Here is a 69,168-nt window from a genome sequence, read left to right on the forward strand (position 1 = left end):
TTTTCTTTTACTTTTTAGCCCTAGTTCTGTGTTGTTCATGCAGCTCTGTGTTGGTCATACAATGTCATCATGTCCAAACTTTTTCCACCCACAAATTATACATGTTTATTTTCCCCTAAGTTTCTGTTTCATTTTTTTATAAGCTGTAATTTCATACTGAGGGTGGAAAAAGTTCTGACATTTATCTTGAGTTAATCTTTGCTCTTTACAAAATTAGCTGTATGCTGTGGATTAACTACTCCACTTAACACACCAGGCACAAATGTACCATAACTTATTTTACAGCATATAACCATACCACTCTATTGTCCAATTATCAACATTTATTGCATATCAAAAACACAAGCTGTCTCTACCAGTAAAATACTATTCACATATATCAGCCTGCAAAAATGCAATATTTGTAAAGTTTTTTCCTTCCTAAAATACAACACACCATTTTCAATCTTTAGGAAGAGCAGCATGTCATAAACAGGGCACTGACTTTAAAATAAAATAATAAAAAAAAAGCAACAGGAAAGCATCCAAAATAACACTGATGCACTAATACACACAGAAATATTACTGACCTGAAGGTGTGATTGCATTATTCAAAGGTTTTTAGTTCACAGCACAAGAATTAAAAGATGACAAAACTATACATTTCTACTAAACCATTCAAATCTAAAGAGGTTCTTATAAGCAACAATAAAGTGTATAAAGTCATATTAACTCAAACACTCAATAACTCAAATGATTTATCCATAATTAACACTCCAGTAATGAAGCCAAATAATCATTCTGGTCTCTTTATGCTAATCACAGCATCAGGATGGAGAAATAAAATGAGAGTAAAAAATTCCACCCCACCCTAAACTTGTACCTTTTCTTAACTGAGTGTAAAAGTTATACTCTTTGCAAAATGAATCAATAAATCAGTTCAGAAGATTTAACACAATTTATGGCAAACCACACATACATGTTCACCAGACGTGAGGAGCCAGTACAAATACATGATCAGAATGAATTTAGACAGTTCAGAGTTCAGTTTTCTCCTGATGAAGAGGAACACTCCTCTGTATCTCCTCGTCTGATGTATGCCCGTCCTCTTCCATTTTCTGCTTGTCATTGTGTTCATCACGCAGCTTACTTTTCTTTTTCTTTACCTTCTTCTCCTTGTTCTGGTTATGCTCACCACCTTTGGCCTTCTTTTTGCCTTTCTTTTTCTTTTTACCTTGTGCAATGGCTGCAGGGTCACCTTTCCTCCCAGCCCAGGATTCGTTTAGACATGCTGCATGTAAACGAAAAGAGTGGGATATGCATTTACATCCAGGATTAGCTGTTGCATCTTGTGGCATAAATGTGACATAACAGTAAGCAATTTTCATTTTAAGTGAATCAGACACACTGGCAAGTACAAACTAATATGAACATGTGAAATAAATAAATACAAGAAAATAAAAAAAGAGCTTTAGCAGTAACTTGCAAATGACTGGTAAAAAAAACATTGGGCCTCATTTACCAATATTTTAGTAACAGTGTGAGAATGTTTGAATAAGCCAAACTGAAATATAAATTTCCATCAGATTCACAGAAGATTCAGAAATGCTGATGGTTCAATGGAAATCACCCATAAATTTTCAGGCACATGCACAGTACAGCTGATTTGCACTTGGATAAACCCACACAGCTTACACAGCTGAAATAGACTTCCCCAGAGTAAAAGTTATTTTTGAATATGCCAATAAAAGAATATATCATTTAACACCATAACAGCATCTGAAATGCTAAAAACTGGAGCCAAATTGAAGATAAATTAGAGGTGAATTATATGAAAGGAAAAGAAAATGGTTTGACTTGAAAATGAAGGGGTGATGTATCTACTGTACTCATCACACAGAGAAATTGATATTTAATTTTTTATTTATTATTATTATTCTAAGCAAACCGTCTTGGTGTCTCTTGGTCAGAAATCTCCTGCATGCACCCCAATACCATATTAGAAAAGACACCACAATACTGTGCAAAATATAACACAACAAAAGTTTTAGGCAGTTGTGAAAAAAATTATGTAAAGTAGGAATGCTTTAAAAAGTAGAAGTGATAATTTATAGTTTATTTTTATCGATTACCAAAAGAAAAAGTAAATGAACAGAAGAGAAATCCAAATCAAATCAATATTTGGCGTGACCCTGCAAAACAGCATCAATTCTTCTAAGTGCACAGAGAACTTTGAAGGATCTCAGCAGGATATGAAGGATCCTGTCCAAATCTCCAACTCCATTTGCAGAAAGAACCTCCACCATGTTTCACTGTTACCTGCAGACACTCATTATTGGACCGCTCTCCAGCCCTTTGGCAAACAGACTGCCTCTTGCTACAGCCAAATATTTCAAATTTTGACTCATCAGTCCAGAGACCTGCTGCCATTTTCTGCCCCAGAGTTCCTATGTTTTTGTGCATAGTTGACTTGCTTAGCCTTGTTTCCATGTCAGAGGTCTGGCTTTTGAATTCTTCCACTTCTGGACAAACTTCTCCGTACAGTATGTGGGTGTATCTGGGTCCCACTGGTTTTCTCCAGTTCTTTGCTAATGGCACTGCTGGACATCTTCCAGCATCAAAGGAAAATAAGCATGATGTGTCTTTCATCTGCTGCATTAAGTTTCCTTGGCTGGCCACTGCGTCTGTTTTTTTGTGCTTCTCCAAAACAGCTTGAACAGCACATCTTGAAACCTCAAACCGTTGCTTTGAAATCTTTGCTGATGCAGTAGAACTACCTTGTGTCTTGTTTCTGTGCTCAGTCTTGCCCTGGTGTATGACTGGTGACATGAAACGGTCTTCCACAACCTCACCTTAGTAGCAGAGTTTGTTTGTTCCTCATCCAGGGTTAAGCTCCTACACAGCTGTTTCTGTTTCAGTTAATGACTGTGTTTCAACCTGCACATGCTTGGCAGAACTGGTTAATCATACACCTGACTCTGATCCTATAGAAATCCCTGATTTTGTGCAAGTGTAGGAATTGATGCTGGTTTGAAGCCAAAGGGTAGTAATAAGAAATATTAATTTTATTCAGATTTTTCTTCTGTTCACTCAATCTGTATTTCGTAAATTGATAAAAAAAAAAAAATAACAGCATTTCTTTCCACCTGCCTAAAACATCTGCACAGTACTGTATAGAAATTTGGGAAAATATATAAAAGAAAGGACTATCACTCAGCCTTCTTTTGTACAACAGCATTCTTAATTAAATCTAAGTTTTTTAGAATTAAATTAAGAATTAATTTAAGTTTTTTGTCTTAATTTATAGATTTATGTTGGTTTGCTGTTTTATTTTTTTTGCTTATTTCTTTAGTGCATACCTTTAATATGAAAGTTTCACAAAAGTTTCATTAAAGATTAATTTGTACGTGTAACTGAAATAGAAAAGGTATTTAAACTCCACAACATAATCCATATAAACAACACAAATCACAGTGCCCTCTAATATTACCACCTTTGGTAAATTAAACCAGCCTCTTCACAGTGTGTTGAGAAATAAAGACAGACACACACACTCTTCCAGGATGACTTTGTAAAACTCAACAACCTTTTCTATATTCCATGAACCTACCCACTGTGTTGAAAGTAATTTGTCCTACTGTATGAGTTGCCTCATATTTATACGCATGTTAAACAAATAGTCAGAGTGGAACAATTTCCTGTTCTTAGTCTCCAAAACTACAATCTGATGCAACAAGATGTTTGGAAGGATTTTAAGAAAAAAAAGTCTCTACTCTCATCCAAAAACAAACTCGACCATCTTCAGTTTGCTACCAGAGGTGAGTCTGGCCAACGCAGAGAGGTAGCCATGTGGAAAATTACCTCATGCCCACATTCAAATAAAGTGGTGCCTCTATTTTTGTTAGGATGCATGGTTTTATGGACTATATCAAATATCAACAAATGTTAAGATAACACCTGCCTGTCTCTGACAGAAAGATTAAAATGGACCATGGTTGGATCTCCCAGCCGGCCAAAGATCCAAAACATACATCAAAATCAACACAATCACAGTTCTCCCATGGCCATCTCAGACCACTGACTAGAAAAGCTGTGGGATGAACTGAAGAGTGCACCAGCAGGGACCTCAAAATTTAAAGGATCTGAAGAGATTCTATATGGAGGAATGGTCTCAGAGCCCTTGTTATGTATTCTCCAACCTCATCAGGCATTTATAAGATGATTCAGAGCTGTTATCTTGGCAAAAGGAGGTACCACAAAGTATTGGTTGACTAAAAGGGTGCCAATAAATTTTTCCACACATATATTTAAAAAGGTTTTGTTTTGGGGTTTTTTTTTAATAAAACTGTGTTGTGTTTGCAATTGTTTGATATCCGTGAGAGCAGAGAATTTAGGTCAAATTTACCAATAGTGCCCATTTTAGTAAAGGGAACTGTATGTGATCTAAAGTTTATATGAGTTACTTTTCTTATCTATAATTTGCTCACACTCAGGAGAATGAGTAGGCCAAATTTCCTTGTAAATGCTGAAAACATTTACATATAAATCCATTCATATCACTAAATGAATATATTTTGTTTGGAGACGCATATTGAAAATAATTATTTGTGCACTCTCTTAAGTACTAATAATGTTTTATTTTTAGGATTTCACACATTTCACATAATTTTTAATACTAAAGAGCTTTACTTACATGTGTCTTGTCCTTTCAGAACATGTTTCTTACACAGGTATGTCGTCAGGTCTTCCTCCTGGTTGCCTTTATACCAGTCTTCAATAATGTCTTCATACTGCTCAACCATCACATCACACTAAAGAAGGAAGAAAGCACAGTCTTACCAGCACTACATTGTTGTATAATCATATCACACACCTGCATGTGCACATATACTAGCAATACAAAATAGCAAATAGACTCCCCATCCACTTTATTAGGAACACTTTCCAACTACAAATTCATGCAGTTAAGCAACCAATCATGTGGCAGCAGCACAATGCAAAAATCATGTAATTACACCTAAAGACCTTCAGTTAATTTTCACATCAAAATGTAGAAATGTCCACAAAATTGTGTGAAAAGCAACAAACATTGAGTGAGAAAAAGTTCAAGGTGGAAACAACTGGTTGATAACAGAGTGGAATAACAGAGAGGAAAGTGGCCAGACTGGTTTAAGCTCATATAACACACATCACTCTTTATAACCATGGGGATAAGCATCTCAGCATGCACAAAACATCAAACCTTGAGGTGTAACAGCAGAAAACCACACTGAGCCTCACTCCTGTCAGCCCATGATAGCATCAGATGCCTTCTTTGAGAGTAGTGGAACCTGACTTCATCTATTGTTGTTTGTAGCCCATCCCCCTGAAGGTCTGATGTGTTGTTCTTTCTAAGATACGTTTCTTCTCACTGTGGCTGTTAAGAGCACTTATTTGAGTTATTTGAGTGCTTATATATTCTTCCTGTAGGCAGAAACCAGTCTGGTCATTCTCCACTCATCTCAATCAGCAGACCCTCTGCTCACAAGATGTTGCCATCCACTAAGCCATGGTTTAGGTCACTGTGATGACATTTTCCCCATTCTGATGTTTGATGTGTACATTGTTTTTTTGCATTGTGTTGCAGCCACATGATTGACAGATCAGATAACAATAGTTCCTAATAAAGTGGATGGAAAGTATACAGCATTAGTCATTTTTACATTTACTCATATATCTTTTGTTTCATGCATACCTGTTTCTTCAGGTCAGCTACTTCTGCACTTGTCTCATTCCATAGCTCATAGGGAATGTCCATAACAACCTTTACTCCTTTGTGGACAAGGTTATGCAAGGTGGAAAATGTCTCAGACATACCCTATACACGGGGAAGAGAAGGTGTCCTAAACGTCAAACTGTCTGTTATTCCATCCTACACAAACAAACCTGCTACACACACAGACATGCTATAGACATTTTATTATGTAAAATCGGCTATAAATCTTAAACAAAAAATAAAAAATAAAAAGTACAAACATCCATTTGTCACTTTGGAAAAATTGATTAGTTTAAAATTTATATTCTGAATTTAAATATTTCTGTAGAGCTGCTTTGTGATAATATTCATTGTTAAAAACAATATACAAATAAAATTCAATTGAACTGAATTTAACTGTACTTGGAAAATGAGGAGAGTTACTAATGTAAAGTGTATCTGCTGTTGGACATTTCTATTTTATCTGTTTTTTGAATTATTGTTGCTGTACGACACATATTTACTATATTTTTGATAGTATATATTTCAAATAAATATATAGTATCAAAAATATAGTAGATATATATGAACTATATAAAAACCATTGGAGATTCAAAGGTCTGCTCTCCAGTGAGTAAAGGAGTAAACTATAGGGATCCACACAGATGATACAGAGTAGTGCAGCAGTAGTAGTTAGTCTTCAAAACACAATATGTGAAAACTTCATTACTTATTATTAATCTATCTCCGAGAACAACAGCAGTGGAGAATGTATGATAAACTTCTGTTTACAGTTACATTTTTATGTTCATAAGAAGGTTATTTTATTTGGATCCTTGAATGTTCTGTAAAATTACTGCAGATTTTGTTTTCTAACTGCAATTTGACTGAATAACTGAATGTTTACTGTCAATCTCAGTTTAACTGTATTTGCACTGAGCTTTTGGAAATAGACATTGTCAAAAATCAGCTTTACAGAGATATACAAATTCAGGATATGTTTATTTTAAATTGATAAATTTATCCCTAATGAGAAAACCAGAGGCACAGCATCAAGGAAAAAACTCACAGATATGATAATAGGAAGAAATCCTGAGAGAAGCCAAACTCAAAAGGGAACCTACCCTCATCTGGGTGACACTGAATAGTGTGATTATAAATCATTTCCCTTATATAACTGTACACTATATGGTCAAAAAGTGGAATTCTAACCAGGACATTCATTTTAGTTCAAATCTATTCTGTTCATGAACATGAACATCAACTGTTCACTGATTTACACTTTTGTGCAATACAGTTGGTTGAATATTTACATTTACATTTCTGGCATTTGGCAGATGCCCTTATCCAGAGCGACCTACATTTTTAGCTCATTTTATACAACTGAGCAACTGAGGGTTAAGGACCTTGCTCAGGGGCCCAACAGTGGCAGCTTGGTGGACCTGGGATCCAAACTCACAACCTTCTGACCACTAAGCCACCACTTCCTCTATCTAGCTATTATAGATCAATATTAATAAATACAATATTAACTATTATTATATATTAAATAAACATATTAGTTTTATATAGTTTTGTAAAATTTCTTCTATTGTAGAGTATTTTGTATACACTGCATTGATCAACCAATGAAAAATAAAATAATTACAATACTAATTAAACTACAGACCAAATCATTGTTTATTTAAAACTACTGTAACTGTTATAAATCATAGATTTATGTAAAGTAGAATTATTAAGATAAATATTATTAGTATTATTGCATTAATATGAATTGTTAGTGTTTCTTACTGTGCTGACTGGGACAGTATTCTTATTATAAGACCCATACTGTGTAACCTTTTGTAATGAGTTTATTTTGCAATGGGTTTGTGTTGTTATTGTTGCACAGCATTTTGGACAAAGTTAATGGCGTTATACGTTTAGTTTATTTTTCTTAAAATATCCTCTAGCGCACAGAACTGTGTCAAAAAAACACCATAAAAGGTCTGATCAGCTAAATTGCTCGTTTCTTTAGAGATGTGACAGAAGGTGAATGTGATGCCCAGAAGTTTTGTGTCACTGACCTTTGCAAAGCGATTGCTGCCATCTCTCTCTTTGTGCAGGTTGTACTGCAGAATCCTTGAACACACACTTTCCATTACCTCTATGAACCGAATGTCACTGGAACACACAGACAGAGAGAGAGAGAGAGAGAGAGAGAGAGAGAGAGAGAGGGAGGGAGGGAGGGAGAGTCTCTCCACTGAGTGATAAGTCTTCACGGAGTATTATAAATATCATGAGTTAGTGTCAGTAAAGATCTGCTATGAAAACCATTATTCTTACGATTTGACATATTTGATGGGCGGAGCGCCTTTATCATCCAGGAAACGGTAGTTCGTCTCTATCACTTCTTTCGTTTTCCCCGTTTCTTCTAAAGCGGATTTCATCTCAATGCTCAAAAACTTACACACTGTAAAACAATTAACAATGACAATTAACAGTGTTATAAACTCACACAGCCATTTATAACCACTCCAGTCTTCAGTTATAAAGAGGAAGCACTGGACTGCTCTCACTTCTCATGTTGAACTGTTCAACTCTGAGTCTGCTCTCAGCAGGATAACCTTCTCAGGAATAAACTCAACAGCTGCAGGGAAAAACTAACACACTAATCACCATCTTCACACACTACACACCATCCTCACACACTAAACACCATCCTCACACACTAATCACCATCCTCACACACTAATCACCATCCTCACACACTAATCACCATCCTCACACACTAATCACCATCCTCACACACTAAACACCAGACTCACACACTACACACCATCCTCACACACTACACACCATCCTCAGTTAAACACCATCCTCACACACTACACACCATCCTCACACACTACACACCATCCTCAGTTAAACACCATCCTCACACACTAAACACCATCCTCACACACTAAACACCATCCTCACACACTACACACCATCCTCACACACTAATCACCATCCTCACACACTAATCACCATCCTCACACACTAAACACCATCCTCACACACTACACACCATCCTCACACACTACACACCATCCTCACACACTAATCACCATCCTCAGTTAAACACCATCCTCACACACTACACACCATCCTCACACACTACACACCATCCTCACACACTACACACCATCCTCACACACTACACACCATCCTCACACACTACACACCATCCTCACACACTACACACCATCCTCACACACTAATCACCATCCTCAGTTAAACACCATCCTCACACACTAAACACCATCCTCACACACTAATCACCATCCTCACACACTAATCACCATCCTCACACACTAATCACCATCCTCACACACTAAACACCAGACTCACACACTACACACCATCCTCACACACTAAACACCATCCTCACACACTAATCACCATCCTCACACACTAATCACCATCCTCACACACTAAACACCATCCTCACACACTAAACACCATCCTCACACACTACACACCATCCTCACACACTAATCACCATCCTCACACACTAATCACCATCCTCACACACTAATCACCATCCTCACACACTACACACCATCCTCACACACTAATCACCATCCTCAGTTAAACACCATCCTCACACACTAAACACCATCCTCACACACTAATCACCATCCTCAGTTAAACACCATCCTCACACACTACACACCATCCTCACACACTACACACCATCCTCACACACTACACACCATCCTCACACACTACACACCATCCTCACACACTAATCACCATCCTCAGTTAAACACCATCCTCACACACTAAACACCATCCTCACACACTAATCACCATCCTCACACACTAATCACCATCCTCAGTTAAACACCATCCTCACACACTACACACCATCCTCACACACTACACACCATCCTCACACACTACACACCATCCTCACACACTACACACCATCCTCACACACTAATCACCATCCTCAGTTAAACACCATCCTCACACACTAATCACCATCCTCACACACTAATCACCATCCTCACACACTAATCACCATCCTCACACACTAAACACCATCCTCACACACTAAACACCAGACTCACACACTAAACACCATCCTCACACACTAATCACCATCCTCACACACTACACACCATCCTCACACACTAATCACCATCCTCACACACTACACACCATCCTCACACACTACACACCATCCTCACACACTAATCACCATCCTCACACACTAAACACCATCCTCACACACTAATCACCATCCTCACACACTAATCACCATCCTCAGTTAAACACCATCCTCACACACTAATCACCATCCTCACACACTAATCACCATCCTCACACACTAAACACCATCCTCACACACTAAACACCAGACTCACACACTACACACCATCCTCACACACTAAACACCATCCTCAGTTAAACACCATCCTCACACACTAATCACCATCCTCACACACTAATCACCATCCTCACACACTACACACCATCCTCACACACTACACACCATCCTCACACACTAATCACCATCCTCACACACTACACACCATCCTCACACACTAATCACCATCCTCAGTTAAACACCATCCTCACACACTACACACCATCCTCACACACTAAACACCATCCTCACACACTACACACCATCCTCACACACTACACACCATCCTCACACACTAAACACCATCCTCACACACTACACACCATCCTTAGATACACACCATGATTGAATACCCCAGGGATCCTGATCTGTACAAACCTACCTTCACATTTATTCGGTAAATGCACCCAGTCATCGTCTTCACTTTTGCGAGCCGCATGTGAGCTTACAAAAACTAATGCTATAAAAATAAACACATTCATTTCAAACTCTGTGTTTATTTATTAATTTCAAACACAAATAGGATAAATAATATTGATCTAGCCTAACTAGCCCCTTATTTCTGCAGCACTGACTTCCGCAGTAGGCTTTTTCCCAAAACAGACCTGCTACACATCGGACCAATCACAGCAAGAGAAGTGGCAGAGCACAGCCAATAGCCAAAAGTGCTGTGAGCCGTGCAGCCCTGCCTTCTAACACAACCAATCTCGCGAGATTTTTCATAAAAACAGTAACTTTTAACTTTATATTTTTCCCCCTATGTTTCTATATTTCTTTAAAGCTGCTTTAAGACAACGTCCATTGTTAAAAGCGCCATGCAAATAAATTGAATAGAATTTATGTACATTTCTGATGTCATTTTATTTGTCACCATAGGAACGAATTAATTATATTTTAATTTTTCCTAAAAGACGGAAAGATGTGGCACAACACACAGTGCTCAGTGTAAATGAGTGCACCCCCTTTGAAAAGTAACATTTTAAACAATATCTCAATGAACACAAAAACAATCTCCAAAATGTTGACAAGACTAAGTTTAATAAAACATCTGTTTAACTTATAACATGAAAGTAAGGTTAATAATATAACTTAGATTACACATTTTTCAGTTTTATTCAAATTAGGGTGATGCAAAAATGAGTACACCCCACAACAAAAACTACTACATCTAGTACTTTGTATGGCCTCCATGATGTTTAATGACAGCACCAAGTCTTCTAGGCATAGAATGAACAAGTTGGTGACATTTTGCAACATAATGAACTCTTTTAGAGACTGGATGCTGGATGGAGAGTGATGCTCAACTTGTCTCTTCAGAATTCCCCATAGGTGTTCGATTGGGTTCACATCAGGAGACATACTTTCCAGTGAATCACTTTCACCCTGTTCTTCTTCAGAAATCCAACAGTGGCCTTAGATGTGCATTTAGGATCATTGTCATGTTGGAAAAGTGCACGACGACCAAGAGCATGGAGTGATAGCAGCATCTTCTCTTTCAGTATAGAGCAGTACATCTGTGAATTCATGAGGCCATCAATGAAATGCAGCTCCCCGACAACAGCAGCACTCATGCAGCCCCACTTAAGGACACTGCAACCACCATGTTTCACTGTAGGCACCATGCATGCAGGCTTTAGGAGAGGCTTCTTTCCTGGACAGCACCCATGCATGCCATTCCTCTGCAGTGTACGCAGTATTGTGTCACGGGAAACAGTCACCCCAGTTTGGCTTTCTACTTTCTGCAAGTGTCCGCTTCTTGAATTAACTTATGATTTGGCTTGCCCATTTGATTTTGTAACAGCAATAGCCTTTCTCTTGCTGTTGTACTGGACTTGAAATGAGCCACAATCTTGCGTGCCTTTTCTCAGATATCCTCAAGTCCTGATGTTTGTTCCATGGCCTTTTAGATTTAGTGCATGTGCTATGCAGTTTGTTTGGCGGAGCTGGCACATGCTATCATATTGGCAGCAGCATCAGTTACAAGGCATTGCACTTTGTTCTGGATGCCCCACTCCATCAAAGCTGTCTTCACTTCAGCTATTTCAGACCTTTTTCATTTATAAAATGACATGTCACTGCCAGATACGCATCCATATGGAAAGACATCCACATATCTGATGTGAAGCTTACAGCTTTAGCCTTTTTCACCTCTTCATTTGCCTTCTTTTTGGGCTTCTTGTATTTATCCTCAACCATTTTCTTTAACGACTGGTGGGAGGGAATAATGTAGGTTGGGTCTAAAATTCCAACAAACTCCCTAAATCCAACATCTTCAACAACTGTAAATGGCAGGTATCATGTTGACCATTCTGGTTCCTGCAATACAGTAAAGTATTTATAATATAAATGCAGTAATAAATAAAAGGCTTTAACACTGATGATGTGCTGTTATTATATGACAACTATTGAGAACAAATTAAGCACTCAACCTAAAGAAGAAGCCCACATGTATTACAATGAGTACATGTAATATTTCCATATAAATTCTGTAATATTTTAAATGTGTTTATAACACATTAAATATATACCCAAAGTACACATGTAAATACAGGGGTTGGACAATGAAACTGAAACGCCTGGTTTTAGACCACAATAATTCATTAGTATGGTGTAGGGCCTCCTTTTGCGGCCAATACAGCATCAATTCGTCTTGGGAATGACAGATACAAGTCCTGCACAGTGGCCAGAGGGATTTTGAGCCATTCTTCTTGCAGAATAGTGGCCAGGTCACTACGTGATGCTGGTGGAGGAAAACGTTTCCTGACTCGCTCCTCCAAAACACCCCAAAGTGGCTCAATAATATTTATATTTTGTATCATCCTGATACACGGCACCACCTTCAGGATACAATTTTTGAACCATTGGGTGCACATGGTCCTCCAGAATGGTTCAGTAGTCCTTGGCAGTGACGCGCCCATCTAGCACAAGTATTGGGCCTAGGGAATGCCATGATATTGCAGCCCAAACCATCACTGATCCACCCCCTGCTTCACTCTGGGCATGCAACAGTCTGGGTGGTACGCTTCTTTGGGGCTTCTCCACACCGTAACTCTCCCGGATGTGGGAAAGACAGTGAAGGTGGACTCATCAGAGAACAATACATGTTTCACATTGTCCACAGCCCAAGATTTTCGCTGCTGGCACCATTGAAACCGACGTTTGGCATTGGCACGAGTGACCAAAGGTTTGGCTATAGCAGCCCGGCCATGTACATTGACCCTGTGGAGTTCCCGACGGATAGTTTTGGTGGAAACAGGAGAGTTGAGGTGCACATTTAATTCTGCAGTGAATTGGGCAGCTGTGGTTTTATGTTTTTTGGATACAATCCGGGTTAGCACCCGGACATCCCTTTCAGACAGCTTCCTCTTGCGTCCACAGTTACTCCTGTTGGATGTGGTTCGTCCTTCTTGGTGGTATGCTACATTGCTTGAATGACATTGGTACATGGGTGGTACATTACCCTGGATACCGTGGCTCTTGATACATCACAAAGACTTGCTGTCTTAGTCACAGATGCGCCAGCGAGACGTGCACCAACAATTTGTCCTCTTTTGAACTCTGATATGTCACCCATAATGTTGTGTGCATCTTTATACAGGTTGAAAGAGGCTAGAATAATGGTATACTTTTGTTGGTTGCCAGCACATGTGGGGTAGCTGGTAATGAAGTTGCTGATAAACTAGCAAAAAAAAGCACTAGACAAGAGGGAGGTAGATGTTAAAGTGCCTATGGGGAAAAAGGAGGCAAAATCGATTTTGAAGAAAAAGTTAATGAATAAATGGCAAAATAGATGGGATAATAGCAGCACAGGGAGATGGTGTTATAATATTACGCAGACAGTAGGGAGGATAAATTGTCAAGGAAGAAATAGGAAAGAAGAGGTAAGACTGGGTCATACAGGGCTGAAATCAATACTGGCACTTATAGGTTTACATGAAAACGGGTTATGCGATGTCTGTGGTGTATCTGAAAATGTTCATCATGTATTTTTTAGATGTGGTAAATACAGCATATATCGTGATATATTATTTAGTCACCTTGGAGTGGAAAGAATGACAATTGAAGATATTCTAGGAAAATGTTTAAAGAATAGACAGGTATACAGAGCACTGATTAAATATACATTATATTGACAAAAGTATTCGCTCACCTGCCTTGACTCGCATATGAACTTAAGTGACATCCCATTCCTAATAGGAATAGGGTTCAATATGACGTCGGTCCACCCTTTGCAGCTATAACAGCTTCAACTCTTCTGGGAAGGCTGTCCACAAGGTTTAGGAGTGTGTTTATGGGAATTTTTGACCATTCTTCCAGAAGCGCATTTGTGAGGTCACACACTGATGTTGGACGAGAAGGCCTGGCTCTCAGTCTCCGCTCTAATTCATCCCAAAGGTGTTCTATCGGGTTGAGGTCAGGACTCTGTGCAGGCCAGTCAAGTTCATCCACACCAGACTCTGTCATCCATGTCTTTATGGACCTTGCTTTGTGCACTGGTGCACAGTCATGTTGGAAGAGGAAGGGGCCAGCTCCAAACTGTTCCCACAAAGTTGGGAGCATGGAATTGTCCAAAATGTCTCGGTATACTGAAGCATTCAGAGTTCCTTTCACTGGAACTAAGGGGTCAAGCCCAGCTCCTGAAAAACAACCCCACACCATAATCCCCCCTCCACCAAACTTTACACTTGGCACAATGCAGTCAGACAAGTACCGTTCTCCTGGCAACCGCCAAACCCAGACTCGTCCATCAGATTGCCAGATGGAGAAGCGCGATTCGTCACTCCAGAGAACGCATCTCCACTGCTCTAGAGTCCAGTGTCGGCGTGCTTTACACCACTGCATCCGACGCTTTGCATTGCACTTGGTGATGTATGGCTTGGATGCAGCTGCTCGGCCATGGAAACCCATCCCATGAAGCTCTCTGCGCACTGTTCTTGAGCTAATCTGAAGGCCACATGAAGTTTGGAGGTCTGTAGCGATTGACTCTGTAGAAAGTTGGCAACCTCTTCGCACTATGCGCCTCAGCATCCGCTGACCCCGCTCCGTCAATTTACGTGGCCTACCACTTCGTGGCTGAGTTGCTGTCGTTCCCAAACACTTCCACGTTCTTATAATACAGCTGACAGTTGACTGTGGAATATTTAGGAGCGAGGAAATTTCACGACTGGATTTGTTGCACAGGTGGCATCCTATCACAGTTCCACGCTGGAATTCACTGAGCTCCTGAGAGCGACCCATTCTTTCACAAATGTTTGTAAAAACAGTCTGCATGCCTAGGTGCTTGATTTTATACACCTGTGGCCATGGAAGTGATTGGAACACCTGATTCTGATTATTTGGATGGGTGAGAGAATACTTTTGGCAATATAGTGTATATATGACTCAGGTTTAGGATCTAGATTATAATACGTGTGGATGGGAGTATTCTACCCAATCTGGGGCATGAAGAGCTAAGTGTGAGTGTTCGAGGAGCTAAACACGCAGCGCTAGCATGAGCATGTGAACTGAGTGCACCATAGATTGGAAGGAATACAGAACATCCACCAAAATACCCGCTTCAAAAATTTCAGACTCATTATCCATGTAAACTTACTTCACATCCAGTACAGTAGGTGGCGATAATGATGCTAAGGAGTTATTCACCAATAAACAAGAAGAAGAAGGAGGAGGAAACGTTACATAACAGGAAGAAGCCGACTGGAGATGGATCTATATCGGTTCGATGGATGAAATTAAGCAAAATAGAAAATTAAATGCTGTAAAATACTTTATTTTAGCACGGGGTTAACATGGCGTTGTCTAGGATTTTGCTAGTGCTTTTTTTTTTACCAGCATTGAAGGTGGGAACTCTTTCTGAATTGGTTAACCGAATGATGATGTTGGGCTGCATTTTTTGCATATGCATCTTAATGAGTAGAAACTTAGATCTCATTGAACTGAACAACTTTCTCACTGCATGTCATTAATTCTAATCCACAGGAAGTGAGTTATTTTGATTTGTTTGCAAAACGCACCCAATGGAATTTGAAATACTCCTCCTAGGGAATTGATACAATCACCACCAAACCCAGGCTAATATGATCTCAAGACATTGATACAATCACCACCAAACCCAGGCTAATATGATCTCAAGACAAAATTAGTAAGGGATTTTTAAAAATCCAAACAGTTCAGCCATGAGGAGTTCTTATGTTCTTGTATCTTAACAGTGGAAAGTCCTAATGTTTCTACACTGCCTAGCTGTTTCTTTTGCAGATAAATTATTACATTTTAGTATAGTGCCAAAATTATGTGGACACCAGATAAACACATGTACACTCCCTGAACATTTTAATAACCATTAATAACTTTAATAACAACCCTTTAATAATTAATACTGGGTAGGGCCTCCCTATTTGCATCACATGCACCTTAATGCTGCGAATCTCCTGTTCTGCCACATCCCTCTGTGGATTCAGGTCTGGTGACTGGAAAGGACACTGAACTTCTTGTCATTGTGAGACCAGTTTGAGGTTTTTTGCTCAGGCAGATGGTCAACACGGACCAGTACTCAATAAAGCAGTCATTCAAGCAATGATTGATTGGCATTAACAGGCCTAGAAACTGTCTGACAAGAAAACATTCACCACAGCATTACACCATCTCCACCAGCATGGACTGTTGAAATAAATTCTGACCATACTGTATCTCCCTCCAAGCACATACAGACACAAGTGGTTTTCTTGCTACTGGTTTATACGAAGATGTTCCTAGAAATCCACCATGAAAACTGAACACATTGGTAACAAACACATTAACACACAGTAGGTGCGTTTACATGGACACTTTTTAATCAGATCGGACTGAATTCAATCAGATTGACGAATCCGATCGCAGCGTTTACATCAACGCAGTATAAAGTAATCAGATTGTTATGCGCGTTTACATGACACATGATTTGAATCGGATTAGATCGCGTTTACTAAGGGTCTTCCTCCAATTATCTCATCCATGATGCTAAAGAACGGGAAAGTCGGCGGCGATTCTCCACTTTTGTTGTTCTGTGAGTGTGCCTTGTAATAAGCAGCCTTAAGAGATTTCCATCTGTTATTTATTTGGTCAATTGTCCAGTTTACATCTGTTTCTTTCAGCTTTTCATAAACCTGTTTTAAAAGCTCGCTGTTGCGTGACTTGCGTCCGTCTAGTCTTGTAACTACATTTTCTTCTTTTAAAATATTAATTAACAATGTACTCTCACCCACAGACCAGTTTTGCTTAGCGCCCGCCATTTTACCTACGACAACATCCGTACGTCATACGTTATTCTTGCGTCATTGCACATGCACAGAACTTTCCAGGAACATATTCCATCTGATTAAGTGTTTACATGTCCTCTCGGACTAAAAATGGTTTAAACCACCCCTTACCATTCGATTGAAATTTTAATCGGATGTGGCAAATTCCATCTGATTGACGTGTTTACATGACACTTTTTTAATCTGATTGTGCTTCTAGTCCTGTTACCATCGGATTACAAGTGTCCATGTAAACACACCTAGTGATAGCATGAAATGGTTTTACACCCTTTAAGACATAGAATAACAATAAATACCTCATTGGCTGCATGCAATGAAGAAGGGAAATAGTCTTCTTTGTGATACTTTAAGTCCTTTCATGGCTAAAACAAACATTTAGCGGAGCATCCGTTCCATACTGCTCTGTTCTGTTATGTAAACGAGAGTATCGAGCACAACTTGGTTGATAGCAGTGCAGATTGAGGAAAGAAGAAGAAGAAAATATATATATATATATATATAAATATATATATATATAAATATATATATATATATATATATATATATATATATATATATATATATATTGTTACACAGGTGGCATCCTATCACAGTTCCACGCTGGAATTCACTGAGCTCCTGAGAGCGATCCATTCTTTCACAAATGTTTGTAAAAACAGTCTGCATGCCTAGGTTCTTGATTTTATACACCTGTGGCCATGGAAGTGTATATATATATATATATATATATATATATATATATATATATATATATATATATTACACACACACCCACTATATTGCCAAAAGTATTCGCTCACCCATCCAAATAATCAGAATCAGGTGTTCCAAATCACTTCCATGGCCACAGGTGTATAAAATCAAGCACCTAGGCATGCAGACTGTTTTTACAAACATTTGTGAAAGAATGGGTCGCTCTCAGGAGCTCAGTGAATTCCAGCGTGGAACTGTGATAGGATGCCACCTGTGCAACAAATCCAGTCGTGAAATTTCCTCGCTCCTAAATATTCCACAGTCAACTGTCAGCTGTATTATAAGAACGTGGAAGTGTTTGGGAACGACAGCAACTCAGCCATGAAGTGGTAGGCCACGTAAACTGACGGAGCGGGTCAGCGGATGCTGAGGCGCATAGTGCGAAGTCAATCACTACAGACCTCCAAACTTCATGTGGCCTTCAGATTAGCTCAAGAACAGTGCGCAGAGAGCTTCATGGAATGGGTTTACATCACCAAGTGCAATGCAAAGCGTCGGATGCAGTGGTGTAAAGCACGCCGCCACTGGACTCTAGAGCAGTGGAGACACGTTCTCTGGAGTGACGAATCGCGCTTCTCCATCTGGCAATCTGATGGACGAGTCTGGGTTTGGCGGTTGCCAGGAGAACGGTACTTGTCTGACTGCATTGTGCCAAGTGTAAAGTTTGGTGGAGGGGGGATTATGGTGTGGGGTTGTTTTTCAGGAGCTGGGCTTGGCCCCTTAGTTCCAGTGAAAGGAACTCTGAATGCTTCAGCATACCAAGACATTTTGGACAATTCCATGCTCCCAGCTTTGTGGGAACAGTTTGGAGCTGGCCCCTTCCTCTTCCAACATGACTGTGCACCAGTGCACAAAGCAAGGTCCATAAAGACATGGATGACAGAGTCTGGTGTGGATGAACTTCACTGGCCTGCACAGAGTCCTGACCTCAACCCGATAGAACACCTTTGGGATGAATTAGAGCGGAGACTGAGAGCCAGGCCTTCTCGTCCAACATCAGTGTGTGACCTCACGAATGCGCTTCTGGAAGAATGGTCAAAAATTCCCATAAACACACTCCTAAACCTTGTGGACAGCCTTCCCAGAAGAGTTGAAGCTGTTATAGCTGCAAAGGGTGGACCGACGTCATATTGAACCCTATGGATTAGGAATGGGATGTCACTTAAGTTCATATGCGAGTCAAGGCAGGTGAGCGAATACTTTTGGAAATATAGTGTATATATATATATATATATATATATATATATATATATATATATATATATATATATATATATATATATATATATATATATATATATATATATAATCCGATTTGTCAGTCCTGTGACATTCAGATATCTAAATATTTGAAAGTTTCTTCCTTCTAGTATTTCCTTAAGTGTATAGTTTTTAATGCCACAGTCTTTTAGTGATTGAAATAGCTTGGACCTTTCTATATTTGTTGCAGTGCATTCTAGTGCGATATTGTTTCAGGGTGCCCACATTTAATGCAATTTCCATTTTCGTGTTTCCCTTTTTTGTATAAATTTTGGTTTAGTAATGTATGGCTGATTCGTAATCTTGTCATAATCACATCCTTTTTCCTGCTTTTATTATGCTTCCTTTCCATCCCCACATTTCTTTGTATTACATATAGATATCTTCCTTTTGTTTCTGTGTCCCATATGTTCTGCCATCTCTTTTTCATCTCATATCCAATCAATCCTTTTATTCCTGCACCCTGATGTTAATATCTGGTTCCTTTAGTGCCTTTTTTGCAAAGTTATCTGCTTCCTCATTTCCCGATATTCCAACATGTGCTGGTACCCATACAAATCTGACCCTTATGCCTATGTTCTCCCTTTTATAATTTATTAACTCAGTTGTGCTAAAACTACTTCTTACTTTCTTAAGTGCTTTTTTCCTCATGGAGATTGCCTTGCTGCATTCCTCATTCCACCATGGAACCACTCGTTTCATATTGCCTGTTTTCTTTTTCTCGATTGCTACCTCTGCTGCTCTTCTTATTGCCTTGGAGACTTCTGTGTTAAACCCATCTACATCTTCTATTTCATTCGGCAACTTCTTCAGATAGGATTCACAGTTTTCCACATATTTGTCTCAGTTAGCCTTTTTAAAATTCCATCTTTCCATTTTTCCACCTCCTGTTTTTCAATATTTATCCTGATTTCACAGAGAATTGGGAAATGGTCACTTCCTATATTGTTCTGGGTTAGAACTGTCCAGTTACTATGTCTATGGCTGATAGCTTTCCACTACCTATATCTATTCTAGTTCCTGACCCATCGTTTAAACACACTAATCCTTTAATGTCTACTAATGCTTCCACCACCACCCCATTGTGATCTGCATTTTCACACCCCCACAGTGAACTATGAGAGTTAAAATCTCCGCACCATATTATCTTTTGTTTTCCTTCCCCACCAATCCTTTCTAAATTTCTTATGTTAAGCTTCCTACATGTTTTATATATGTTTATGATTTTTATACTTTCTGTTCCTTCCCATATTTCTACTGCTACTTCCTCTTCCTCTATTCCCCTCTCATTTCCACCTTGTCTGCCTCTATGAATTGCAATATATGCCTGAAGTGTGAAATTTAAGCATGGTTGAAGCCAGGATTCCTGAACACAGATTATATTTGGACATTTATCTTGATTTATGATGAAATTCTTAAATTCCTGCCCGTTTGCAATCAAACTTCTTGCATTCCATTGTAATATTGTCAGGGCCATTAATAGCCACAACAGGTCTGGGAGTTTCCTACTTGTGCCTTAAGTCTTTCATTTCATCTCCATACTGATTCCTTCTAATTTCACATACTTTTCTGCTGCTTTTACAATAATTTTAATTCTCTCAGTCCTGCTATCTGTTTGAGCTGAAAATTGACTACTTCTGCTATGAATGAAATTTTGTCCACCTCCTGTGGATTTGTCTCAGTTTCTTCCACACTATCTTCCCTACCTTTAGTTGCAGCTCTTTCCATTATCTTTGGCTCTCGTTTCTTTTTCAACTTTCTTCAGGGCCTCTGCATATAATCCTTCTCCTACTCTGACATTTTGTGCCTTCACCATTTTCTGTCTCTCCTGGCATCCTCTGTACCCTGCACTATGCTGTCCCCCACAATTACAAAATTTAGGACTTGTTTGCATTTACCATAATCATGTTACCCTCCATATCTTGCACATCTTTGCTTTCCTCTACAAACTGCCGCTACATGTCCATATCTTTGGCATTTATAACATCTTAACGGGGGAGGTACATATGGTCGGACCGCATACCTCATTTAGCCCAGGTTTATGCTTTACAGGCAATTTTTCCTCATCAAAAAGAACCATCACTGATAGGCTTTCCTTCCTTTCTTTAACTTTTACATAAAGCAGTCTTCTCACCTCCTTTACTACTGCTCCTGAGATTTTCTCTTTAATTCTTTCTGCTGACATATCAGTCAGAATTCCAGATATCACTCCTCTTACCCAGTTCTTCTTTTCTGGGATTGAACATGAAACTTTTTTCTCTAGTATCATCATTAGCCCAAGTGCCTTTTTTGCTGCCGGCTGTCCCATCCCGGATTCCCATCTCTGAGCGTTTTAGCACTGTGAATCTGTCCTATCTCGTCATTGATCGCTTTAGTTAACTTGAATGGATTTATTGCAGATATAGGCTCAGTCAAATTTTAGTTAAAGTTAAATTTTATCAATACCTTGTGTTCTTCCTTTCTTCTCCTAATTTGGTCTTTTCCTTTTTCACTGTCAGAATCTGATACCTGACCCCAGTTCTTCTTTTTTCCTGTTTTCAACTATATTCCACTCATTGCCAAAAATGTAAACCAAATATATAAACTGCATAAGCAGTATAAAGGCAGCAGTTACACCTACAATCAGTGTGCCTCATTTGAAATGGAAATTCATCAGACCAGGCTACGTTTTCTGGTCTTCAGCTGTCTAGTTTTGGTGAGCTTGTATCAACTGCAGCCTAAGCTTTCTGTTCTTGGCTGACAGAAGTGGAACCTTTCCTGTTCTTCTGCTGTTATAGCTGGTCAATGTGCTTTGTATTCTGAGATGCTTTTCTGCAGATCAGTAGTTACAGAGATATTCATACCAGCCTGTCTGCCAATAAGAGTCATGCCATGCTCAAAAGCACAGAGATCACACATTTTTTCTCCATTCTGATGGTTGATGTGAACGTTACTGGAGGCTACTGGCCTGCGCCTGTGTGATTGTATGTATTGCACTGCTGCCATTTGATTGGATAACTAAAAGTGCATGAATAAGTGAACAGTTGTATCGAATAAAGTGATTGGTGGGTGTATGTGAACTTGGTGGACATATGCTCCAAAAGCATGGGCATTAATATGAAGTTGCCCCACTTTTTGAATGACAGTCAGCCAATTCACACAGCAAAGACAACACTGGTATGGCTATGGTACAAGTTTCATGGACCGTGCAGTCATGGACATCCAGAAACTTGTACCATAGCCATACCAGCCAAAGCACAGACTAGAATCACATTACTCAAGATGTTGAAACAATATTACTCTGACACCTTTACTAAAACTCCTAGAAGAAAAGTAAACCTTACATGGTACAAAATCAGACTCTTCTTAACTAACCAGTAAGCATTCACTGGAATTCTGATTGGTTCACTGCACAGTAGAGGCGCACAATGCAGAGTAAGCTCTCTGGAGGAAAACAACAATATTCTCATGGTGTAAACATCATATTTCATATATTATTAAAATATTCTCTTTCTCTCCCCCCCTTTTTTTTTATACAGCCATAAGGGTCATTGGTCGGGATGTGACTGTGACAGCAGGAGATGATGCAAAGTTGTTCTGTCAAGTGGTTGAGACAGCAGAGCCTCTGCTGAGTATTAGGTGGCAAAGGCGAACAAAGGAAAAGCCATCAATTACAGATCTTTTGGTTATGACATCAGGTGGCAAACAGGAATATATAAACGGAGCGAGGGACAGAGTAAAATTTGCAGGGAGCTACACAGGACTGGACGGTTCAATTCTTCTACATAATCTTACTGTTTTAGATGAAGGAATCTACACCTGCATCTTCGATGTATTTCCAAGTGGATCTTATGAAACAGATGTTCGTCTCACGATACAAGGTAAAATTCTTTGTAGATATTTTGATAAACTCAGATGTTTAGGAAATAACATTTAGAGTATACAATTTTGTATTTTGCAACATGTGTTTTTTTTCACACTTACACCTTCCTGCATACACATACACTATATTGCCAAAAGTATTCGCTCACCCATCCAAATAATCAGAATCAGGTCTTCCAATCACTTCCATGGCCACAGGTGTATAAAATCAAGCACCTAGGCATGCAGACTGTTTTTACAAACATTTGTGAAAGAATGGGTCGCTCTCAGGAGCTCAGTGAATTCCAGCGTGGAACTGTGATAGGATGCCACCTGTGCAACAAATCCAGTCGTGAAATTTCCTCGCTCCTAAATATTCCACAGTCAACTGTCAGCTGTATTATAAGAACGTGGAAGTGTTTGGGAACGACAGCAACTCAGCCATGAAGTGGTAGGCCACGTAAACTGACGGAGCGGGTCAGCGGATGCTGAGGCGCATAGTGCGAAGAGGTCGCCAACTTTCTGCAGAGTCAATCGCTACAGACCTCCAAACTTCATGTGGCCTTCAGATTAGCTCAAGAACAGTGCACAGAGAGCTTCATGGAATGGGTTTCCATGGCCGAGCAGCTGCATCCAAGCCATACATCACCAAGTGCAATGCAAAGCGTCGGATGCAGTGGTGTAAAGCACGCCGCCACTGGACTCTAGAGCAGTGGAGACGCGTTCTCTGGAGTGACGAATCGTGCTTCTCCATCTGGCAATCTGATGGACGAGTCTGGGTTTGGCGGTTGCCAGGAGAACGGTACTTGTCTGACTGCATTGTGCCAAGTGTAAAGTTTGGTGGAGGGGGGATTATGGTGTGGGGTTGTTTTTCAGGAGCTGGGCTTGGCCCCTTAGTTCCAGTGAAAGGAACTCTGAATGCTTCAGCATACCAAGACATTTTGGACAATTCCATGCTCCCAACTTTGTGGGAACAGTTTGGAGCTGGCCCCTTCCTCTTCCAACATGACTGTGCACCAGTGCACAAAGCAAGGTCCATAAAGACATGGATGACAGAGTCTGGTGTGGATGAACTTGACTGGCCTGCACAGAGTCCTGACCTCAACCCGATAGAACACCTTTGGGATGAATTAGAGCGGAGACTGAGAGCCAGGCCTTCTCGTCCAACATCAGTGTGTGACCTCACAAATGCGCTTCTGGAAGAATGGTCAAAAATTCCCATAAACACACTCCTAAACCTTGTGGACAGCCTTCCCAGAATAGTTGAAGCTGTTATAGCTGCAAAGGGTGGACCGACGTCATATTGAACCCTATGGATTAGAAATGGGATGTCACTTAAGTTCATATGCGAGTCAAGGCAGGTGAGCGAATACTTTTGGCAATATAGTGTATATACATAGTACCACCTGGTCAACACAGGAGACTTTTTCTATTGTTCTACAGAGAGGCCAAGGGGTATAAAAAGGTATGCTGTATGCAATGTATGGAAACGCATTTACCCTCAAGCATTTTTATGACTCTGCCCAACTCAAATAAAATTAATCTCAAACTGCAAACCAGTTAAATGAAAGAGCAGAGAAGTTGAAAATTGGTTGTGCTGGGCAGAGAACAATCTCTTTGTGAGACTGTGTGTCATCATTGGCCTGGAAACAGAGACTCAGTCCAGTCTTACAAAACAAGTAAAATAGTAGGCTTTCCAACAATAGGTTAGACTGGGAGACAGGATACTAATGGGTCAGTTCTGTTTTGAGCACTGAATACTGAGCTTTCAGTGAAACAGTGTATAGCTGGTGGTGAGTGGACTTCCCCTGGCATGTTTACAATATGTTGTATTTTTGTTATGTACTATCCTGATTAGATATTTGATTAAATGGTTTCCCTGAATATCATCACAAAAATTAGCCCTAACATAATTTGGTCTATATAACTTAATCAAATTAGTGCAAAATTGCCTGATCATGCTAATAGTCCATCCATACTCAGAAATTCCTCAGTGAATTTTAGAGAGAGCTTAAGATAATTACAGTTGCATCCATCGAAGCTGGAAACTGGGTTAAAAGCAGCTACAATTTTTAACCTCCTACCACCTGGCGTCCACATACGTGGACATCACATTTTTGGTTGTGTGCACCATAATACTTAATTCTTTGTAACTGGAACCTGTTGTACACAAAAGAAGTGGCTTCATGTTCAAAGATAATATCTGTTTATTATATTTATTGCTTCCTCCTAACCCCAAATAGGTAGAAGAAATCTAAAATGCAAGCTCAGGTCTTAGGAGGTTGATTATTTCTGTGGGAATGGGCTGGGCCCCTATTTTCCACACTGAAGGTGCCACCTCTAGGCAGAAGTTTCCCACAAATCTTTAAGCTCTGGTATTTGCGAGTGTGTAAAATACATTTACATTACATTTACATTTCTGGCATTTGGCAAACACACTTATCCAGATGTACAAAAGTGCTTAGAAGTCTCTATCAATGAATACATTAACACTCACTAAACACCATCCTCACACACTAAACACCATCCTCACACACTAAACACCATCCTTAGATACACACCATGATTGAATACCCCAGGGATCCTGATATGTACAAACCTACCTTCACATTTATAAACACATTCATTTCAAACTCTGTGTTTATTTATTAATTTCAAACACAAATAGGATAAATAATATTGATCTAGCCTAACTAGCCCCTTATTTCTGCAGCACTGACTTCCGCAGTAGGCTTTTTCCCAAAACAGACCTGCTACACATCGGACCAATCACAGCAAGAGAAGTGGCAGAGCACAGCCAATAGCCAAAAGTGCTGTGAGCCGTGCAGCCCTGCCTTCTAATACAACCAATCTCGCAAGATTTTTCATAAAAACAGTAACTTTTAACTTTATATTTTTCCCCCTATGTTTCTATATTTCTTTAAAGCTGCTTTAAGACAACGTCCATTGTTAAAAGCGCCATGCAAATAAATTGAATAGAATTTATGTACATTTCTGATGTCATTTTATTTGTCACCATAGGAACGAATTAATTATATTTTAATTAATAGACCTTGATCTTTCCATGGTCAGAGCTCCGGAAGTGACGTCCACGACTCCAGAAAGTTTTTGTCCTCCCCTTTCTCGTATATTTCTCCTAAAAGACGGAAAGATGTGGCACAACACACAGTGCTCAGTGTAAATGAGTGCACCCCCTTTGAAAAGTAACATTTTAAACAATATCTCAATGAACACAAAAACAATCTCCAAAATGTTGACAAGACTAAGTTTAATAAAACATCTGTTTAACTTATAACATGAAAGTAAGGTTAATAATATAACTTAGATTACACATTTTTCAGTTTTATTCAAATTAGGGTGATGCAAAAATGAGTACACCCCACAACAAAAACTACTACATCTAGTACTTTGTATGGCCTCCATGATGTTTAATGACAGCACCAAGTCTTCTAGGCATAGAATGAACAAGTTGGTGACATTTTGCAACATAATGAACTCTTTTAGAGACTGGATGCTGGATGGAGAGTGATGCTCAACTTGTCTCTTCAGAATTCCCCATAGGTGTTCGATTGGGTTCACATCAGGAGACATACTTTCCAGTGAATCACTTTCACCCTGTTCTTCTTCAGAAATCCAACAGTGGCCTTAGATGTGCATTTAGGATCATTGTCATGTTGGAAAAGTGCACGACGACCAAGAGCATGGAGTGATAGCAGCATCTTCTCTTTCAGTATAGAGCAGTACATCTGTGAATTCATGAGGCCATCAATGAAATGCAGCTCCCCGACACCAGCAGCACTCATGCAGCCCCACTTAAGGACACTGCAACCACCATGTTTCACTGTAGGCACCAATTGCTAGATTCGGAGCTGTAGAACTGCATGTGTTCTGCCTGTAACAGAGAATAAGTGATGGGCATGATACACTAAATATTTCTAACATAGTTACTTATAGAATAATTTAATCATTTATTTAGTGCCAACTCCAAGGGGCCAAGCACCAAAGGTGTCACTTTGTGACAGTCTTGCTCCAAAAGATAGCAGCCTTCAACTACAAAGATTATGCTGTTTGCAACAACAAGAAGGGTTGCAACGTGCAGAATGGAATAGTTTATAAGTGAGTTATAAAGTTTGCCTAGAAAGTGATGAACACCAGTTTTAAAAAGCTGGCATGCCTAGTGAAAATTTGTTATAATAATTATTACTCTGGCCTTAAATTTGGCAAAGAGCACATTATGGCGTGTTTAGGAAATGTAAAGGTAAGGACTTGGTAAAGGTAAAGAGTTGTTGCAGTGTCCTCCAATGCTGGGCAGAGTCTCCTGCTTTTCTAAAACTGAATAATTACAGACTCTGGGTTTCTGTCAGGAACAGCTGGACAGTTCCCTGTCAGGCCCAGAGAGGGTGCTGGCAGGCGAATCTTGGAAGCCTGCTTCTTCATGTGTATTTTGTGTCATGCCTTTTCAATTGTTCTCCAATTCTTCCTGTTGTATCACCTGTTCCCCATTTACCTTAATGTCTAGCCCTATAAATAGGGATCCTTGTGTACCTGTCATTGTTAATCTGTTCTGTGGACTTGGTTTTTGCCATAGATTATGTTAAGATTTTTAGATCTAGGTTTTGTTTTTGATTTAGTTCCTTGTCATGTCTAGTGTTCAGTTAGTCTACCCCATGTCTCGTGTTTATGTTAATAAAGCAGTGCTTCATTTTATCCTACATTTGTGTCTTACTCCATGGCGTGAGGACGAACACACCACCACGGAGGTCAGGGTTGATGGGCCGGTCATGACAGTTTCTCTCCAAATTTCTGCCTTTTCAGGTGCAGTGACTACACTGGTTTCACTGCAAAATATATTTATTTATTTTGGCCATTTATTACTAGTCATTTTGCACTATAATTAATGTTGGTGTTATCAAATGCAAATGTGCCATCAATGATTTATAATAATTTATAGTGGTTTGCCATTTATCACAAAAAAAAAAACATCAAAATTTAAAGAAAATGTCGTGCTTTACTCATTGTGTTGTTTTTGTGACTGGGCTAACCTTTACATGTACTACAGTCAAAAGCCCCTAGATTTCATTTGTCTCTGATTTGTGCATATATGAATGAGATGTTTCACTGAAGGGAAGTTTTTAAATGTATAAATACCAAATGCAGGTATGCTCTGATATAAACCAAGAGCATATAAGTTTGTCGCACAGAAATGTCCACTGCTTGGTCAAGATAACTAGTGACATAACTAGTGACTAGGCATTTCATGTAAAGACTGAATGTGAGGTGACCAGACCACATTAATAAAGGAAATTTAATTCTGTCAGAGTTTTTACAACAGCAGCAACATGGTTTCAATATTTTCAGGTGGACTTTGGGTAAAAAAGTTTGTCCAATCTGAGTTAAAGTGAAGGGAGGAGAAAGGCCTTAAGCACACAAAATACTGCTCCTGATGTAATTTGTAACATTTAACTGGATCAGATCTTTAGCTGATATTCTTTAACGTTTTTTATACCATCCAATTTAGCTATGGATTCTACTACAAAACAAAACATCTTAATGAACAGTAAGCATACAAATATGATGTATAACCATGTTACAGGCAAGAAAGTGATTTTGATAATAATATAGAAAATTAGGTAGATACACAAAACAAACAAGTATTTTTTAAAATAGTTTTTGAATTTGTATTTATCAGATATAGTATTTCTTAATTACAACAACCAATATTTACAGTATTTAATTTATTAATGAAACACATGTTTTGCACTAATGAAACTAACTAATGTTTTAATTACACTTAATCCACAACACTTAACATCCACATGTCTCAAGTAGTGGTTTGTACTTTCTGGTTCATCTGTAAGATGACAGTTTGTGTTTTTGTTTTTGTTTTTGTTTGTTTCTTTCTTTTTTCTAATTATCGTCATAAGGAAGGTTGATGAGGGAATATAAGCATAGTTGACGTAACATAAGTGATAATATGAGTTAAATTTTGTATCATGAAACTGACAAAACCTTGACTCTCCTTCAGTAAAAGTTAAATTAAAGTCTCCTCGCCATATCAGCAATGCTTTTCATTGTTATATAAAAAGATGCATTTAAAGTGTTTATTATTAGGCTTAATTTATGGCAGAGCATCCACCATACAAGCCTCTGTACATGAGACTATAGGAGTGGTAATGTGTTTATGTGAAGGATCATATTAATATAATTATTATAAATATATATATCGTTTATCACAATTCATGACAACCTTCTTATTTTTTATTTTTTCATCTCTGAAGTGGTATAATCATTGTAATCAATACACAATCTTGTTAAAATGATTTGACTATATTTCAGTTCTGATGTCATAGCTCATGTATGAATAGCAAAATTTTAGTACCACCACCGCCTTCCTGCCCCATGTTAATGTAACCTTTCACCACCAAGCACTTTAGTTTTTTTTTTCTTCCACATGTAAATAGTTTTGATTTGCGAGAGATTGTGAATAGATTTGTGTACATATGTGATCCCCTCATCTGATTAAGTATCACATTTTTTGGCTAGTGCTTCCATGGTATTAACAATCCTGTCATTACTGGTAATTTAGCATTCTAACTGTCTAACTGGGAAATGAAGTAAACATATGAATTTCCTTTAGGCTTGGCAGTCACGTGTCAGGTTCCAGTCATTCTCTGTTGCCTTCCCCTAACCATTAGCGTGAAGTGGGCAGGTGTTAGAATGTGGCCATCTGTCATATGACCTTGTGATTCCTGTCAGATTTTAGATGTAGTTTCTTGATGTTACTAGAAAACAAGTGATAAACTTGACAAACCTGATGCTTGGAAAGTACTGGGTATACATTACAGTACACAACAGTAAATAAACTTCCATATAAAATCCCCTGAAAATCAAACATTGTATCTTCATTAGACTGATTGTGGGGAATACCACAGAGTCTGTTTTAGTTTCACTTCTTCTCTCTTTTTCTCTCACTCTCTCTGTCTCTCTCTCTCACTCTCTCTGTCTCTCTCTCGCTCTCTCACTCGTAAATTTAACACTCTCAACAACACTAATTCATGTGTCCTTATCTTTGTTTCTGCATTGTTCTAAAATCACAATACATTAACATATGTATTATCTGTCTGTTTATGAAATCCACTGCCAGTAGTCTTGTGTAGAAAAGCTTGTTCTTTTGAATTCACTGGTAATAAACTGTAGGTTTGTTTACCAGTTGCAGACTCTGTGGAATTGTCACCCAGTAGCTCCAGGGAACCTGATTCAGTGAGCTTTGTTTACTGTTGTTGTGAAATGTTCATGTTGTACAGGTTTTTTCCAAACCATTCAGGTAGGTGGATAGGTGGGACAGGTTTTTACATTTTACGATGAAATTCTAGACACCTGTTAAAAAAAATTACACTGTAAATGTTCAATAGCTGTTAGCTAATAGATTTACTTAATAAGGCATATGAGAGCTACATTACTGAATATTTATGGAATTCCAGGAACATGTCAGTAATGACACATTTTACCGGGATGAATGCTTACATAAAGACAGTATCATGACTAAAGAGAGATCCTGGCATATCTAGTGGGTTTTTCCAGATCAGCTGATACTGAGTTGAGTCATAACTTTTGGTTTTGGTTCTTATATATTGTTCCAGCTCAGGAGCTTGCCTGTAGTTTGTGAGTTGATATGCACCAAAGAAGAAACACAATGCTGGATTATACAGTTTTCTTAAACCTGCTTACATTGGGTATTTATGTTTTTATAAATTAGTTCACTGTTATATGCCAAGCAAAATGTATACTTATACTTATTATTATTATTATTATTATTATTATTATTGTTGTTGTTGTTGTTGTTGTTGGTGATGATGATGATGATGATGATGTTGATGTTATTTACAGGAGTAAATGTGTATTATATTAATGTCCTGTTGTTCCTCAGTTTTGTCAGCGGGGATACTGAAGAGAGAGGACTTGAATGTGTCCCTTGGAGGAGATGCAACGTTTTCGTGTGAACTTCCGGGCGCTGTTGGAGTAAAGCAGGTCATTTGGCAGCAACACAGAGATGATGGCACCCTGCGCAGTATGGTCACTTTTACAGAGAGCTCTAAACCCCAAGTGGACGATGCGTTCGTGGACAAAGTGAATGTCACCGTGGCATCAGTCCAAAGTACTACTATTGTGATAAAGAATGTGACTTTCAAAGACGAAGCCTGTTATGTGTGTACCTTCAGTGTGTATCCGTCTGGAACCGAGAGGGAGACAGCATGCCTCAGTGTACAAGGTAGGTTCTGGATTATGTGGAAAAATCTCACATTTTATCATGTATAAGGCTAAAAGAGTGTTTCACAGAAGCTGCTGCTGCTACTACTACTACTACTAATAATAATAATAATAATAATGTTATAAAAACAACACTTTTAATTATGTTAAGCCTAAATAAGGTGTAGAAACTCAAAGACATAGCTAAATGGACTCTTGCCACACAATTTAACACAAATGTTAAATTCAACATCAAATAAACAATTACCTGCTTAATATATTTATTTGCCTTTTGTTTACATTGTAATGAAACAAAGCATGTCGTCTGATCATCCAAATATCTTAGTAAATTATTATATGCAATGGTATATTATTGTGTATACAGATGTCAGCACCTTACTATAGAGTTAATAGTCCAGTCCAGTAGTTTGTAGTCTAGCAGGTCAGAGCTCTTACAAATCAGAAAAAGCAGTAAAGTAAATTTAAATTGCTTTAACAATTCTATAAGACATCTGATTTTGTTGTATGTCATTTTTTGTTAGATAAAAAGCATCTTGCCATTATTAGCAGATTTTTTTTTTTTTGGAAATGGGAAAAATGGGATATGTCTGATATTAACCTTATTATTTGCATGCAGGTTTATCAGAAATCACTTCCCAGTTTCCGGATACACCTAAGGGGAAGGACATTGTTGTCTCTTGCTCAGCCACTGGTAAACCTAGACCGGTGTTCAGCTGGTGGTCTGAAGAGGAAGAACTGAGCGATTACTCATCAGAGACGTTCACAATAAAGAATGAGGACAGTACAGAAACAACTACAAGTAATCTAACAATTCCACATTCACAATTCAGTGGAAAATACGTGAAATGTGTGGCTAGAAGTGGCAGTATAGAGAAGAGTGTAAACATTACGGTGGAGAAACAGATAAGAGATACAAGTAAGAGCAATGTTATTTTGCTAATAAAAAAAACCCTGAAAATTTTCCCACCATAATTTCCCATCCTTTTAAATTCGCTTCCATGTGAATTATTAACTATTTATTTTATTTCCCTTTTCAGAGACTCCAGAGGCACCCAGATATTATATTGTTTCTGCTCTTGTCATGATCACCAGTGTTGTTATCAGTTGTGTTGTTATTCTTTTGCATCGGAAACGGAAAAGTAGGTAGCAGTACATTTCTCAGTCTTTGAAGCCTCTTGCGCTTTTTCATGTGATGATAGTCAGTGAAAGCTGAACTAGATTGAACTAGAGTTAAATTGAAGTATTAAAAACTGGAGCAAACTCAGCTTGCGTAATTCTGTTAAAAAGAAGATTTGAAACAAAACATCTATTTATCGTTTCTGTCCTATAGCTAGAGTCACATCTGCATCTGATTTATTATAGTTTGACAAAATTATTCTTAGATTTGTAGAATAATTAGAAGTAAATTCATAATTGATCAGTCTGTTTTTTGCACGTCTGCGTATCCAAATTTGTGTAATCTTTAGTAATTTACGGTTGTAGGTGACTGCATTATATATCATAATTAAAATATAACATCATTTAAAAGTGAAATATTCACATTACGTGCCATATACCACAATCAGTACATACAGTGATATACCAATATAGTATAGTATTTGTATTTATACCAAACTTCACCGTATTTTTTTTCACACCCTATAATGTATTGTGTTGTGAGCAGCCTTGTAATTAAATCTTATCATATTTTTTTGCAGAAGATCAAAAACACCTTATTGAGACCGTCTGATATACATTGACACTCAAAGGTTTTCCTCTCAGAAGTATGAGAATATTGGAATATTGTAAGAGAATTGAAAAACACTGTGAAAAATGAATGTTTGTATTGTGTGTCAGTGTTCACCTGGACTAAAAAAGCACTTTATTCAGATAACAAAGTCAAAACATATTTATTTATAAATGATTTTATTTTTTTTGTTAAATTATTGTTGTATTTGTCATCATGTAAATTATTTAAATAAACAACTAATATATGGTGTGTGTTTCTTATTTGTTCTCTTTTCTTCTTTATTCTCATTCTTTCTGATGTGTGTAAAAGAAAATTTGATTCCTGTTGTTGATAGCTGGGAGTGTCTGATGTGGGAGAAATGGACAGGCATGAAGACCTGAGTGACTTTGAAAAAAGGCAATTAGGTTGGATTGTCTCTGAGAATGCAAGGCTTGTGGTGCGTTCCCAGTCAGCAGTAGTGATAACAGTGGTCAGAAGAGGAACAAATTAGGAACTGGTAACTGGGTGTTGGGAACCCAAGTCTCATTGATGTGTGAGGGTGGCAAGGCCTGTCCTGTCTGCTCCAAAAAAACCCAGAAGGGTTACTGTGGCACAAAGATTTACACTGGATTTAGTAAAGTAATGCATAAAATCAGGCAGATGCAGGCCAGCAGCTTCAGGTAGTGTTCACTTCATACATAATCATGCTAGAGAGGCTGGTTTGATCTCCTGGGATTTTCACATGCAACAATCTTTAATGTTTAACCATAATGGTTCAATAAAGGTCAAACATTCAGTGAGCTGTTCTGTGGATGGAAATGCCTTGTGATGAGAGAGGTCAACAGAGAATGGCCAAACTGGTTTGAGCTAGCAGGAAGGCTACAGTAACTGAATTAACCACACCGTTCAACTGTGGTGAACAGAAAAGCATAACAGGTTGAAATCTGAGGCAGATGGGCTACAACATCAGAAAATCATGTCAGACTCCACTTCTGAGGACAAGAAGAGAAAGCTGAGGTGGCAGTGAGCACAGGCCCACCAAAACTAGACAGGTGAAGACTAAAAATATTGACTCATTTGATCTCAATTTCTGGTAAGATAGAATTTGACACCAAAATCCATGGACCCATCCTGCCTTGTGTCAGCAGTCCAGGCTGGTGGAGGTGTGTAACAGTGTGGGGAATGATTTCTTGGCACATTTTGGGCCATCTTGAATCCCACAGGTTATTGGAGTATTGCCACTGCCGTGAAGCAAATCATAGATTTATGATCATAGCAAATCACTTTTTGTATTCAGAAAATGAGACAGGGATTAAAATGGGATAAATATAGTGTGCTAATTGGTACCAATTACCTTTAACATTTTTATCTGAGAAAATTAGACAGCTCGCAAAGTACACACTTTTTTTCACATGGGAACTTCACAGAGCCATCATTATCTTACAAGATAAATTCATCATTTCATCAAGCATGAAGCCTTCCCAGAAGAGTGAAGGTTATTATAACAGGGGGGGAAGTGACTGTTATACTGAAGTCTGGAATGAAGCACACGTGGGTGGAATGGAATTTTGGTCATATTGTAATCACATATACAATTTTCAGATGTTTATATAATGAGGAGATAATGCTAGGAAATAAGCACCAAATGCAATTTGTCTGGATCTGATTTTCTCAAATGTGAATTTCAAATGCGAGATACAGGAAAATTTCTTCTTATTAAGTATTTTGATAGCATATTTTACTTATATGAGAGTGGAAGAGGAGAGAGCAAATTCAGAGCAATTTGCTCACATCAAATAGTCTCGTTGAATGGCAAATGACGTATTACGAATGATGAGATAAAAGTGCAGGAATCTACAGGAACTAAGCTATGAGATAAGAACAAATTTTATTCCCAGCCTGTGTTAGCGAGCTTCATGCGCCATCTACAGGCGGGATTTTGCAACTACTGGAATTTTTCTATTTCTCGAAATGACGTCATGGTTTGCTTGGCATTGACGTGGTGCTTTTCTCGTATTCGCGTGATCTTTTGACGTAAATAGAGGTTTTCTAAGGCTAATGATGTGACGTTTATTCTAATTATAACGAGATGGGGTTCTCTATCTTTCATGCGTGGCAGTACAGCTCTTCAGTACAATAAGGACTCCATGAAGGCAAGCAGGAAAAAAACTGACAACTGGGTTCAGGGTTCTGTTCCTGTTACCTCACTGTAGTCCTGCTGCTCTGCAATTCCGACTGATTTTTTAATTTATTTATTTATTTTTGCGATAATTTGCAAACGGTAATTCCATCATTTTATTTATTCTGTCAAACCGTTGTTTTATAATAGCTGGATGATGCAGATCAGATTGTTATAGGTAGTGTTTACACTATATGTAGTTCAAGCTGGCTGCTGTGTAGCGGAAGCTTTAAGCGGTACTCTCCACGTGTTTTGTCATCATCATCATCATCATCATCATCATAATAATAATAATAATAATAATAATAATAATAATAATAAGCAAGAAGAAGAATTACTAGACATCCTGTTGAGTGTTATTATATTATATTGCTGTATGACCGCAGTGTGTTTCCTCTCCACGTGTCTCGCGGAAGCGCAGGTGGAAACGCAGATGCTGTGGCGCCTGAAGGCAACTGCAGCGTGCGTGATACATTTAGCCATTAAACCTTAGCAGCAGCACGTTTCTGGGCGTAGTGACAACAATGCATTTTCAGGCGACATTGTGATAGGTCGTATCGGAGGGTGGGGAGACGCTGAGCACATTGAGTACATTTGACGGACTGTATTCTGGGTGACCTGATATTCCTCTGGATTCGGGTGGACAGCTAGAATCACTATGAATGGGGCTAGAGGATTCCTCCGACTGCGACGTTTTTATTCCAGCGGTCTGAGAGTCACTTATCACAGGACACTGGACAAAATCGAGCTCATGCTTCCGCCTAAACTCAGACCTCTGTACAACCATCCAGCAGGTAACACCATTTTATACAAACATATCTGCAAGACGATTGGGCTACAGGGAGTCAAAAATATTATGATAAAGTGTAAAATAAGGAATATTTTAAGATTAGCCTAGATGCTGAGTGCTATAGAAATGATTTGGTTGACCTTGATCAAACGGTGCTACTGGTCACATGTGGTTCATGTTAAACATGTTGCAATCCACTGCCATGAGCAAACATGTGGAAAAGATAAGATTTGCGAAAGCAAATTGATTTCAGAAGATAACAGAAAGTCACTTTTCTTTGATGGAAGGAGCTGCATCTCTCTACAGTCTTTCACAACACTTATTTGCATAAAATCATCAGATAGCTAAAAGGACACAATGAAAACTGAGGAATGTATTTGAGTAGTACAAAGGTTTTGTGGGCTTAATGCATTAGATATAATCATCCAATCATATGGCTCATTTGGACTGAATACTGAATAGGACAGTGTTGTTAGTTACCTTCTGGACTCGCACAGTCAGTGTAACAACTTCACACTGAGTTGATTATGCAATAACATTGACAATGTTGACCATCAGCACTTGGAAACAACATTAAACAAAGAACACATATGTTCATGCAATACTATACAATATCATAAAACAACCTTTACTCATATGGCTCACCACAAACTAATGCCATAAGAGAAAACATGATGTATTTTAGGGGGTAAATCATTTATGTATGACCTATGTGTTTTGCATAACATATTTTTTGTTTTTTTGTTTATTACTATTATTAATTAATTAGATATTTAAAGGTGTTATCTAGCTGCAGCCAGATTGTTCTGTTGTTGAGATTTACAAGTGCTTTGTATGTAAATTTGTAGGTGACCTAAAATTTGGTTACTGCCCAAGTTGAACTATGCTCACTAAAAAGTTAAACAGTCATCCAAATATACTAAAAACTACTGTCAGTCTCCAACTAAACTGAATCCTCCAATAGCACTTATCGTATGGGAGAAAATTAGGCACAACTTTTAACAATCTTTCTATTTGTTGCAGTTTGATGTACATAGCTTTGAGAAAGCCACTGAATAATCTTACACATTTGACTTGATGTGATATGTGTTTATCTCTGATGTAATGAATGTATGTAAATGTATGTGAAATGTTTTCAGTGTAAGTGATTTGTGTCCTTTAATTCCCAAATGCCCCCAGAGGTGAGGCTGGGTTTTCCACTGTGCCTACCGTCTTAGCCCCAGGAGGTTATCTATGGCACCAATTGTTTGCCACAGTAATTCCTCATGCACCTCCAATACAGACAAAAGATCAATAAATACTGTATGTTGTTATTCAGATTCTGTAGAGCTACATTAATTTTTTCTTGCTGTGGGTTTTTTGTTTTCTAGGACCAAAGACAGTTTTCTTCTGGGCCCCTGTCTTTAAATGGGTGAGCTAACTTCTCATCTCATCTAATCTCTCTATCTCTCCTCAGTCTGACTGTCTGAACCCTGCCCCCCCTCGCTCTCTCGAAATTGATATTCAGGCTATGAACTACTCAGAATTATGCTATCTGGCAGTTAGCTATTTTGGTAGTGACTTAGCTGCACTTATCCATCTGTCAGCTGCTTTGGCCTTGCTGAACTGGCTGTTGTTGTTGTTATGGTTTATATCTATTTCTATACACCTTATCTTGGAAAATTATGAATTACAACAGATTGATAAGTGAAATAAAGCAAGAACTATGTCACAACTTGGAATTGAAATGGACTTATTTGAGTTTTTTCCATGTCAAGATTCAAGAAGCTTTTATTGTCATTTCAACCACATATAGCTTACGCAGTACATTTCTCCAGGACCTGGTGCTACATAAACATGCCACATAAAGTGCAAAGTGTGCAACTAGGTGCAAACAGAGCAAAGGCAAGACAGTGCAAAAACAATAAGTACAAAAAGACAACACAAAAAACAGGACACTTGGCGCCAAAAAAGCTATGAAACAATGAAATGCAATGTGCAGTGAAACGTGAAATAAAATGAAATGATGTACAAATGTATGTATGATGTGATTTACATCATATGGTTAACATTAAGAGGGACAAATTATTTTTATTTTTACTTAAAGGCTAAATAAACAGAAAAGTAGACATTTGATAGTTGAACAAGTATTCACCCCCTTTATAACTAACCAGCTTTGGTTGCAAATTATCTTTGCATGTAACTTTACCAGGATTTGTCTCTATTAGGTTCAAACTTCTTGATGCTGATATCTTTGCCCAGTTTTTAGTAGTAGGCATAGAGCTGTGGTTTTGTTGGAAGGACATTGCCACTGTCTCCTGCAGCCTGAAACAGGCTGTCTACTAGGATTAGCTTGTTTATTTGGCCTACTTCATCTTGCCATCAGCCCTGATTAATTTCCCAGTCTCTGCTGATTTAAAGCATCCCCACCACAATACTTCACTGTAGAGACCAGGTCTGGATAGTGTCCAGGTTGTGGTTTTCCTGTTTCCTTGTAGGTGCTTCTCTAGTTGCCCTTCTTACCTGGGTACTGATTTTCAGCAGACAGTCTTCTCTTGTTTTGGATATAATGATGCTCTGCAGGATGTAACACTATTTCCAGGCTCGTACCAAAGCTTCTTTCAGGTGTTGTTTATTTTGGGAGTTTCTCACTGCAGTCCCCTCTTCAGGAGGTAAAATGCAGCTCAATTTGGTTACTGTCTGGTAATTGATTTGGCTAGTCTAATGCCCTCCACTTTTCCACCCCTTATGAAGTCCTTTCGTGTTGGCATTATGTTTTTGGTCATTGTCTTGCAGGTTGATGGAAGGTCCTCCCAGTTAGTTTGGATGCAGTACTATCTAGACAGAATGTTTCAGAACTGATTCTGCTGCTTCCCTCACTTCCCTTATGAGTTATATTATCAATAAAGATCACTAAGCCAATTCCAGGCAGCCATTACACTACCTCTGCTGTACTTGACCAGTGAGCTCATTTGTTTTGGATCCTGAGCAGAATCTTTCTTTCTCCACGATTTGGAATTTCCATCACCTTGTTAGAGGTTAATCTCGTCTCCAGAGTTTTTGTGGCTCAACTCTGTATTGCTTACTGGTGATTAGTGGTTTTCATCTATATTTCTATCACTAACTGTTGTTTTAACTGTTATTTGGGGATTTTTCTTCACTGTTCTCATAATCCCTATGCCATTAGCTGTTGATGCTTCCCTTGGTTCTGTTCAGTGTGTGGTTATTAGAACACTGGTGTTTCTTCTTTTAAAGGGCAGTCCAAATGGTGGTATTGCCCGTGTCCAAAACTTGGCTCTGATCATTTTTTGCTCTTGCTCAGGCTAGCTTTTCTCCCATGGAGAGCTCTCTGGTCCACATGGTCTTCATGTTTTTATCGTTTCTTTTGTATCGCCTCATACTCTTCTTTTGATCTCAAACCTAATCATCTTCAGTGTATAGCAAAAACAAAAGAATTGTCCTTGTCATCGCAATACTTTTGGAGGGGACTGCATAACAAAATCAAAATCTTTTGTTAATAATCACAACATTTTGAGTAATTTTTGTAGATTTTGTAGATTTTGTATATCAGGTATCTCAACACAGAACTGAACTGAGCTGGACACGGACACACACTCACACACACACATGCGCACACACACACACACACACACACACACCTCACACATACAACCGAGATCTGATCTCAACAGAGAAGCTGAACTATGCTGGACACACACACAACTGAGAACTGCTCTCAACAGAGAACTATATTGTACTGGACACAGACACACACACACACACACAAAAATTGTTCTGTTTGCATGGATATGTCACTTTACATTACACTTCACACTTTATATTGATCCTGTTTACATGTTAACTTTATTATTTGCACTCACTGTCAACACTATTCTTTTGCACAGAGTCGGTGTTATATGTTGTTTGTCTTGTCTTGTCATCCTGTGCACTTCTGTTGTATGTCTAGTTTTTACTAAAGATTGCACCTTAAGTATAGTTTAGTTTTTAATCTCTATGTTTAGCTCTGTTTGTCTGCGTCACCTGTAATTTGTCTTTATGTGTAGCACCTTTGGTCTAGGAGGAATGTTGTTTCACTCCACTGTGTACTGCATCAGCTATATATGGTTAAAGTGACAATAAAGCTTATTTGACTTTGACTTTAATATTGTGCTTTGCTCAAAACTAACTTGCTGTATGTAATTTTATTAGTTTGTGTCCTGTATTAATGTATACTTCACTACTGATATCTATGACTTTTTCTGTAAGGACAGGAACTTGAATGGGAAATACAGTTCAAATGAGTTACATTGTATTGCCAAAAGCTTGTGGACAGTTGACTACATGCCCATATGTGGTCTTTCCCAAAGTTTTGCCACAAAGCTGGAAGCAGAAAATTTTCTTTCTATGAGTTCCCTTCACTGGAACTAAGGGGCCCAAACCTGTACCAGCATGGAAATGCCCCTGTGAAATGTTGGTGTGGAAGAACATGAGTGGCCTACACAGACCACTGACCTCAAGCTCACTGAATACCTCATGGATGAATTGGAATGGCAACTGCATCCAAAAGCTTCTTGCCAAATATCAATGCTTGACCTCACTAATGTACTTGTGGCTTAAGGGACAAATCATCACAGCTATACTCGGAAATCTAATGGAAAGACTTTCCAGAAGAGGCTATTATAACAGAAAGGGGGCCTAAATATGAAATATCCAAAAGTATATATGGGAGTAATGGTCAGCTCTTCCCAAACTTTTGACCATATAGTGCACTTATAGTAAGTCAATTCATGTTAAAGCCTTGATTCTTCCCCTCTCTGCCTGCTTTATCTCTCTGCAGGGTTTGGTTGTTGCTGGTTTTTCTGATATGACACGTCCACCAGAAAAGCTGAGTTTCTCCCAGTCGTGTGTCATCACAGCCACAGGTACTGGATCAGGAAAAGGAGCTCTGGAATTTTAGGTTTGGGGTGGCTTGGGGTATCCTCTTCCATGAGAAGAAATAGTAACAGAAACAGTGCTACATTTTTTTTCTTCTTTAAAATTATTGTTAGTATATCTGAAATAAACCTTGTCTCCATTTGGGGTCAAAGATTATATACAGGACACTTATATGTACAAAAAAGTACTTGAATTAAATCCTTACATTAAACAGATGAAATATTCTCTGACTGATGGCCACAGTGGCATCAGTTTAATAATTCCAATGCATTCCTTTGACACTGTCTTCTCTGGAATATTGCAACAAGAGACCTTTACCACTGACATTTTTTCCAGGGAGCTTAGATTGGAATGCTGTATAAAGCATACTGTATGAGGTAGATTTGACAGTGTCACCACATGTGCAGCTATTCTAGCTTCATTCTGAACTGACAGTCACATTATTAAGGAGTAAATGGCTGAGCTAGAAGTGCCTTTTATGTATTTATTTTATATAATCCATGAAAGATTATGGCAAATTTGTTCAGCAAACATGTGTGATTGTTATCCTTAAGGGTTTATGATTCATGACTCTATATTTTAAAGTCATTAAAACCTGAAGTTGTATGCAAAATATTTAAAAATGACCAGCTATGCTCATGTGTTCATGATGCTGTTATAGGCTTCATTTGGTCAAGGTACTGCTTGGTGATCATTCCCAAGAACTGGGCACTCTTTGCAGTAAACTTCTTCCTGGGCTTGTGTGGGAGCATCCAACTTCTGAGAATCTGGAGGTAAGTGTGCACGCATCACTATATTTCTTGGATGTTCTATACTTTAACTATTCCAAACGCACAGCTTTCTAAAATACAGATTTAGTTTGGCTAGGGTATATTTGTATCTAAATTTTGATTAAATTTCAGCTCCTTAATTTGGAATCTTTTGTACATCAGAGTAAAAAAGATATGAAAATATTCTCTGTGGTTAATTTGTTTCTCAGGATGTAATATTAAGGGAAAAAACTTATATGAGGTGACACAAAGGTAGACTTCGCTTTTGTGTCCTTCATTAGCAGACAGTACAATAAGATAACTGTGTTGACCTTCATATCAATACCTGATACCCAATAAGAAAACAAAGACTTACACAGATAGGGAAATAATTCCCTTCAAAAAAACTAAAAAGTATAAAAAGAGCTGTGTTTTGTCCTCATGCACCGGATGGAGAGAAGAACCTCTCTGCAAGGATCACAGTTTTGCAGAGGGTAGTGGGTTTAAAGGTTTATTTTCACAGAACAGATTTGTTCCAAGTTTTTTTCCTCCACATTTTCACAGTGACATTAAGCTAATTAACCACAAAAATATTTTTAACCTCTGTTGTCCCATGCAAAAATGAAAGGAAAAAAAAAAGATGAATTTTTCCTTTTCCAATGCCTGAGTTTTTTTGGACTAGTTTTAAATATTTTGTCTGAAATTTTGAGATATTGTTGGGCTACAAAATTGAATGAAAACTGGTGAACATGGTTAACTATATTAGATCAACAGGAAACTGCTAGAACTTTGTCAGTTGCCTATTACAAGGCTCCTCTAGAAATGTTAAACTAGATATAATATCCTGTAGCAAAAGCCAAGTGTGATAGTCTCTCAATTTCAATTTGTATGAGGTGATGTGTATGTGTTTTACATAAGAGTTAAAAAGAGTTAAAAATGGAGATTTGGCTAGCAGCTTCTGTTTACCTTTCATTACTGCCCAGAACTGCAGTAAAATTACTACAGTATTCCCCTTTGTAGTAAAAGCCCATTTTGGAAACATGATGCAGATGATTTGAATTCACCCTCGCACCTTAAATGATGGCAGATATGACATTTTACCTGCAGAGTGAATTCGTTTATTTGGACAGTTCACTGTACACATTTTATATCCAATCAACAAAACCATCTATAAAATGTCAACAACTGAACAATAAAGTAATTCAGCACAAAGTTATAAAACTAGTTTATGGGCTGTTAAATGTCAGTAGATCATCTAAAGATATTTAACACTTAAAAGGGATGTGATACAACCTTTGTACTTTTATTAAATATGTTAAGGAAAGGAAAGAGGTGGAAGACCGAGTGTAAGGTTATTCTGTCCTTGTATTGGTGCAGATGTACTGTATCTCCTGATTTGAGGCTTCAGAGCAAGATCTTATCCATGGGACTGCAGAGAACTAGAAAAGTCTCTGAAATTAGCAGCAATCCACCACAGCTGGCATTTGTTATCCACCAGTAGTTTACACTTTCACTCACTCATACACTGACATTATAAGTATTCAGTCATGTACTTAGTCGTTATTTCTTTTGGATGGGAGAATGGTGTCCAGTTTGATGGTGACCCTTGTAAAGGCTCGGGCAGTCATTATTTTCTTTTAAAAGATTAAACTGAAATTAACCCCAGTTTGGAAACCATACATCATGTTTGGAACACCCAGCTAGATTGAACAAACCAGGCATCACTGCATCATTTTTTCACTTCATTTCTTTGAAGTACATTTAACACTATGCAGCTCTCTATACTTGGAGAGAAGGTATGGAGGATGCAGGTGGGTCCTACCGTAATATCCAAGATCGCTTACCTGATATCCAGGCTGCAGTTTATGTATTTATTTGTAGGTGTGTCAAACCAGGTTGTGAGCATGGGGGCTTCTGTCTCAGTTTGTGTTCACACTGAACAACCAAAATTATAATTATAATAATTAAAACCAAATGATATTGTTTGCACTGACTTGCCAGTCTAACGTAAGTGTTATGTTGACACTGCATGCAAGTGCCACTGTGATTATAAACACATGACATGTCCTGTATCTCTTAAAACATTTAACCACCGTTGTAATTGTTGTCGCAGGCTCAGTCTGGTATGTAAAACAGGCCTAAAGGCCCTGTAAGAGGTTTATAAAATTGTAAAAGTGCACTTTTAAAAAAAGTGTAATAGGAAAACCAGTTAGTGCTGGTACTCAGTAATGGTCTAGTATAGTACATTATACAGTGTATACAATGAGACAATACTAGTTTGTTTAGCAAAGGTAGATGAACAGGGACATTAGTCATTTTTTTTTTTATTGAAGAACTGTGCTAATGCTGTGCTAACAATCTCTCTGTCACAGGTATAATCAGCAGTTAAAGCAGAAAGATGATCAAGTGCAACAGTCCTGAAGCTAAAAGGAAGAGAATTTACTGGACATCAGAATGGATTCAATAAAACAGTGTGAAAAAAGCTAAATGGAGAAAGAACTGTAACAATATATATATATTGTTTAATGGTTTCTGTTTTACTGCAAATGTTAAGAATTTTAGATAATTAATTGCCTTAATGTAAATTGTTTGATGTAATGCATGAGTATAAAGAACTGCACCATTCATTTACGTTCCATGTAATGACTGCTGAAATCAGGCAGATACATGTTCTAATAAACTGAAATTTTTATAATCAATGCAATGATCTGTATTGGCAAGCATCATAAATGTGGTCATCTATTTCACAGAACCCTGGCTCATGGTAATTTTTCTAAACAAATGTAAAATATTCCTAACACAGTAAAAACTGTAACTGTCACAAAGTCATGTCTGTGTCACAAATTTATCTTCATTTTAGTTGATATAGTGTTTAAAGAGAGTCCTCCTTAAAATAATATTTTGGTTTAAAATAAGTTTAATTTTTTTTATTTTATTTTATTTAGTGTAACGGGTCACGTGACCAGAGTTTATTTGACAGCATGAATGTGTGTTGTGGGTCACGAGTGAAACATTAAACAGTTAACATGAATGCAGGGGTATGTGTTACGTGGTATGTGTATGGAGGTCAGTACCAAAATTCACCGAGAGGGTAACATTGAAGCTCTTTACAGGCTTGAATGTTGCCCTCTCATGGTGAGTTTTCAAATGAAGCTCTTTACAGGCTTAGAGTACAGTGTTTGTATTATTCCATTGTTGTCTTGACAGAAAAATGTAGTTCAGGGATGTGGGACAGTGCATCCACCATAACATTTTCCGAACCCTTTTAGTGTTTAATTTTAAGGTTGTAATTTTGTACAAACAGGGACCACCTCATAAGCCGTTGATTGTTTTTATACATACTGTACAACACCAGTGGGTTGTGATGCATATAAACGGTGAGAGGCAAAGCACTGGAGCCTACATAAACCTCAAAAATTGTAGCGCAAGCAATAAAGCCAAGATTCTGTTTCCTGTTCTATAGTGGAGTATTTTACCTGGCATTTGTTAAAGCAGGGTGAGCTCCACAGACTACAGCTGGCTTTAGCTAACCCATGCTCCAGCAAATAACTAACTTCCTCCTTCATAATTTTCTACTTAGTGCCATTTAGCCTATATGCATGCTGTTTTATTGGAACACTAGAGGTAACTTAAATATGTTGCAGCACAGTGGTCTGAGACAAAACCTCTTAAAAACTTACGAATTAAATGCTCCAGACCGGACTCCTGTCACCCAGGCAAAAGACCTATAAGGGGAGATGGATCAGCTAACAGACTAGAACTAGAAAGCCTACAAGGGGCTGGAGGTGCACATAGTACCAACCCATTATCTACGTCCCCAGTTAGTTCATCGCCTTTTCCCGGCACAGAGATTAACCCAACAGGAACTGGCTGTGCCATACACGTGTTTGATTTCAGTCTTAGAGTTAACTTCCCGTGCAAAATACTCCAATATGTTCACATGACAGACTTGAGTTTGGCACCTCCGATCAGGAGTACAATCAATCAGTATCACTCAGTTTTTCTTTAATTATTACATATGGGCCGGATAACTTTGCAGACAACGACAAAACAATGAACTGGAAGTAGAACCAGTACCTTGTCACCCACTTAAAATTTTCAGGGGAATGCCTTACAGTCATACCACTTTCATTTTAGCTTGGAACTTAGTTGGAACTTCATGAGCTAAGGTACAGGCCTTGTGCAGCCGCTCACGAAATTCACTTACATATTCTAAGATGCTATGTTGTCTACCACGATCTTCTAAGAGCCGCTCTTTAAGAGCCTTCAAGGGACCCCGAAAGAATGACCAAAGACCAGATCAGCAGGACTAAACCCCAGAGAAGCCTGTACAGCCTCCCATACTGCAAACACCACCAGCAGCCCACCCTCATCCCAATCCTTCTTGGTTTCTAGGCAATACTTTCTTAGCATAGACTAACAACTGATGGGACCATTCTAATTCACCTCGAGACTCTGGGTGGTGAGAACTAAATACTTGGCGAGTTATATTTAGTGTTTTCATAACTTGCACAACTTCGACATGAAATTTGTTCCTTGGTCTGTTTGAACAACTTTGGGCAACCAAAAAGTGGTAAAAACTTGACGAGCTTTAACCATAACCGAAGTAGAAACTCTACACAATGGAACTGCTTCTGAAAACCCAGTAGAAACACATTATGGTCAGTAAATATTGGTTCCCAGACATGGTTCTGGGTAGGGGACCAACACAATCAACCAGAACCTGGTCAAAAGGTTCCCCAAAAACAGGGTTGGGATAGAGGGGAGCATGGGGAATAACCACACCACATTTTAGTGCAGGCCAAAAAAAAAAATGTTTAAGAATGAGTGAGTAGGTTTTCGCAATGCCCAAGTGTCCAGGCCAGGGGTGATCTTGGGCTACCTGAAGCACATGTTTATGTGCAGAGAGTACCACAACCTGAAAGACACAGTCAATGGCTGAAGCACTACCAGAGGACATTTGCACATCAGCACATTTTGCTCAAAGAAATATGCTACTTGCCTCCTCCCAAGTTTCTCCCAATTGCTCACTGCAGAAAAACATTTCCTCAGGGAAGGGTCAGTTTCCTGAGCCGCTACAAGCTGCTTGCGACTAATGGGTAACACCAACAAACAAAACTGCCTTGACCAGAGGTTACAGACTTTAAGTCGCCAACAGGTGGAGGGGACACAATCACAGAATCATTAGCCTCTTTAGTAAGAAATGAGTCCAATGAATCCACAACATCTTCCAATAAATGAGCCTTAGCACAGGTTACAACACAGGCAGGAAACACAGTGGGATGGTCACACACTGGATCATCCAGTGAGGGACACTCAGCAACTTCCAACACAGGGAGAACTTAATCACCAGCTATATCGTTCCCCAAAATGAACGAAACGCCTTCTACAGGCAAGGATTGACATACCGCAACCCTGAAATTTCCTATCACTAACCCCGAACTCAAAAACATGGTGCAGTGAGACTTTCATAAACTGCATAGTAATCCCCTTACAAAAAACATGTCCCACAAAATGACTGTTCTGAGAAAGGTAAAACATGAGCTAAAACAATTGTGTGGCCTTTACTGACCAGGAAACAGGTACTATCAATTACAATGGTTGATAACTAGAATCCACGGATTCGACACTGGTTTCCATGGACATAGTATCAGTCAACAGTTTTAGCTAAAGCCACGCTCAGATTTACTACTGTCTTGTTTGCATTTTCTCCGCTTTCTTTTTAAATTCTCACAGTTTGCAATCAGATGACCAGGCTTATGACAATAGAAACATCCCACAGGACAGGGAGGAGTTTGAATGACTAGGTTGTACTAACCTAGGCTGTAGCTCAACTCCTACTTGAAGTTCTACATGAAGCAATTCAAACACATTTTTATAAGTAAGCACAAACTGATCTGCTAACAACAGCTTCAGACACCGAAGAAACCTTCCTCTCATTTAAATAAACCATGATGCGATCCAGCAAAAAAAATAATAATTAAATTCTTCTAACAAAAATAGCTCTTACAGCATCAAAATCATTTGCTTTACTAGAGGACAGCCACTTATCCAACAAGGTCTCCTTCTCTCTAGCAAATTCCACAAAGGTGAGAGAGGGACCTTTAAGATTTCTAAACAGTTGTTTATATGCTTCAGGGACTAATTTGTAAGCACAGTGTATGGCAGTTTTTACTGATACATATTGCAGACTATCCTGTAAGGACAATGAGGAACATACTTCCTGAGCTTTACCGACTAGTTTGCACTGTAGGAGGAAAGACCAGACATCTTTAGGTTAGTTTTAGGGAATGGCAATATGCTCAAATACACTAAAGTAGGTATCTACCTCACTCTCTCAAAATGGAGGAACCAACACAATGTTCTTACGTACATCAAAGACTGGTGTGGTCGGGGTGGAGCGAGCAGCATGAGCCGAACAAGGTCTAGGAACCAGCCTTGCAGGGAGCAATGGCAGAGAGGATAGTGGCTGGGGAGGTGAGGGGCGTAGACACAAGCAGTGGTCACTAAAGTAATCTTCATCGCTTCCAAGTCCACTTGCTTCAGCCTGCCTCCTGAGCCTCCAACTGCAGACGAGCGACATGCACCTTGACGCGGGCCTCATCCCTAGATACAGGAGATAAGGAGGGAGAAAAGGGGTCGAAGCAGGGCAATGTAGCTGTAGCTTCAACCTCCAGCTCAGCCAACTCTGCTTCTGAAACCAGAGAAACATCCACACCACAAATCACAGGAAGATCCACAGATAGTGAAAGTTCTAGAAGCCCCAAGTCCAACAACTTGGTAAGGACTTTATTCCTAATCTCCTTCTTAACCAGACTTAAAGAGATGGATATACCATAATGAGCAGCCACTTCCAATAAATCAACTTCTCAAATACCTCCAAACTAGGTGCAGCAACAAACTCTTGTAAATCAAACTTTGCCATTTCTAATGGTTATATAGTCCACCACATTAACAATCTCTTCACAACACCACAATCCCCTAAGCAGCCAAAAGGAAGCCAAGAAAACTATCTTGGACCAAGCAAACAAGAAAAGGGAAGAAAAGGATCCCAGACGAGACACCACTTGTTACGTTCCCACACTGGGGCTCATGTCTAGGAGGGGTGCAGGAAGTAACAGTGGTTGGTGCGAGAGTGTAGTGGAGATGGAATAAAATAGGTTAGATGATGAAAGATGGGATTTAATTTTTATTGTAAAACATGGTTGACAGGACACTGGACACAAAAATAAAAACAAACAGGGGTCTAGACTCACAAGGTAAGAGAATGTGGACAGTGCCAAAAAAAAAAGAACAGAAGAAAACTGAAGACTACCCTAGGCTGTATTTTAGCAACCAACCTATCTAATAGCAACAGCACTACCTAACACATTGGTCTAAACAAAACAAAAATACAGGGGGTGGGTATCAAAACAGTTGGAATACCAACATGGTGAAATGTAGGTGCACACATTCTTACCTGTTCTCAAAACCACACAAGCTAGTAGAACACACAGGGACACCAAAGTTACCAGGACTAGTAAGGTTTTCCCACAGGCTAGCATGATTAGCAGAGTTAGCAAAGCAAACAAACAATACACTAGCAGAGTTAACAGAGTAAGCAAGGCTAGCCAGACAAACTGTTAACAGGGATAATTAACAGATATAAAATATACCAGAACCATACCACAACAATAGGGTAACTAGAGACACCATAGCAAAGATAGCAAGAACCATTATCAGCATAGGAGAACAAAAAGAAGGCACCCTCAGGAAACAATAAAGGCAGGGTTGGAAGAAACAGAGAGTTGCTTGTATACATCAGACTCCACCTCCCCGGTCCGGTTCTTCCTCCTGATTTGTCCAAGTTGAACCTTCCCAGGCATTTGTGATTGGCAGGAGCTCCACCGGACCGGACAGGACAGGACAGGAGTAGGAACCAGAAACAGCAGAGGAACAGAGTGAAGAACAAAGGGTAAACCGGTAACAACTCTATCGGCACATAACACTATGCTGTCAGTGATTCTTTTCAGAGGAGGTGTGATTGCTTTTGGCAGTATCTGTTTGAAATAATATGTAGATCAGGGATTTAGTACAGAATTTTGATTTTAATAAGGAAATTAGTGAAATTGGTTCAGATTCTTGCAGGGAAATAAACTTTTTATTTGCTGATTTGAATATAGTTGTATTGTTATCTACAGGGTTAGTTAGCAAATTGTCATTGTAAAACTTTATTAAGTCAACAGTACTGCATATTTATGCTTTACATACTTTTATGGTGGTCTTATTTATAGTTATTTTGCCACAGTTAATTTGTTTACCTTGGCCTGTTCTCAGACTATGAACTATGCTGCAAGAAATGAGAGCAGCTCCTTCCCGAGTGGGATGGCGTGTTAGCATCCTAACAGGTCAGCTGTGCCCTCAAACCTGCTCTAGGTATCTATAAAGCTCACATTGTTTTCAGAGCACCATCTCGACATCCAGCAGTTTAGCAACCATAACCTGCTGAAAGATACATCACCATGCCACATGGTGATGAGGTCAGAGCATATTACTGCTTTGGACATTGCTAATTTGCACATCTATAAATGCTACTCTTACTAACCTCATTAGAACCTTTGTGTAAATCTACCCAGCTAATGGCACATGCCTTAAGATAGAGTGTCCTATAACCTGAGCTCTTTCAACTTTCTCAGCATGTGCGTCACTGAGGAGAACACACAGTGAAAGCAGAGAGGAGTGGTGCTCCATCAAAGAGCTAACTAATATACACTTATCACAAATAAAGCAATTATTAACTACTGAGGAAGAATGACTAAACATCCTGCACCCTGCACTGAATAAAATGTGTCTGCCATGTTGGTACATACCATAGTATATCTTGTAGTGTATATTGAGGCAACAAAATCCCTGCAAAAGATTTGAAAACAATTAAATAATGTTAAAATAACTCCAGTGACTTAGTGACTTAGATCACTGATCTGTTATGTTTTTTTGATTTGTCATCTGAGGTTATTTTGTTTGTTCACAGATGTTGATGTGATGTGTCATTAAGATTCTCATAAATGAAAACGAAGAGTTTACCTTCTTTTTCCTATTACCGTAACACACCAGACTGTAATTTCAAAGCTCAACTCAAACATCTCAGAACAGCACACATATAATAGATTTGAAGAGATATGAATACTAATCTTGTTACTTATTGTTCTTTAAAATAAAACTCAAATTTCAATTGAACTGAAAACTTAAATTAAATTATCTAATTAAGTTTATGTAATTAAACATAAAATGTACTTGCAATACATTATTTTTCTTATATTATTTGCTTATAATAAAATTTCTATTTTCTCTATTTTCTTCTTCTTCTCTTTCACTGTTGGACACAAACCACATGTTTGCCCAAGTGTTGAAGGGACAGCGTCACCCCTTTTGTTGTGGAAAGCCGAGGAGCACATGGCCACAGGGCAGGGAGGCTGAAGCGCGGCAAAACCAGAAGCCAATCGGCGTGGCGGCAAGACCTCCTCACCATCCAAGAGAAACAGGGAGAGTGTGATGGGGTGCTGTGCCTTCATAGAGGTAATTCATTCAGTTGGCAAATAAACTCATGCTTCTCTTTCTTCTTCCCAGAGCGTCTGGAGGTAAGTGATGACAATGAGGATGACTACAACACTCACTGAACCTGTTGTGTCCTGTCAACTTCCTGGGCAATACCACATCTCAGCTTCTTGAGGTCTGGGGCTGCATACTCCAAGAGCACAATGCAGAAGAATTTGCACCTACTCTCCCTTTTCCCTTAACCACTTTTATTTAATAAAAGAGCACTTTTCCACTACCCTCATCTCCAGCGTGCCTGTGTTCAGGCTTCACAGCATTGAGTCACTACAACGTATTTAGCGCTTTTCACTTGGGCAAATAGGTAATGAGTGTAACTATGAGGTAAGCAGTGTTAAAATATAGATACAGGAATTGTGATTAGAGCAGACCTAGTCTCTATAGATGTCCTGAGTTGTTCATAAAAAGATACAGGGAATGCATGTGCTTTTTAAAAATAAATTGATGACGTATTCTCTGGGCAGACACTTTCTCCTTTCTGCCATCCTCATAGGAACACATTGTACTATTACCTGAGATGCTGGCTATTGTGGTGTCCAGGCTGATCCAGTTACACTGCTTGCTGTGTGCATTTATGGTTACTATCCAGATACCAACATTCATCTTAAATAATGGCCTACCTGTGCTAACATGCATGTTTCAATAACCATATGCAATATAGTAAGGTTAACTACAAAAAAATTCAATATATATTTTAGATGGATGGATGGATGGATATATATAATGGTAATTGGATGGATATATATATATATATATGTTATTATTCATCTATCTATTACTTTTTTATGTTCATTTCATCATTTACAGTATGCAGGGTATGTTTAAAGATAAGCTGTATAATTGCCTTATCTGTTATATGGCCATGACATTTTGCTCTGTGTAATACGTGTCGTTCGAAGATTGGTTCATTGGTTTGTTTTTTGAGAATGTAATGCTCATCTCCAAGGTGCAGATAATCTGCCTGAGCAAGGGCTGGTATTATTTCCCCAGCAGCACAAATGGTCCATGGGCAAACATCTCATGTCTCAAGGACAAAATGGAATAATGCTACAGCAGCACTTTTATGTCAGCACACACACACACACACACACACACACACATGCACACACACACACATGCGCGCGCACACACACACACACACACACACACACACACACACACACACACACACACACTGTTTCCGGACAGAGCTGATCAAGTGTCTGGCAGTGATGATAAATGAGTTAAGCATTTTGCCCTGATATCAGTGTGTGAGAGCTTTTGAGTCATGTAGGAAGTTCCAAAAATAGCACGGTGTGTGATGTCATTGTGACTGCTCAGCAGTATTTATAATGCTGGGGAGGAATATAATGGAATATAATGTTGTATAAACGTATGAAACTAATGGATGTTCCATTTGTTCTTACAGTGAAAAATAATATTTAGCTATTTGAGTATGTTCGCTGAGGGGCAATAAGTATTCAAACACTTTTATTTTCTTAATTTTGTTATCTATTTATGCATCCAGTGTCTGCATCCACTTCAGAATTTGTTGTGTGATAACACAATTTATGTCTTTTAACTTATACTACATATACTACAAATGTAAAAATAAAATAAAATAAAATTCTAAGAATAAACAAAGATACGTTGTTGTTGTTGTTGTTTTTTAAAGATTAACAAACAATGAATCAATCAAAATTAAATGAATTGTTATCAATTAAGTACCTTTTTGCTAAAGCTGTATTGTGGAATAAATGTGGTCCATTCCTCTTGGCAAATCATCTTCAATTCCCCAAGACTATGAGGTTCCTGCTGATGGAATCTCAATTTCAAAATCCTCCTTAACATTTTATTGAGACTCAGGTCAGGAGACGGCCCACTTGATGTATGGCTGGGGTCATTGCCTTGTTGATCTTCTCCCACCATCTTCTATTCATTTTCTCACCAGATTTAGTTTGGCTAATAAGATGAACATTTTCCTTTAATTAATCCCAGCACATCGCTCCATTCATGTTTCTTTTTATTATGATTAATCAGTATCAGTACTGCTTGAAGAGAACCGGTCCCAAAAGGCTCTTCCACCTCTATACTTCACTGTGGCTATATTGTACTTTGGCTCACATGCTCAGCCCTTCATTCTCCAAACATGCTTCATGTTCCAAAGAGTTAAGATTTGTCTAAATGCTGTTAGACAGATATTTTAAGCAGAGATGGATATTGTGGGTTGTAGCAACAGAGATGATTGTGAAATTCATTGCTTATTGCTCATTGTGTAACTGTTTTGGTCAACAGTTCGGCTTCTTTTACCTTCCTTATCACTATTCTGAGAACAGGTTGTGTAATATTGCACGGTGCTTATGACAAAGTAATGGAAATAGGACACTCAGTACTGACAATGACAAAAGGCTTTTTTTTGTCATTGATAATAAATTTTCTGTAAATATATACAGTTAGTACATTCAGGCTGTCCAACTTATTCCTCCATTCAGCAAAGTAGTACTTATAACATGATTTATATATATCCTTGTCAGCATCAGAAAAAAAACCTCATGTATTTCAGCAATTGCCTACATGTACAGTATATATAACTACTCAAGTAGTTCTCTGTATAGCAGGAGCACAGAAAAACCATAAGGAAATAAGTATGAGGTGACTTGAAGGAATAATAAAATAAGAAAGACAATTTATACTGCCAGCAATATTTGCCTTGGCAAAACCAATGCATGTCCTGCATCCTGTATTTAAAAATAATAATAAAGTAAAGAAAAGAGAAAAGGGAACAAAAAAATCAGGAGTGCAGAAACCCATCAATCAGGGTTGAGGGTGCAAGTATACTATGTTTGTATTTGAAATTAATGCTGATGGCCATGAAGGCAAATGTGCTGAACAGACGACTGTGCTAATGGAGTTCTTTTTTTATTGTATTTGTAGTATTAATGAGACGTTTAGATAATACTGGATAATGCATCTGGTGTTTTTGTGGCTTGTAAGGTATTTGTATATATATTTGTGGATTCTAATTAGAAATTCTGTACCTGAAACATATTAACTGTACAATATATTTATGGCATTTATGATGCCCTTATCCAGAGAGACTTACATCTATCTCATTTTTTATACAACTGAGCAATTGCGGGTTAAGAGCCGTGCACAAGGGCCCAAGAGCAGCAGCTTGTTGGACCTGGAATTTGAACTCACAACCATCTGATCATTAGTCATTATTCCAAATTTAAGAAATGCAATGCAGAGAAACAACCATCAGGTAGCTATGGTGCAGTTTGATGATATTTAATAGAATATATGTTCTTTCCAGTTAGGACTAAGATCTTTACAGCAGATGGCATGAGGTTCCCTTAAATTCTGCAAATGCTATACATAGCATATCATGCAGCACTATGATTTATTATTGGGAAACCTTCCCTCTGCAGGAAAACCTGAGACGACCTTGATCATGCGCAGAATGGTGTTCTGTAATTTACAGACTCTTATCTGTGCATCCGCTGTAGCTTCAAAGACACCGTTCCAAACACATATGTAGAATTTTAAAAGAGAGGTGTATGTATCATGTTGGAAGTCTTGTGGGAGTAAAACCCCCTACTGCAAACCTCATCACAGTCAGCTAAACATCTCAAATCATACAAACAGTATTTGTTTTTGTTTTTTCATAAGTAGTGTAAAATGTCTCTGAATTGATTTCAAGATTCAAGAAGCTTTATTGTCATTTCAACCACATATAGCTGACGCAGTACATAGTGAAATGAAACAACGTTTCTCCAGGACCTGGTGCTACATAAACATACAACATAAAGACCAAATACGGAAAAAAAACAACAACACAGAGCTAGGACCAAGGTTTAAGTCCTAGACACATAAAGTGCAAAGTGTGCAACCTGTGTGCATACAAAGCAATGACAAGACAGTGCAAAAACAGTAGGTACAAAAGAAAAAGTCAACACAAAAACAAGACACTTAGCGCCGAAAGAAAAAGAACGTGTAGTGAAAGGTAAAAAAAAATGAAATGGAATAAAAAAGAAATGATGTACAGAGTAGCAGTGGTTGAGGTAGTGCAAATAGAATAGGCATAAAAATAAATATAAACATAGCAGCGTAATGAAATAATAACAGGGTTTGAGGTAGTGCAATAAATAGTGAACAATATAAGTTATGTGTGTGTGTCCACACAGGTGAAAGAGAGTGTGTGTGTATGTGTGTGTATGTGTGTGAGAAAGACAGAGACTTTTGTACAGTTCAGTTCTCTTAAATCTTGTACAGTTCTGGGTGTATGTGTGTGTGTGTGTGTGTGTGAGAGAGAGAGAGAGTTTTTTGTACAGTTCAGTCCTGGTTGTTGAGGAGCCTGATGGCTTGAGGAAAGAATCTATTACACAGTCTGGTTGTGAGGGCCCGAATGCTCCGGTACCTCTTCCCAGATGGCAGGAGAGTGTGTGTGTGAGGGGTGTGTGGGGTCAGCCACAATGCTGTTAGCTATCAAATGTCCGTGATAGTTGGAAGAGAGACTCAGATAATCTTTTCAATAAATTTACAAAATTCATACCATGAAAATTCTATGGACATCTGTCACTGGAGCTTTACAGACAATATACAGTATATAATATTTATATACAATGTAAATTGGTACAGCGGTAGCTCAAGTGGTTAAGGCTCTGGGTTGTTGACTGGAAGATTGGGGTTCAAGCCCCAGCACTGCCAAGCTGCCACTGTTGGGACCTTGAGTAAGGCCCCCAATCAACCCTGCTCCAGGGGCATCATGGCTGAACCTGCTCTTTTTCCCCAACCCCCAAGGATGGTATATTTGAAGAAAGAATTTCAACAAAGGCTACTTAACTTACAGACCTACCAAAAAAGGTGTTGTTTCCTTCAGGATTATGTGATCAATGATTTGTGCTATGTATAAATTGAAAATGTCACTTAAATACCAAAAATTACACATTTTTAGCTCATTTAATTGAAATAATGGAATTTCCATGAAAAAAATCATTTTAATTACATCTAAAACTGTAAAAAGCAACTACTTGTCATATGTATGGCCAATGTTAAATAGTCTGCTGTTCAATAATCTGATATTGAGTTAATAAGAAATATCCTTTAAATTTAAATGTTAGCTACTGGAATTAAAAACAGGCCACCTTAGTTAAATATAGCCCCACGTTCCTACAACATGCTTTTTTAAATTAGTTGGAGTTCATGCCTTCTGGGGAGGACACCTACATTTATATGAGCTTTTGCTTACTCCAGCAACCTGAAACATTTTTCTGAAATAGAACCAAAAATGTTCCTCATTAAGTTGGACTCTGCAGTCCAGTGGCTTATCATTATTCAGATGCACATGGATAGAGCATTAAATATGTTGTAACAAACTGGCACGATTCTTGTTGGGTTTTGTTTCACCTTGAACTAAAGAATAATATTAGTTAAAGGCACTTTAAAATGCTTAAAAATTAAAAGTCTAGTTAGATCTATTTGGGCTAGTATGCTGACAATGGTAGATCACAAAATGACCTAAGAATGAAACAAAAATAGGGGAAAATGTCTTTTCAAAGAAAGTGTACATAATGGAATAAGCCTGATAGAAAACGGTTACCTGACTCCTGCCTGTTAATCTACTTAAACTAAACAACCATAACACATATTTAAAATGATGTAATTCAGGGGATTGTAGACTAAGTTGAGCCTGTATGTAATGCAGAGAATGATGCACAGCCAGTGCCAGAAATAAATATTACTTCTCCTAAGAATCCCATGTTCATCATTCACCCAGATGTAGTTGCTGTGACAATGAAAGCAGTGACTCAGCAAAAGCTATCATGATGTCAGATATGACTTATGCACACACACACAGACACACAGAGAGAGAGAGAGAGAGATACGGAGAGAGAGATACAGAGAGAGAGATACAGAGAGAGAGAGAGAGAGAGAGACAGATACAAAGTGAGAGAGAGAGAGAGAGAGAGAGAGAGAGAGAGAAAAAGAGACAGATACAGAGAGAGAGAGAGAGAGAGAGAGAGAGGTTCTGTAAAATGAGAGTCACTTTATAGATAATGGGTAAGATTATTAATATTGAACGGGAAAAAAAGTTATTTCTGAGCTCACTCACATGCCACATTATAAAAGTCCAACCAGGATGTTGTCCGTTTTTCCGTTTTTTCTTTTTCTTTTGCATTTGTTTTTCGGTTAAATTCTGTTGGTTACAATATTACATTAAAGGTTAAATTAAAGGAAAAACATCGACATGATATACCTTAACATTGCGAAAAGCTGCTGTATTATACAGTCCCTTCCAAAAGTATTTGAATGGTCAGACCAGTCCTTTTGTTTTTACTTTAAACTGAAGACACTGTGATCAAAAGATAAAAATTAGATGATAGATCAGCATGTCAGCTTGAACTTCTTGACACCTAAATATGTTAAACAACTTAGAACATGGCACCTTAGGAGTGCATATGTAATGAAACATACTTAGATTCAAGATTGAAGTAAAGTAAAAAATAAATAACACTTAATATTTGTTTGCATTATTGCTTGCAATAACTTCAGGTTGACATTAACAATTATTCTTTTGTGGTGCTTTTCTAGGCTTGTAACTCTTTCAGTAATCCTGTTCCAGATGTGAAATGTATGTTCATATTTTATTAAGGTCTGGTGACAATATACTGCTCAGAAGATTAAGGGAACACTTTATATGTATGAAATATAACAACATGTATGAAATAATAAAGTTGAAAATCTTAGATATTTAGATACATTAACATAGCTACATTATTTAATTCATTGACAACAGAATGATGTGACAATGGTGACTAGAAAGCAAATCCATCATCTGGTGGGGACAATGTGATTGGAATATGGACTGCATGGAAGAAAAAAATGCTTTACTGAATGCAAATGATAAAACAAAACAAAAAAATTGTCTACAAACATGACAACAAAATATTTGCCATTTAAAAAAAGAAAAGAAAAAAGGAACATTTGATACGAATTAGTGGTTTATTAACTAAAATGCTGACTGCATGCTAGACCTTCTCACCTTCTCTCAAAATGTGTTTTAGATTTCTCTGCATATATATATATATATATATATATATATATATATATATATATATATATATATATATATATATATACACACATATATATCTGTGTGTGTGTGTGTTTTATATGGACAAAATTCGGGGAGAAATTGGTGTCAACTCCAGCAATGGTGACCTCTGGTGGCCAGAAGTGTTCTGGGTCGTTAGTGTGGAGATTTAAAAGCAAACTTGGAAAAATAAATGCATTAGCTAAGGATTGGCACAGAATGCAGATTATATGCGATAAACACACAAAGCATGGTCAACTCCAGAATGACCGACACTCTTCAAAAGAATGGACAAACATTTTTATATGTTTATGATCATACGATACAAATTACACAGATGTATAAAAAAAAAAAAGAAATTCCAAATAGTAGCAAATAGTAAAATGACACGATTTATGTACTCATTTTGTAGTTTGATGAAGCTTGTAATGTATGTAAAATACGTACAGGGCTGTAAGTGAAAAAGGTTCAAAAGTCAGGAACAGTTTCACCATTAAACCCAACCACTATGATAATGGTTGCATGGGAAAAGTCGTGTCTCAGAGCAACCAAAAATACAGCGTCTGGCATCAGTTTATCTACAGTTCACCTCATGTATCAGATAAAAACAAAGGAACTTTTTTGCCATAAACATTATCAAAATGTTTGACAAAAATGCATGCAGGGAGAAGCCCCTTATCCCAGTGTACGGTGATGTATCAGTGATTATTGCTGGAGTCATTAATTCTGTTTTTTCAAACCTGGCAACCTCAGCCTAGAGACCTGGCTGTAGATTGAGCATTTAATGAGAAAATCCACAATATGCACTCTGATACAAAAGAAAATAAATACTTTATTTATGGTGACAATGGTGTTGCAGATTATTCAAAGTTGTTTGTTTGTTTGTTTTTCACTTCTTTTTGTTAATAATTGATACATGATGATTGTCCCAAACTGGTCTCAAAGCATTTTCATGCATTTAAAGAGCTGCATGAGCATAATTATAGTGAGAAGAAGTTATATCTCATATATCAATGCTTAAAATGTGCTGTTTAGTTCAGTGATATGCTAAATCTGGAGCCCTTGATCTCTCTCACCGCATCATCCTCAGACATCATCACGTTGCGTGTCGTGTGGACGTCATGAGTTCTGCGTGGACTACAAGGACAGATCTGCGTCTCCTCCTGTCGATGCAGTGCCGTAGTAAAACGCGTCCCTCCCCAACTGGCTCCTGCACGTAAATGGTGCGTAGGTGGACCTTTTTCTCTCGGATTGGCTGGAGGCTCTGTGGACGCGCGTGGGGAGCTGTGGGCGTGTCTCCGTGCCGTGAAGGATAAAATGCGCGGGGCACCTTGCAGAGACCTGGGTACCGCTCCATGTCTTTGGGGGTGGTGAGCTCCATCCAAGGACGTTGTGGTGATTTCAGCAAGAAAGGAGCCAGGTCACTCACAGCAGTAGGGAGCCGTGATAAAATAATACTAATAATAAAATGCCTGCTCAAAATAAAGATGATGGAGGGTGGAAGAAGTTTTTGTGGAATTCCGACACCAGGGAGTTTCTCGGACGCACCGGTGGTAGTTGGGGTAAGAATACATTTAGAAGACTGAAAGGATTCCTCCTTACAAATGTTTCAGGATGATGTCATTTGTTTAACATGTGTTTTTTCCCGAGCGTCGACATTCTGTCGGGTACAATCTGCCTGTCTGCTGTCTGGTCACGATGCAACCTGTTAGATTTGACTTTGCAGCAAACGCACGACGGACTTCCGCGATGGGCAGCATGTGCACACATTAAGGACATGATTTTAGCTGAATTAAGGAAAGTAACTATCATTTAAAATTATATTATATAATCTATATTCACTGTGTTGACTCTCCTGACATGCCCCATACCTCGGGGCACTACTGAAGGATTCTGTCTCTATATTTGTTCTAAGGCTTTTCTGAAACAGCTCGTGACAGTGTGACACTTACATACAGCACTCACAACCTGATACACTGTGTCTGTGGGAAGAAAGGTCATGAAAGGGTCATGGAGATTCCTGACCATGCTGATCATCTCACTTTTCCAAAAAGTGATCTAGATGCTTTAATTACTCACAGTTTTAATATAGATAAGGTGTTTGATAAAGACGTGAAAGCATGGCACATGAAAAGCCTGGTTGTGACAGCTCAGCAAAAACGTCAGAACAAACATATGACTGTCTACAATTAAACAGTTCCTTATGTCTGACAGGAAATGTGCACCTTGTTTAATTTGCATGTTGTTGCATGCTCCATACAGAAAAGGGTTAAAAATGCATCATTGTCCAAGGTGACTCAAGGTGATAGGCCTACTCTTTTGGGTGTTGGGATTGAAACTGCTCATCTAATGTTTCACCAGCGGTCATCCGGCATCTGCTAGAGCCAACTATAGCAGCTCATTGATTACTTTGTGCTGCCCACTGTCAGACTGCCGACAATTATATATACACAGTGGATGAAACCATGAAGCTGTCGTCACGTTGGAATCACTTCAGTGAAGACAGTGAATGATGGGAATGAGTTTGAATGTGATGGGTACTCAGTCATTTACCCCATTATAAAAGGATGCACACATTTAAGCCACCAGGTTATAGTATCTTTTCTTCTTTTTCTCTTTCCCCCTCAAACATTTCTAATTGTTCTTCACTTGAATTTTATTGGTTGCTTTATGACTTTAAAGGTCGAAAAAGATCTGAGACTTTTTAAAGCAAGAGTGATGAAAATCTCATTTAAATGATTCTGTGAATGACATTCACATACATACCAATCATTCAGAAAGGATATGATATAATTATTTCATGTGTTATACTGTAAGGGTGATATATATATATATATATATGTAATTTAGAATACTGAAGTCTGAAGTAGATTATAAACGTAAACATACTTTATCAAAAAATCAAAAATAGACATAAATGCTGTAAAATATTTTATAAAATAATAAATTTGTTCATACACAATGTTAATGAAAGTCATTTTGTTCTTGTTGTAATATTGGATATAAAATAATATAAAATATTGGATATAAAAAACACAAAGCTTTAAAAGCTGTAAAGCTGTAAAGTATAAAACATTAAAGTTAGTAAATATTTAAAGAAAATACAGTTGTCCTCTTTTTTTGACTTCTTTGTATTTGTGTAAAATATGTAGATAATGCACAATTTAGCTGATATTATGATATTGAGTTGATAAGTCAAAAAAACAGAACAACTGTATTTTCTTTAAAAATGTAAAATATTTACTAAGTTTAATGTTTTATACTTTACAGCTTTTAAAGCTTTGTGTTTTTTATACCATTTGCAATGAAAGTACGCACTTTGTGTATACTGTACATGAATTTACAATGAATTCCTAGCTTATAAAAAAGGTGAAGTAATATGGTCACTCTGTATTTTCACCACTGTAATGAAACATTCAAATTCTCTATATATTAGTAAGTAGATTATTTGCCACTTGTCACACTCTGAATGCCTCACATTTTAGGCTGATTTCAGGCCGCTATATCAGTGGAATTATATAAACAACCCAAGAAACCTATTCTAAAAAAAATGAAATCAATAGGTGAAGGAACTGGTGTAGATTTCACAAATCCTTCCATCTAAGATTGTTCAGGGGCTAAAATTGAATCTTTGGATTGACAAAAGAAGTATAGGAACAAATTAAATCCACAGTCTTGGACTGTCTGCCATTCTTACAAACTGCTCCTGTGTGTCTGTCTCCTGGCAGCAAAGATCCTGCTGTTCTATGTCATCTTTTATGGCTGCTTGGCTGGAATCTTCATTGGCACTATCCAGGCACTACTTCTCACCCTGAGTAACTACAAACCCACCTGGCAGGACAGAATTACTCCTCCAGGTAAACATTCCCTTCTGCTCTTCTGTTAATTCCAAGAGGTTTCCTTAAATACATATATAGTGTGTACCAAGCATGGTGCCAATAACAGAAACATAAGGCTGATACAGGACACACACCTGCACACAGCAAACTCTCTGCTGCATCCAGGCCACTTTTCCTATCTGATTAAACCCTGGCTAAAGATATCGGCACAGTGATGGGGAAGTTCATATCCAGTATTAGTGAATGCAGGATTCAAAAACATTTCTAGGGCTACACAGAGTTATGTGAATAAGAATAGGAAAAGCCCTGTGATTCAGACATGCCACCATGGAAAGCTGTTGTTTCTGTTGTAACTGACCAGTTCTCTCTGTTGATGTAAAGTTCAATTTGTGTGGAGACCACACCCAGCAGCCTCCCAAAACAGACACAGAACATATCTGTTGAATGAAGTGTTTAGTTTGACTGCATAAAGCGTGCAGGCTTGATGTACAGATGATGGTAAAGTGTGGGCACTGGCACACTGCTGATATATGAATTAAACAGTGTTGGCCAATTTTGTGATAAATGACAGGTAAAACATTTATACAATATAGAAAACAGCAATCATAATTGTCTTGCACACACACACACACACAGACACACACACACATTCAAACAAATCATTCTGTATTTCTTTACAGTTACCTTGAATTTGAATATACACTGAATTTGACATATTGGATCAATTTTGAATGGTATTTATTGTTGCACATCTAGTATTAAAACTATAGGTTTGGACAGTTTCATTTAATATAATGTCCAAGCACCATTCCAGAGCTAATATACCCCACTAATTAGTGGGGTCAGGTACTAATGTTTGGCAAGAAGTAGTGAGGCACAGTCTGCATTCCAGTTTTTCCCAAAAGTGTCCAGTGGGGTTAAAATCAGGGCCCTGTGCAGGCCACTCAACTTACAGTGAGGGAAAAAAATTATTTGATCCCCTGCTGATTTTGTACGTTTGCCCACTGAAAAAGAAATGATCAGTCTGTAATTTTAATGGCAGGTGTATTTGAACAGTGAGAGGCAGAATAACAACAAAAAAATCCAGAAAAACGCATTTCAGAAAAGTTCTACATTGATTTGCATTTTAATGAGTGAAATAAGTATTTGATCCCCTATCAATCAGAAAGATTTCTGGCTCCCAGGTGTCTTTTATACAGGTAAGGAGCTGAGATTACAGTAGGAGCACTCTCGGGGAGTGCTCTTAATCTCAGCTCATTAACTGTATGAAAGACACCCTGTCCACAGAAGGAAGCAGTCAATCAGATTCCAAACTCTCTATCATATCCAAGACCAAAGAGCTGTCCATGGATGTCAGGGACAAGATTGTAGACCTACACAAGGCTGGAATGAGCTACAAGACCATCGCCAAGCAGCTTGGTGAGAAGGTGACAACAGTTGGTGCGATTATTCCAAAATGGAAGAAACACAAAAGGACTGTCAATCTTCCTCAGTCTGGGGCTCCATGCAAGATCTCACCTCATGGAGTTTCAATGATCATGAGAACGGCGAGGAATCAGCCCAGAATTACACTGGGGGATTTTGTCAGTGATCTCAAGGCAGCTGGGACCATAGTCACCAAGAAAACAATTGGTCACACACTACGCCGTGAAAGACTGAAATCCAGTAGTGCCCGCAAGGTCCCCCTGCTGAAGAAAGCACATGTACAGGCTCATCTGAAGTTTGGCAGTGAACATCTGAATGATTCAGAGGAGAACTGGGTGAAAGTGTTGTGGTCAAATGAGACCAAAATCCAGCTCTTTGGCATCAACTCAAATCGCCGTGTTTGGAGGAGGAGGAATGCTGCCTATGACCCCAAGAAGACCATCCCCACCATCAAACATGGAGGTGGAAACATTTTGCTTTGGAGGTGTTTTTCTGCTAAGGGGACAGGACAACCGCACCGCATCAAAGGGACGATGAACGGAGCCATGTACCGTCAAATCTTGAGTGAGAACCTCCTGCCCTCAGCCAGGGCATTGAAAATGGGTCGTGGAAGAGGAGTGGGCCCAAATTCCTTGAGATGTGAGATATGTGCAAACCTGGTGGACAACTATAAGAAATGTCTGATGTCTGTGATTGCCAACAAGCGTTTGCCACCAAGTACTAAGTCATGTTTTGCAAAGGGGTCAAATACATATTTCACTCAATAAAATGCAAATCAATGTAGAACTTTTTTGAAATGTGTTTTGCTGGATTTTTTTGTTATTCTGTCTCTCACTGTTCAGATAAACCTACCATTAAAATTACAGACTGATCATTTCTTTGTCAGTGGGCAAACGTACAAAATCAGCAGGGGATCAAATAATTTTTTCCCTCACTGTAATACTTCAGCCTGGGGAAAAAATGACCTCATGGACCTGAACAGGGGCATTGTAATGCTGGAACATGTTTAGTACCAGTAAAGAATTGTACCCTCTTTATGGCAACTTTAACAGATTATAGCACAAGACTGCACTCTAACTAATATTTCAGACAGTAATAAACACATTTTGGCAAACTAATAATTTAGTTGTAAAACTGAGTATTTTTGTGGAATAAATCAGTTGCATTTAAATTCTTTGAAATGGCCACTACTTTGTTAAACTATTCCATCTCTTTGTATTAGGTGTCACAGTGGTGGAATGGGTAGAATTGCTGCTTCACACCTTCTAAGCTATTCATTCCTACGCTTGGGATCACTGTATATCCATGTGGGTTTCCTCTGGATTCTCGGGTTTCCACAAATTTTCCCAAAATAATATTTTGACACTGCTACATCTGGCATCCTATCCAGTGTGTATTCCTGTTTATTGTTATTAGTGTCACCCAGAAGAGGAAGGTTTCTTCCTCATGTTGTCTCAGAGAGAAACACTGTCACCTCTGGTGTGCTTGTTAATGTCATGTGATAAATATAATCCTACATACATATTTCAGTAAAGATGCTTTGTAACAATAGGGAAAATGTTCATATCCTGTTCACACTCCTGAGTGTGTCTAAATTTACACAAAGGAGACTAATATGTAAACCTTGACTGGATCAACTACAAATCTTATCATTTGGACATGCTGTTCAGTTTAAAATGCTTAATTTTATTAAGCATTTCATTTTTTTCCTTCATTTTTTTATTACACTTACAGCCCTTATTCAGAAAAACTTCTAGAAATGCTTTGGAGTCTCTATCAAAACCACATCTTCATGTTAGTTCACTAGGTCAGGGACAAGCGTTCTATTGAAAAAAAGAAATGTTTGTGAAACCAGGCATTTTATATTATTAGCTTTAATAAAAGAATATGAAAAATAAAGAAAGTGTGGCAACAAAAAACCTGAATATTCTATTCAAAAATTATTCATTCATTGGGAAGAAATGCTGGTCTGTCTGCATATAGCGGTAAGCCGTAAACAAATACCTCTGCTAGAGAAAGCTTAAGGTCACACTTAAAAGGGAAAGGATGGTTAAAGGCCAGTATGTTGTTTTTTTCTGAGGATAAAGGTTAAAGGCCAGTATGTTGTTTTTTTCTGAGGATGAAGGCTTGCTTATAAAAGGTTTAGGTTTGCCACATAATATTCTTTTACAGTTTCAACACACTGGCAACTTAAAACCATTTAAAAATAGCAGTTTTCTCTGTGGGAAGTGCTTGGTGTTCATGGTCACCTTAGTATAGTGGACATTTTTTCTTTTGTGTTTTCATGTTTTGTGTTTTCATGTCATACAATTTTTTCCACCTTACTTACTTCACATATAATTTTCTATAATTTATTGCTAGATTGTGACCATTTAAGTGGCTGTTATATGTACACCTGCCTGCCTTTCTGCCATTTCTTTATACCATTTAGTAGCCATTTCATGTTTCCAGCTTCCATTTCCATGTAATTCTGCAGTACACCACTCAGAGAGCACAGCAGACTCTGGGTGAGCCCATGTGCTTTTATTATTTTGTGCTTTTTATGGAGATATTAAAGTTCTAGTAACACAAATAATGATCTCAGCTGGCTTCTACACACACAGAGAGAGAGAGAGAGAGAGAGAGAGAGAGAGAGAGAGAGAGAATAACTTAAATATTCATGAAACATCATGAATATTCATGTACTTCCAAAATCCCACCTCCCAGTGCAGACCCTCATTAAACTACAGTAAACTACTTACTTTCCTATAATTATTTTTAGGAATGTTTAAGATTTTGTTCATTCTGATGTTATTGTTGTACAGGACTTTCTCACTGCCCTCGGTCAGACAAGGCAGAGATTATGTTCACTGTGAATGATCCAACTACATTTATGTCATCCGTAAAGTCTATGAAAGACTTCCTGAAGGCTTACAGTGATGAAATCCAGCGTGACCAACTGAAGTTTGAGGACTGTGGAGGTATAGTAGCATATAATATCTATAAGTGTCTGCATTTGATGTATTCTACATGAATTATATATTGATGTTTTATGTTTATAACCTACTAACCTGAAAGAAATTTGATAAATTGCAAAAGCAAAGAATATGGAGAATATGGTGTAAAACAATGACATGTAAAGACTGCATAAGCTACATGAACTACTAGTGTCTTTACTCTAATACCCTTAACCTTAACTCTAAAATGAAATTAGATATTCAGTATTGGCTTTTAAGCAGTCGCTCTATCTAGAGAGAGTTATATCTGTTGAGTAGATCACCGAAATCAAAGGCAAATGTGATTTTGAAGGACAGGCGTGTCAGAACTCTGAACATGTTTTAGAATGAGGCATCACAGACATGATGCAGTGGACGTTAGTTCCATACTTGTTGTGTTTATGGCTTTTAGTGTACCTTTTAATCGTTTTATCCTTTTCCTCTTAGATCAACCAGATGGCTATAAGAACCGGGGAGATCTGGAAAGTGAAATAGGTATCAGGAAGGCTTGCCGATTCGCAAAGCGTAATCTTGGGCCTTGCTCAGGCGATGAAGATCAAAATTTTGGCTTCAGCGAGGGAAAACCCTGTCTGATTGTCAAACTCAATAGGATTGTGAATTTTAGACCAAAAGTAAGTTTGCTGAACTTCCATAACGATACAAACATTTTAGTTTAAAAAAACAAACTACAGAAATTCTAATGACAACTAATTAGATACTACATCTTTCAATACATTTAGAAGCACATGAATCTTACTTGTGTTTGAGCCGTGTGTGTGTGTGATTGTTTCTAGCCTCTACAGTCCAATGAGAGTATCCCAGAGGAGGTCAAGTCCAAAGTCCAACCTAATTTGATACCTATCCACTGCACAAGTAAGGTAAGTAGAATCATTATAACCAAATCACTGACTTACCACTAATCACCATGATATCCTGTCCTACATAAGACATAAATTTTCATTTTCAAAGTCAGAATGTTTCAGATTTTCTGGAAATCACTTCAATTTATGTTTGATATCTGATGATAATATATGGATTTTTATACATCAAGATATCATCTTGTTTTTAATACTGATTAATAAAACTAAAAGCCAGGAATACAAGAGAGCAGAATTGTCTGTGTTTATCAGAGAGTCAGAGTGAATCCTGGGCATATGTGTAATCCCTATGCAGAAGATGGTAGTTAGCAATTTTCCTCCTAGTGTGTTAGCAGCACGAACAGTTTCACATGTTTCGTTTTCATGTCTTGGAGGAAGCATGTGCTAGCCTTCACCCTGGCTAGGTGGCAGCTGTCAGGTGACAGGTGGGTGGGATTTGACAATTAAGAAAATTGGATTAAAAATGTCATCTTGTAATCTCTTAAATATTTGTAGAAAAAAGAAGACGAATATTTGCTTGGGCAAGTGGAATACTATGGCATTGGAGGAGGCTTCCCTCTCCAGTATTATCCTTACTACGGCAAGCTCCTACACCCTCACTACCTACAGCCTTTGGTGGCCATTAAGTTCTCAAACATGACCATTAACCAAGAGATACGTGTCGAGTGCAAAGTGTATGGTGAGAACATACTGTACAGTGACAAGGATCGCTACCAGGGGCGTTTTGAAATTAAAATAAAGGTAAACAGTTATTGACCTCCATTATGAGCACAGCACCATTCATCTCTCCCAGTAAGGCAAAGTAAGAACCATCATTTAACTTGAGATATGCAGACAAAGAAACAATTTCCCTGCTGGTCTTCCACAGTCTCACTGAGAGACAGTGTTCAATATACAAATGTCTCCTGTCAGAAAGTGCCCTAGGATACTTTAGCAGAGGCTTCAAAAGTTCTAAAAATTAGTCTGAACCATAATATGGGACCCAATGTTATCTGCTTCAATGCAAGATTTCCTGCTTCTGAATAGAGTTAGAGTGCAAACGCTTGAAGGACTAGCCATAGCATATTAGACTATTCAAATAACAGTCTATTCTAAAACTAGACCATTCCAAAAAAAAGGCAATGATCTGAGGGACATTTAGTCCACCCTGAATGTAGTCAACATGGTTTATCCCTCTATTCTTATATTGCCACCTTGTGTGGTTTTCTTCCATTATAACAGTGCATGATATTTGCATCAGTAGGTTGTTTCAAACCAAGCCAAATCTGATCTAGCTTTGTTAACTGTGCAATTACAAATTTGTTATTATTCACTGGCACATACAGTAAATGCTGTACTGTTTGCTTTTGCTATTTTAGAGGTTTTAATAAATACACTTTAAGTTTCTATTTTCTTTGAAATTACAGTGGATAGAAATAATGATTTTTTTTCCATCAGTGAATGTATGTAAATATTGCCTTTAAATGTAATACTCTTTTATCTGTGTTGGAAGTACCGAGGATAATTTTCTTTCTTCC

The 69,168-nt window shown here is 38.2% G+C and overlaps 4 protein-coding genes and 1 long non-coding RNA gene across 7 annotated transcripts in view; 4 read left to right on the top strand and 1 right to left on the bottom strand.

Annotated features, from left to right (window-relative positions):
* Positions 1 to 305: 305 nt before the first annotated feature.
* On the bottom strand, positions 306 to 10,731 carry cnpy3 (canopy FGF signaling regulator 3). The gene is made up of 6 exons (XM_058379859.1): positions 10,495 to 10,731; positions 8,039 to 8,165; positions 7,780 to 7,876; positions 5,714 to 5,836; positions 4,673 to 4,790; positions 306 to 1,270 (listed from the first exon to the last, which is right to left on the bottom strand). Exons 1-6 carry the CDS (start codon positions 10,592 to 10,594, stop codon positions 1,017 to 1,019), a joined length of 819 nt encoding a protein of 272 aa, XP_058235842.1. The 5' UTR covers positions 10,595 to 10,731; the 3' UTR covers positions 306 to 1,016.
* Positions 10,732 to 15,787: 5,056 nt separating this feature from the next.
* Positions 15,788 to 33,504, top strand: LOC131346774 (OX-2 membrane glycoprotein-like). Of its 3 annotated transcripts, none has more exons than XM_058380386.1 (6): positions 15,788 to 15,952; positions 22,939 to 23,280; positions 31,188 to 31,529; positions 32,145 to 32,444; positions 32,566 to 32,667; positions 33,226 to 33,501. In XM_058380386.1, the coding sequence occupies exons 2-6, from the start codon at positions 23,088 to 23,090 to the stop codon at positions 33,255 to 33,257; spliced, it is 969 nt and encodes a 322-aa protein (XP_058236369.1). In that variant the 5' UTR covers positions 15,788 to 15,952; positions 22,939 to 23,087; the 3' UTR covers positions 33,258 to 33,501. The 3 variants fall into 3 exon arrangements, with proteins under 3 accessions (XP_058236369.1, XP_058236368.1, XP_058236371.1); XM_058380385.1 differs by lacking the exon at positions 15,788 to 15,952 and adding an exon at positions 19,190 to 19,348 and having other exon boundaries at positions 33,226 to 33,504; XM_058380388.1 differs by lacking the exons at positions 15,788 to 15,952; positions 22,939 to 23,280 and adding an exon at positions 30,847 to 30,993 and having other exon boundaries at positions 33,226 to 33,492.
* Positions 33,505 to 35,784: 2,280 nt separating this feature from the next.
* mpc2a (mitochondrial pyruvate carrier 2a) lies at positions 35,785 to 44,567 on the top strand. Its single transcript, XM_058380389.1, has 5 exons — positions 35,785 to 36,209; positions 37,576 to 37,616; positions 41,022 to 41,106; positions 41,781 to 41,892; positions 44,241 to 44,567. Exons 1-5 carry the CDS (start codon positions 36,074 to 36,076, stop codon positions 44,287 to 44,289), a joined length of 423 nt encoding a protein of 140 aa, XP_058236372.1. The 5' UTR covers positions 35,785 to 36,073; the 3' UTR covers positions 44,290 to 44,567.
* Positions 44,568 to 49,665: 5,098 nt separating this feature from the next.
* Positions 49,666 to 52,973, top strand: LOC131346776 (uncharacterized). The gene is made up of 3 exons (XR_009203665.1): positions 49,666 to 49,830; positions 50,185 to 50,255; positions 51,252 to 52,973. It is a non-coding gene; the product is annotated as an uncharacterized LOC131346776 (long non-coding RNA).
* Positions 52,974 to 59,824: 6,851 nt separating this feature from the next.
* The window catches only part of atp1b1b (ATPase Na+/K+ transporting subunit beta 1b), a 9,761-nt gene continuing 417 nt past the window's right edge, over positions 59,825 to 69,168 (top strand). The window contains exons 1-6 of the mRNA XM_058379912.1: positions 59,825 to 60,096; positions 62,263 to 62,391; positions 66,603 to 66,758; positions 67,221 to 67,405; positions 67,568 to 67,651; positions 68,147 to 69,168. The exon at positions 68,147 to 69,168 is cut by the window's right edge and continues 417 nt beyond it. Coding sequence (XP_058235895.1) covers positions 60,003 to 60,096; positions 62,263 to 62,391; positions 66,603 to 66,758; positions 67,221 to 67,405; positions 67,568 to 67,651; positions 68,147 to 68,407 — 909 coding nt within the window. The 5' untranslated portion in view covers positions 59,825 to 60,002 and the 3' untranslated portion in view covers positions 68,408 to 69,168. The remainder of the gene's footprint in view (positions 60,097 to 62,262; positions 62,392 to 66,602; positions 66,759 to 67,220; positions 67,406 to 67,567; positions 67,652 to 68,146) is intronic.

Source organism: Hemibagrus wyckioides, linkage group LG26, assembly GCF_019097595.1.
Source record: "Hemibagrus wyckioides isolate EC202008001 linkage group LG26, SWU_Hwy_1.0, whole genome shotgun sequence".
In the NCBI taxonomy this organism is placed as follows: Eukaryota; Metazoa; Chordata; class Actinopteri; order Siluriformes; family Bagridae; genus Hemibagrus; species Hemibagrus wyckioides.

Coding starts and splice junctions, on each gene's coding strand:
- LOC131346774 (XM_058380385.1), top strand. Junction 23,281..31,187: donor TGTTCGTCTCACGATACAAG/GTAAAATTCTTT, acceptor GTTGTTCCTCAG/TTTTGTCAGCGGGGATACTG. Junction 32,445..32,565: donor GAAACAGATAAGAGATACAA/GTAAGAGCAATG, acceptor TTCCCTTTTCAG/AGACTCCAGAGGCACCCAGA.
- cnpy3 (XM_058379859.1), bottom strand. CDS start 10,594: ATGAATGTGTTTATTTTTATAGCATTAGTTTTTGTAAGCTCACATGCG. Junction 8,166..10,494: donor TTTACCGAATAAATGTGAAG/GTAGGTTTGTAC, acceptor ATTGTTTTACAG/TGTGTAAGTTTTTGAGCATT. Junction 1,271..4,672: donor TCTGAAAGGACAAGACACAT/GTAAGTAAAGCT, acceptor GTTTACATGCAG/CATGTCTAAACGAATCCTGG.
- mpc2a (XM_058380389.1), top strand. CDS start 36,074: ATGAATGGGGCTAGAGGATTCCTCCGACTGCGACGTTTTTATTCCAGC. Junction 41,107..41,780: donor GTGTGTCATCACAGCCACAG/GTACTGGATCAG, acceptor ATGCTGTTATAG/GCTTCATTTGGTCAAGGTAC. Junction 41,893..44,240: donor CAACTTCTGAGAATCTGGAG/GTAAGTGTGCAC, acceptor TCTCTGTCACAG/GTATAATCAGCAGTTAAAGC.